The sequence below is a fragment of the Paroedura picta genome, chromosome 6 (genome assembly GCF_049243985.1).
Source record: "Paroedura picta isolate Pp20150507F chromosome 6, Ppicta_v3.0, whole genome shotgun sequence".
NCBI lineage: Eukaryota > Metazoa > Chordata > Lepidosauria > Squamata > Gekkonidae > Paroedura > Paroedura picta.
This window is the reverse complement of record NC_135374.1, coordinates 37,585,093-37,656,833: the sequence shown is the minus strand read 5'-3', so window position 1 is coordinate 37,656,833 and position 71,741 is coordinate 37,585,093. Positions and strand designations below refer to the sequence as shown.

The 71,741-nt window shown below is 42.6% G+C and overlaps 2 protein-coding genes across 2 annotated transcripts; one reads left to right on the top strand and one right to left on the bottom strand.

The window, feature by feature from the left end:
- Positions 1-1,667: 1,667 nt before the first annotated feature.
- On the bottom strand, positions 1,668-9,689 carry C6H3orf85 (chromosome 6 C3orf85 homolog). The gene is made up of 4 exons (XM_077342159.1): positions 9,571-9,689; positions 7,370-7,512; positions 5,828-5,913; positions 1,668-4,014 (listed from the first exon to the last, which is right to left on the bottom strand). Exons 1-4 carry the CDS (start codon positions 9,617-9,619, stop codon positions 3,936-3,938), a joined length of 357 nt encoding a protein of 118 aa, XP_077198274.1. The 5' UTR covers positions 9,620-9,689; the 3' UTR covers positions 1,668-3,935.
- A 4,830-nt stretch (positions 9,690-14,519) lies between these two features.
- On the top strand, positions 14,520-68,562 carry MORC1 (MORC family CW-type zinc finger 1). Its single transcript, XM_077342158.1, has 27 exons — positions 14,520-14,663; positions 16,550-16,603; positions 17,836-17,870; positions 18,611-18,679; positions 21,571-21,658; positions 22,709-22,817; positions 25,272-25,431; positions 26,786-26,885; positions 27,437-27,568; positions 28,377-28,453; positions 29,310-29,383; positions 31,951-32,036; positions 32,745-32,888; positions 34,416-34,570; positions 39,068-39,196; positions 42,232-42,319; positions 45,101-45,230; positions 47,168-47,233; positions 50,907-51,146; positions 56,646-56,738; positions 59,535-59,610; positions 60,730-60,835; positions 62,328-62,474; positions 62,780-62,870; positions 63,475-63,525; positions 65,323-65,505; positions 68,300-68,562. Exons 1-27 carry the CDS (start codon positions 14,593-14,595, stop codon positions 68,375-68,377), a joined length of 2,832 nt encoding a protein of 943 aa, XP_077198273.1. The 5' UTR covers positions 14,520-14,592; the 3' UTR covers positions 68,378-68,562.
- The last annotated feature ends 3,179 nt before the right edge of the window (positions 68,563-71,741 follow it).

Genomic DNA, 71,741 nt, shown 5'->3' with positions numbered 1-71,741 from the left:
TTTCTACTGAATGTTTAAGCAACAAAATAAATTAATAGCTAAAAGGAGAAGGGTGTCAGCAATATGTATGAGGCACATTCAAACAGGAGAGATAGGAGAGATAAGTAGGAGCAATGCCAAGAGTGTCCCTATTTCCATCCATCGAATGTTGGAGAGTTTGGATTGTCCACCTTGTCTCTGTTCTAGTAGAGGAGCTTGACTGCTGTTTGTCTTCTATATCGTGCTTTCAAACCATATACCAGGAACCTCTTTCTTTCAACTGAGGGAGCCAATCTGTGTTCCCATCCCTTCGTACATGACATCTGTCCTCTCCAATTATCTGAATGAGAATAACTCCATGTGCAGGGAATTTAGGATCAAGGTATATGTGTTGCATTCTGCAGTGTTTCCCTTTATGGAGACTTCCATGGGAAAAGCCATAGGTATTATCTGCATAGGTCTTATCAGCACCAGAGAATGACCAGGATCTTTTCTCTCCCTCTCATGCAGAGAAAGAGAGAGAATGTGAAAGAGAGGGAGAAAAAGAGAGTCTGAAATAAATGTCATTACTAAAGTGGATCATATCTGGGGAGTAGGGGTGGCTTTCTTCGAGGTACTCTCTGCAAGGGAATGAACATGCAGAAATAAATAATGCACCTACATTGAGCAAGTGACGCTAAGGACACTTTATACAAATAATTGCTCTGTGAAAAATGAAGAGCAATTCTGTCACAAGATAATGTGACAGGAACATGCGTAATGCATTATTTATACTGCACACATGATTGGTAGAGCAGTTATATACTGTATGACCTCAGAGTGATAATGTGATTTGTCATTGCTGTTCCAACACTGTTTCAAAGACTGAATATTCCAATATGAGATGTCTGGTTCATATGTCCTGTGGATCTGGCTTTCAGTTCCTGTGGTAGGACAGTGGCACAAGCCTCTGTCCTCCACGAAGCAGGTAATTTGAACCAGATGTTTTATGTGGGCACCTTATTTCATTATTCTCCCTTTAATTTAGTTGTGAATTTCCTGCATTCTGCAGGGGGGGAGTTGTACTAGATGGCCCAGGAGGTCCCTTCCAACTCTGTTATTCTATGATTCTCGAGTAATATGTGCTGTTCTTCAATATTATGATACAGTGGGTGAATTTAGTGGTGAGTGAAATATATGGTTTAATAGATCAATAATCTCACATTTGAGTTCCTAAGAATGTTCATGTGTATGCTTTCAGTATCTGGTGACTTAATTGTTTTTAATTTCACCAAGAGGTTTAAAACGCCATCTCTCATCACCTCGGTTGAAAATCTGATGCACACCCACATTAATATAATTATAAAGGATAAAATTAGATTTAAAAGCCAGGAGCTAGAGTTAAAGGGAACAGAGAGTTTAGTGGAGGGGGGGGGGATGCTCAGCCTAGTGAATGTGGTAGATGAGGAATCTCTCATTTGGTTTACAAAACAACTATGTACTCTGAGCAGAGAAACACTTAACTAGACTGTTCCAACCTATGTGACATTGGATAATGAAAGCAAAAAATATTTTAAGGCAGCAAAAGGGTTTTCTTTAAGGCTAATGAGAAACAGAAATTAATCTCTTCGACCCAAAGATAAAGTGTTTCTGCAGAACAAAAGTTTTTAAAACACCCTATCACTTAGAAATGGAGTCATTTTCTTGGCTCTTGTAGAATCCTCCTTTATTAAAAGTCTTTCAACTTTTTTTAACATAGTAAGAATCAAGACGCTAAGACTCAGATCAAAAGATGGTCAGCTTTGATCTGCAGCTCCTATTAACGTTTGCCGAAACAACCGTAGCACATTCCCAAGTACAAAGCACTTTGCAGTTTTTCTCACTTTCTCACAACAACCCTGAGAGGTAGCTTAGAATAAGAGGCAGGACTGAGCTGCATGATATCCAGACACCTATAACCATGGCTCAATAGCCCTTTTCTTGAAGAACTTCCAGTCCCAGAGGTGGTGACTGGGAGAGGGAAAGGGGTGTGCACAGTTGAAGTACTTGTCCTACCCCCTGTTCCTCCCTCCAGGTCACACGCAGAGACACCTTCTCAAAGAGTTTCCTGACAGTGTTTTAAAGGTATATTGGTCATAAATACATATTTGAAACCTAACATATTAGAAGGGCCTCCAGCAGAAGAGTCGATATGAAACAGACCACTGAACACTTTGGGAGTCACTTCTGAGTTAACAAGTTGTTGTGCTATTAGGCTGAGTTTATATTAGCATTTGTTACTGGGAAACCTTGCCATAATGTAAGAAATCCTTGAGATTCTGTCAGGAATGTTTGTTCTCATAAATGAGCCCTTCCCTACAGCAGGGGCTTCCCCAGCTGGCAGGGGCTCATGGGAATTGTAGTCTGGAGGACCACAGGTTGGCTACCCCTGCCCTACAGTATGGCTTTCAAGAACTAAGAATCACTTTTCATACATGGCTTGCAAAACCAGGATTTCTCCCATTAGATCATTTTCAGCTTACCCCTTTCTCTGATTGTAAAGTTAATGTTTCAACTTCCATTGTGATGAAGAATAATTTCTTAGCACATTAATACATTTTAATTCCATTCTTCCTCTAAAGAGCTTAGACATGGTGTGCATGGTTTTCGCTATTTCCATTCTATACTTGCACTAATCTTATGAAGTAGGATAGGTTGAAAGAGGATGATTGGCACATGGTTTCCCACTAAGCATCCTGGTGGAGCAGCCATTTGAACTGCAAGTCTAGTTTGGCGCTTGAACCTTTGACCCTGCAGTCTTGCTGTATCACAGGGAACACAGGGAAAAGAGGCACCAGCGATCCATGCTCTTTATTTAGAACCTCTACTATTTAACAATGAGATGCTCTTGCACAACCCTAAGTCCTCAGGGGATAAAAGAACCTGAACTTAAACTCTCCCCTGCTCCCAATCATGAGAGCTCAATAACAGGAGATGCTGGAGATTTCTGATTGTCCCAGAAATTTTAAAAATCAAACAATTCCAGTTGCCACATGGAGGTCAATGGGTTTAACTCTTCCACTCCCATGTTTTTCTTAATCAAAGTTAACTGCAACTGCCATCCAACATGCTATTATTGACTGGGGTGGAGAAGGAACAGTCGACCCCCCCTTTTCTTTCAAAGACTGCAGGTTCCAAGGGTGAGGATTCAATTGTTAAAATGTAGTTTAAAATCCTTAGGATTGAGCTACACACAATCCTGCAGGAAAAGGAGGTGGGGGAGCTGATATGTCTCTCAGACTTGGTGCTAAGAATGTAGACTGTTTCCCCTCTGTGCCATTCTGCTAGTCCAAGCCTTCTTTATGCTGCTTTAATTCCATATATTAAAAAAGGCAGGCACAGTACAGGTAACCTGTCCTTTTACCCAACTGTGGCTTTGGATATTGTGTAGTTGGAGGGAAGAATTTTGGATTGTTGGGGTAACATGGAGAGGAGTCCTCCCTCTCTTTCCTGGTACCATGGACTTGATCCCCAAGCACCTGCCTTTTGCAGCTAAATTACATGTTAGGGGACAAGCTGGTCCCAAATTCCCAGCATGACAGGCTTTAGCACATTAAAGATATCCCAATATTAGTCTGTGTACTCCAAATAAGTTTTCTCCTATAGCCGTCTGTGACTACTTAAGTAACGACACGAGACAGATTTTTTGGGGTGCAAAGTCACATTATAAGTAATAATTGGACCTGGGCAAGAGAAATAGATCCCATTAATTTCAGAGCTGGTAGGATCTCCTTGGCTAGGCTGTGTCCAAAGAAAGTCCAGGGCTACTGAAGACGTTCCTAGCAGATCTGTGAACGCTGAGCAGCTGATAAAGAGAACAATAAGTTTCAGGCTCTGATACTTTAGTAAGAGTCAAGTTGATGTACGCAATGGACTTCACACTCTCATCAGAGGGGCATCTCTTACTGTACAGTACGGGTCTCTTGTCAGCTGCTTGTTTAGTTGTGTTGGCTCAGATGCTGCTGGAAATGAGCCCCAGATTGCTGTAACATTTCCACGTAAGACTGAATCTGGTCCCTGTAAAAAGAAGTGCTTCATGAAAATTCTGTTGAAATGCCACATCAAAACATTTGGTTTGGGTTGGGTTTTGCTGACATTGTTACCAAAGCCATGCAACAAGAAAACAAAGCTAGTCAGACAGAAAATGTCAAGTCAATGGAGATATCTGACCAATGCTCCACCACTGCCTTCTCGCCAAGCAACTATGAGTAATTATGCAGACATTTCTCCTCCAAATTGCCACATTTCTCCTCCAAACTGCATGCTAATAAGTAAAATTGGATTGCCAATGTACCCCCCCCTTTGTTTGAGCTGTTGATTGGTCTCAGCTGATTGGTTGGTGTGTGGCAGGAGCAGCCCCTTTGACTTCCTGTTCTCCATTTCAGCCCTGGCTTCATTGTGTCTAAACTTTTGTGCTGTAGAAGTATTTTTCCTGCTTTACCTGGCCCCTTAAGTAATGCGATAAGCGCACATAGGAAGGGAGGGAAGAAACACTTCAACATAACTAAGTTCAGTTAGTGAAGTAAGACCATAACTTTATGAGTTCAAGGCTGGCTGTGGATCTTTTTCCCATACAGGAGTTTGTTTATTGGTTTTGTTTAGCTTTTGAACAGCTCATGTTTTTAAAATGCATTTTTTTTTTACTTTTGGGCATTTTTTTTACCTTTTCAAAAGTAAAAAAAAATCAATTAAAATTTCTGTGTGGGGAAAAAAAGAGAAGATCCACAGCTAGCCTTGAACTCATAAAGTTGTAACCTCAAGACAAGTACTTTACTAGCTGACCCATCTTAGTTGCATTGAAGTAGCCTGCCTGTGGACCCTATTCACCACATTCACTGACTTTTTGCAAGCATTTCTCCCACTCCCCCCACCTGAAAAATATGCGGCAGAATGGGAAAAGGGACAACAGCTGAAGGCAACCACAGATTTGTCATTAATTCTTTCTGATATGAGTGCTTATTATGTTACATAAGGGGTCAGGTAAAGCAGGGGGGGGACTTCTACAGTGCAAAGTTTAGACACAATGAAGCCAGGGCTGAAATGGAGAACAAGAAGTCAAAGGGGCTGTTTCCGCCACACACCAACCAATCAGCAGAAACCAATCAACAGCTCAAAAAGTGTGTGCTGGGGGGGGGGGGTTGGCAATACAATTTTTCTTATTAGCATGCAAATTGGAGGAAAAACACTGCAATTTGGAGGATAAAATCCGAGATAGGTGTAGAATTCAGGAACAGAAGTGAACAGGGTGTGGATTAATGATGTACTGCTTCAATTGACCTCCTATGAACTTTAGTTCATGAACCAGCTTCAATTCAGTAAGAATCAAAATTAAACTGGGAATGCAGATAGCACCCAGCTTAAACAGAGTCCATTCTATGCACTCCTGAACCTGCACCTGTTATTTCTCCAGAAAGCGCTTTCTTGGGGGTATCTTCTTTGGTGAGTTGGAACCTGTAAATCCATTCATCACTAGACTTGGAGAGCAGATAGAGGAGAGCCAACCAATGATCCCCTGTGAGTTTGGTGCCTCACATGGGGAAGCATTCAATTGCATCATTATCTGACCCAGTTCATTTGGTGGCTAAAGGTTTGTGATGGTTCATGGTTCACAAATGAGACATCCCACAAACCAAACCACATTTTCCCAGTTTGTGCCCATCCTACTGAATACTAAATTCTGCACTTGAATGGAATCATGGAATGTGCAGGTTTACAGTCTGGATCTTTATATAAGCCCACTTGTAAAGCCCTAATGCAGTTAGGACATGATATGTTCCAGCTAATGCCATAACTTCTGAAATCTCTTTGAACTGGCTGAGACATAAATTACCTTGCTGTCTCCGGATAATACACAAATGATCCCAAGTCCATGTAATACTGTGCAGTAGTCCTCAGGGCAGTCCAGGTTTCACTAGCCTAATTAGAACAGAAGATGCAGTTTCTATTATTTTATTATTATGGTATATTTTTAATCTCTCCATGGCCAGCTCAAGGGCTTTTTGCTGCCTAGGCCAGTCAGCCTACCACACTCCCTGGCCAAATGAGGAGCACAATTGTCACCCTAGCATGATGATACAACTTCTGGCACAATCCAGAAGCAATGGCATCATGCTGGGGACATTGTTCTACCACTAGACCAAAAACTGTGGAGTTCTGGATAGCAGTGGAAGTTGCGTCATCTTGTTGGGACAAGGATCATGCCACCCCTTGGTTAGTTCCCACATCTTTCCATCTCCCATTGGTTGCAACACTGACTACCTGCTATGTTGCCAGATCTGGGCTGGGAAATACCTGAAGATTTTGGGGGGTACAGCCTCAGGAGGGTAGAGTGGGGGAGAGGAGAGACCTCATCAAGGTATAATTGCTATGACGTCCACACTTTAAAGCAGGCATTTTATCCAGGGGAACTGAGCTCTGTCATCTGGAGATCAGTCATAATACAGGGAGATCTCTTGGCCCACTTGGAGGTTGGCAACTTTATTGCCTGTTGTTCCATTTTTTTTCCAGGTTTATTTATGTTATAAGTTTGTTCATTCCTTTGGTACAATAATTTTTTTTAATTGTATATTTTTAACAAACTGGTTTTAGCCACCTTAAATGGGACAAAATAAATTACTTAAGAGATGAGAGTATTTAATCCAAGAATTCCCTCACACTTCCTCTCTAAGTAACAATGGCAGCAAGATGACATGCTGTGCCTTTTGCCTGGTTCGGACCCATCGCTAATGCTCTGGTTTCAAAAGACTGCCATGCAATTTAGACATGGGGGACAGAGGGATAAGGCCTACTACCTTCCATCTTATCCTGTTTAATATGATTCAGCAAGTCACTGTCTTGCTTTCCCACATGCAAGATAGGCACAACAGTGACCTACTCTGTAATAGAGATGTTTATAAATCTTGCAAGTTAAAAATCTTCTATATAAGCAATAAAATCACCATGTAAAAAAAAAGAATCAGTAGCATCACAACTTGAATTTGTAGCTTTACAAATGGAATTATCCTGACAAAAAAGGAAGCTGGGAACATCTTTATGAGACTACTTAATCTTAAAATCCTACTGTTATGAAGGGTTTTGTTCTGCAATGCAAAATACAAGTCATGAAATTAAATGGCTATTAATTATTATTTACTAGCTTAGCCATAACGACTATTTTCCCAGTCTTTGTGAAGTGCTGTAAAATCTGGATTCTGTTCAGCTTTGCAACATCCCTGTGTGATTAATCACATTATTGCACAGATTGGGAAATTCCACAGATTGGAACATCAGGTCAACCAAGATCCTCCAACAACCCTATGACAGAGCAAATATTTAAATACTCACTACAGAGAAACTTCTGCCTGACTATCCAGTCTTAGAAGGAGGTGAATACCTGTTCAGCCACAGTGAAGTGCCAGGCATTCTGGCTGCCACTTGGGTCCCAATAGCTGTGATAATAGGGTGCTTGTCTCTTAAGCCGTAAAAACTGATTTGCTTCTTCTTCGGAGGCAAATGGTGCTCCCCAAACTCCTGAAACTGCAAAAGTATCACAGTCAAGGTTTAGCACAGCATGCATGTTCTGAACATGTTGAGCAAGCTGGTCTTTCCCCTCAAATCTTTGGTATCTCATCTGTAATTTAATTAAAATCAAACTTTGGAAATTTAGGAATGAAATTTTAGTCCAGTGGCACCTTTAAATATTGTTGTTCTTATACTATGTTGGTCTTAATGGCGCCACTGGATTCAAACTTTGTTCTGTTGTTTCAGACCAAAATAGTTACCCACCTGAATCTATCTTTTGAAAATGTAAAGCTTTTATAAAGTACTATATTGATGCATTTTAAGTGTTCCATTAAAAAGCATATGCCACACAAAAAAAGCCAAGTCACCCAGCTGAAGCTACATGGATTGCTATCTGTATTTCTCTGCACTGAATCAACAAAGGCCAAAGATGCCTTCTGGTTCAGGTTGCCAACTTTTGAACTCTAGCTGCCCTTCCATATCAATTTGATCTGAAGCAGTTATCAGGTGATGTTGTTAAGCTCCATGTCACAAAAAGCTCCTGCATATTAACCATCTATTGAAGGAACAGGATTTTTTCCCTCCAGGTTTGCTGGTTGCTTTACTTCTGCTACCAAAATAGGCAGACTAATGGACTCCTGATTAACTTTGCCACTGCCCCACAAGAATAACAAAAGGTGAGAGGGAAAAGGACTACTACATTGTAGGTTTTGTCCCATGGACTCCTAAACATCCATCACTCTATGAAATTTCTTGTAAGCTATGGAAATAGCATTTCCATCTTTAAATATCCATCCTGGAGGCTTCAAAAACAACCAATATCTTGACTGACTGACTTTATCAGTAGGTGAAATCTGATTGCTTTCCTATATATTAAAAAAATACCTCCCCACACAAAGAAAAATAGCATGTGGGGGAGAGAAGTGTTCCAGCCTATCATTCATTCTGACATGCTAGTTTTCTCCACATAGGAAAAATCCCTCTATCTTCCTCCCCGCCCCCCACCTGCCCCGTGTAGAAGCATTACTTTATATGAGTTCTCCCTTGCGATTTGAAGGTCAATTAGATGAGATGGAGGTTTCCATATGTATTTATTTACATGTACAATAGAAGTTGGGATGTCTATTTTTGGCAGAAAACAGAGCACAGAGTAAAGGAACTAAACTTCTCCCTCAATATGCTCCATGATTTGAAGTATTATTCTCTTCTCCTAGTCTTAATACCAAGAGGAAGACTGTCTGTAAGAAAAAAGTATTTAATTTATGACGCACAGTGGGGTAAATGGGGGGTGGGCACAGTTTAGTTCCCCTTGTCTGCATCCTCCTTTTGCTGTGGAGGAAAAGAATCTCTCTTTCCCACCATGCTTTACACATAAATTGGCAGTCATATGAATGTGCTTCCCTTATCACATCTAATTTTGGAGGGCATGGGATATGACAACACAGTACAGGCACAATTCTCCTACCAAGCCTGACGTCATAGAACTATAATTCCCATTAATTTTGTTGCCTAAATTTATTTATTTATTTTTATATTCATATCCTGCCTTTCCCAGCAACTGCCAGCCCATGGCGGGACACCAATTCATAGTGCTGGCCATTTCCCAACAACCTACACAATCCAGTGTGTGTCAAAAGCAAGTTGCCGGGATGAGGGTAAAGATACCTGGGGAGCAACTGGTTGTAACTCACTGTGCTTCCATTCACTAGAGAAGAAGGTAAAATCTTAGCACATATAAGAATCCTGTGTGAGCCGCTGATCGAGTGAGATATGAAGAACAGCCGTGCAAAGCTCAGTAGCTTGTTTCTTCTTACCCAGAAATGTAATTCCAATAAAAGGTGACGCCAGGCACAATGCATTTAATGCCACACAGAGTCTGAACTGAGTCCAAGTTCTTCCTTATTCGTTTGAATGCATAGGCAAGCATACTTACATGACCTAAGTCTGTGTCACGTTAATTCTTTCTTTCATTCTTTCATTCATTCCCTTCACACTTTTTGACAGATTGTGGTTATTTGTTAATAATAATCAGGCTTGACTGGTCAAATATCCATTGGACCTCTAAAAGCCTACCTGTGAGCAACGCTGCACATGTGGCCACTTGAAGCACTGGAACAGACATGATGTATTCTCTGGGAGATCTTGTTTTATAATGAAGCACGATAAAAGGTGCCTGTTTTGTACTTGAAACCCTTTTGCTTTATCAATCATTTACTGCATACCTCTGCGCAGGCAGAGGGCAGGGTACACTGTTGCGTCTCAATGTCTTGTCATAACCCTCTGCATGCCCTTTGGACTTTTTCATTGCAAGTTTCAATAGACACCAAACATGGTTCTCCCCCCCCACCCCCGCCACCCTGGAATGGATTTTTAAGCTACTAAACTGATGACCCAAAGGTGGTTCCTTTTTCAATGTGATCTGGTGATCTCTCCTGGTATAATAGGACCCATTGTCTGTGGCTCAGGACAACTGAATAAGCAGGCAAGGTTGATGAGATTTTCAGCTACCTCTTGATACCACACAAACACACGAGCTGCAGATCATGGTTAATCAAGCTATGGAAGAACTTTTGTGGATGGTGTTTTTGCAGGCCCAAGGGAAGCTTCGTAGAATCTCAATATGCCCTATTAAAAATCCAACCATGTGATTACTTTAGTTGGAATTTGCAAGATCTGTAGTGTGCATGATTTAACAGCATGCGAAGAATATCCTGCAGGGGTAGATGTATAATTAGAAGAGGCCCTCAATATTATTCCCCTTATTACCCCCCCAACCTACATTACAAGTATAGGCTATCATGCAGAGTTTTATATTTAGCTTAAAAAGCAGTGTTGGGGTAGGGTCAGCTTGTACGTGCACACAGTTTTTACCTAACAGCAGTTTAAGGCTGTCTGCCCAGCACTGACTAGAGCCAGAGCTATTTCATCCATGGCCCCAACCTGGTAGAACAAGCTCCCTAATGAAATCAAGGCCCTACTGGAACTTGGATAATTCCACAGGGCCTGCCAAATAGAGCTGTTCTACCGGGCTTCCAAGTGAAGGCCAGCTACAAGGACCTGCCTGCAACATGGTCTGTTATCAGGCAACTCCTAACATGCAATTGCTTGTTCCCCAGCTGCTGGACCCACCCAACATTACTGCTGTTGCAACTCTTATGTCGTTCACTGTTCCAAACATTGCAATGTACCTTTCTGCTCCCTGTTGGTTCTATGTACACTGCCCCGAGATGTCACTGTAAAGTGCAGTAGATAAATGGAATGAATAAATAAAATAAATAAATAAACTTTCCGGTACTTTTCAAATAGTATCCTCCAGTGTCCTGATTGGCTGATTTGGAGACTTCCTGCTCCTCTGAGCACATTTCCTCCCTGCCTGCCTCCAGGAGAGACAGGATGAAGAAGCACAGTTAGACAGTTGGGTCTCCAGCTCCTCTCTTCTTTAGGGAGTTCTTTCTTTTCTCAAAAAAGAGAAAAGTTTAAATATGCAAAGGAGGTGAGATGCACTAGCTATTCTTTGAGCAGCCGGTGATTCTCTCCTGCTTTGCATATTTAAACTCTGCCAACAATGTTTAGTTATTAAAAAAAAGCAGGTTCAATTCTGGCTGATGTGCTACTAAGACAATGCTCCATATGGTTGCCATTCACGTTGGTGTTGGTGTTCATCAAAATGTCAAGATGTTAAAAACCAGTTTTCTGATGGCAGAGGAAGAAAAATAGTTGGGAAAACTCCAGGTTTATGGGAGCCTGCTGTCACTAATGTGAAAGTGAATGGCTGCTCCAAAATCACCCAATGAGCTTCCACAGCAAGATGGGAATTCAAACCTGGGTCTCTGGGCTCTGAAGCTCTGACTGCTACACCACACTGCCTTTCATAGGGTGGCTACTGTTGAACAGTAGCAAGCAGTGGGACCTAGCTGAATCATGCAGGCTGGATAGTATCAGGTCTCCCAGGGGTGGCTGTCAGGCCTAGAGTTGCCAATCTCCAGGTGAGATCTAGCGACCTCGCAGAATTACAGCCAAAATCCAGATGACATAGATCTGTCCTGCAGGTCAAAAAGGCTGTTTTGGACAGTGGACTTGGGCCCTCCCCTCAGATTCCATCACAAATTCCCAGGAATTTTCCAACCTGGAGGCGGCAATCAGGCTTGGCCCCAAAATGTTCACACTCAAAGGCCAAAATAAGCATGGACAGGGCCTTGCCCCTTCCCCTTGCATTTTACTTCCAGATCTGAGCCTTGGAATGCTGTAACAGCCGAGCAACAACCACGGGGGAATCTGCTGCTTAAAGCTATAAAAGTAAAGGTATCCCCTGTGCAAGCACCGGGTCATGTCTGACCCTTGGGGTGACGCCCTCTAGCGTTTTCTTGGCAGACTCAATACGGGGTGGTTTGCCAGTGCCTTCTCCAGTCATTACCGTTTACCCCCCAGCAAGCAAGCTGGGTACTCATTTTACCGACCTCGGGAGGATGGAAGGCTGAGTCAACCTTGAGCCGGCTGCTGGGATCGAACTCCCAACCTCATGGGCATAGCTTCAGACTGCATGTTGCTGCCTTACCACTCTGTGCCACAAGAGGCTCTTGCTTAAAGCTATAGGCTCTCCTTTGATCGTTTTCAGCATTTTTTAATTGCTTGATGTATTTATTTTTTAGATTTCACATTTTAAGCACAGCCTACCACACAGGGCTGTTGTGAAGATAAAAATGGAGGAAAGGAGAATGATGTAAGCCACTTTGAATCCCTAGTGGGGAAAAAGGTGGTGTATAAATGAAGTAAATAAAAAGTCATATTGTATAGTGAAATGTACCTTTCGCACAGAGAAGATTAAGTTTTGAAGGAATGTATTTTACATTTCCTTTCTTACATTTATCTTTTCAATGAGCTCTATGTATATCTCTGCTACATTGCTTATGTCTTGGCACTTTAATTGCAAGCATGTCACATTCTTCCACATGTGAACTTCTTGCTGTGCAATCCTGGGCAGACTTAGACTTTGATGACTTTAGACCACTGATTTCAATGGGCTTCAGCTGGAGTAACTCTGCCTCGGACCCAGTGTGGATTCAGAGCCAGTGTGGTGTCATGGTTAAGTGTATTGGACTCACCTGGGTTTGAATCCCCACTCCTTCTATGGAAACTCACTAGGACCGTTTACGCACTGGAGGTTTCATGCCGGGCTGCCGGCTGGAGTTTTAGTCATGGCAGGTTACCCCACCTCTTCCTGCACCCACACGGGGGAGCATTTGGCCTGGTGCACCTCATCCGCCCCCAATTTGTGCTCCTGCATGGGAGCTGGGGCAGTGAGGTTCCCAGTGCATAAACAATCTTGGTGACCTTGGGTCAGTCCCATTCTCTCAGCTTAACCTTCCTCAAGGAGGAGAGGGGAATGCCATGAGCCGCTTTGGGTCCCCAATGGGGAGAAGACAAGGTACTAAGGAATGAAATGCATAAATAATAAAAAGGATTCATCCCTTAAAGCGTCTGTGTGATGCAGCCTTTAGAGTGTCAATATAGGGTGGGCAGAGCAGGGTTCAAATTTTCACACACACCCCTTGAAAGGTCACTGGCTAACTTCAAGCTGTCACTCTCTCTCAGGTCAACCTCTGTTGCAGGGTTATTCTGAGGATAGAACGAAGGGGGGGGGGGAGAGGCGTGTATTCCACCCTAAGCTCCTTAGGGGAAAGATACGATGGAATTGAATGGACAATCTCATTAATTTGGATAAACATATTGTTGTCTTCCAAATGTTTAGGTGCCAAAGGTCATTCTTCATTTACTGAGTGATTATCAGAGTCAGCCTTGTCATGAATTGTCATGTAGGGGGGGGGTAGTTTCCCTGCTTTCATGTCAAGATCTGTCTTTTGTCGGGATCTGCCTTGTTCCTAATAGGGTCAGGAGGGCACCTCTGAGATGTGATACTTCAGGTGTAAAAAGATACATGAGGTTACATGCCTGAGACAGGGCTCTTTCACCTTCCAGACAGGGTCAAGTTGAGAATAAACATTGTCATGCTCTGAACTTTGGTGGCTTTTATTTTTATTTTTAGCTTGTATTTTTCTTCCCTGTCACACTTTAATGGGGGGGGCACCGTTAACGTGATAATCATTGTCTTCTGCTTCAGGAGGCTGGCATATGAGAAGAGCCAGACACAACTATTGTCATTTTAAGAAGCCTTTATCCTACAGACGGTGTGTGAGCTAAGCCTACCATCGTTGGTTTTATTGCTTTTTTCCAATATTATCATACTGTAAGATTCCCCCCCACCACCAAAAAAAATAAAGTTCAGATTCACTTGAATCTATGCAGTCCCAAGACAGTCTGGAATCTGAATCTGAATCTGCTCTCCGCCTAAAGTATACTTGACATTTTCAGCCAAGGAAAGCAACCTGAAATACGTGGCCGGGGTGGAGGGGTGGGGAGGTGTTAAGAAGGAACCATACAGGCCATACAGTCCAACCCCCTGCTCAATACAGGATCAGACTAAAGCATCCAGGATAAGTATCTGTCCAGTCACTGCTCAAAGATTGCCAGTGAGGGGGAGCTCTGCACTTCCTTAGGCAGCGGATTCCACAGCTGAGCTACTCTATGAAAAATGTTTTCCTGATATCTAGCTGGTGCTGTTCTAAACCTCATTTAAACCCATCACTGCAGGTCCTACACTATAAAATCCCCCTGAAGCAAGATTTAAGCTGGACCTCACCAGCCATAAAGATTGTCCCTGAAACTCAATTCATACAGGAGCAGGTTAGACCTGTTATTATCACGACGACTGCCTTCAAGGTCTCTTTACCAGTAGTCATTACAGTCAACCTGCAGGATCAGGCAAAGAGGACAATTTCCAGGCAAACCGAAGGGCCAGCCTCTTGTTTGCTATAATAAGGGGGGGGGGGGGAATAACCTCACTGGAGAATAACAAAATTGGTCCCAACTGCAACGAACATTCTCCTCGCTAGAGGGCGCCCATCGCCCACTCACCCAACTCGATTCGGTGGCCCTGATTAGAGCCCCGCCCTTGACGGGCTGGTCGCGTACTGCCCGCGAGGGGGCGCCCTCTGGCTATTTTCTCCGCGGCGCGTTCGTTTGTTTCCAGCGGCGGCGATGTCCGGCCAGTGCTGTTACCCGACGCTTTGCAGGGCGCAGCTGACGCTGGAGTACCTGCACGCAAACTCGTGAGTGGAGGAGCCCTGCGCGGTCAGCGGTCTCTTTTGTGGCCCAGCACGCGTATTAGTGATGGCTTTGTTCAGATGGGTGGAGAGAGCCCAAAAGAAACGCCGACGTTAAATGGGTTGCTTTTAAGTCCGTTGCAGCAGAACGCCTACCTATTGAGATCAGATGACGCTTCCCTCCCAGTTAGGGTTAGCCTGTGTCCAAAGTAATACTGAGACATTCCAGTTGTCCTTAGTCTTAAAACGGATTTTTTTCTTAATATTCCCTTGAGAAAATCATTTTGTCATGGTTATTTTATTTAGTATTTTAATAATCCTTTTATGGACATTGCAGGCTCTTCTCTCCTTTATCCGATACTAGCAATGCAATCAGTTGAAGGCGAGGGGAATCTGTGGATCGGATTTTATCCACGAGTGCTTAAAGAGACGTTCACCACGGTTTTTCTTGGAATAATTTACATGTTCACTCAGTGCGCCTACAGCTGAAGGCGTGCTTTCAAATCCCCACATTCACCCAGGACTCTGTCCTGACATGGTTAAAAGAGATGCCAATGGGAGCTGACTTTTCAAATGCTGACTTCTAATAATGGGGAGGTTTGCCTATTGGGGTAGATCTGGAGTGCAAAATTTAATGTCAACAGAAACAAGTCCTTCAGAAGAAATTTGGATACTTTCCGTTTTAAAACTTGAAACCAAGAATGCCGCAGCATATTAATGCTAGCTATGCTATATATAAACCGGCAGAGTTTTATGGCGCCTTAAAGAAATATTAACTGTAGCGTACACTTTGGTAGATTAGAAGACTTCTGCTGCACCTGCCGAAGTGGATGTCTGGAGAAGTTTAATTTCACAACCAGTCTTACTTTTTAAGGTGCTGTAAGATGTCACCCATTCTGGATGGGCTTGCCCTCTACTTAAAGAACATAGTTTGGAGGGCTGTGGGACCTGGTCCTGCTGCCGGATAAGCACGTGGAAACTGGGGCCAAGAGTGTCTTTTCGACTGGTTAGCCAGCTGCAGCTTTTCCAGGGCATAAAAGAACTGCCCTCTGTGGCACAGGCCCTGGGGTTACATTGAGGTTAGATTATTGCAATGTCATCTATGTGGGGCTGCCCTTGAAAAGTGTTCAGAGACTTTGGGGCAGAATGCTGCAGCCAGGATGTTGACTGGAGTGGCTTTATCATCTCCATATCACTCCAGTCTTGCTTCATTGACACTGACTCGCAGTTTGTTTCTGGCACTGATATTTAAAGTCCTGTGTGGTTTGGGACCAAAGTACCTGAAGGACTGCAAGCCCCCTTATGAACCTATCCAACAGGTACACTCGTCTTCAGAGAACCCCCAGGTGCCCTTTCCTTCTTAACATAGGGGGGTGGCAACCCAGGAGAAGGCTTTTGGTTTGTTTGCTTGTTTTGCTTGGATTCCCCCCAGTGATCCAGTCTCCCTCCCCAGTGTTTTGACTTGTTTTTAATTTTTTTGTATTTTACGTAAGCTTGTGTTTCGATAAGCTTTAATTATATTTGTGTGTTGGTTTTTAAGGCGATGTTTTAAGTAGCAAGTTGAAACTTATTATCCACTTTAGTGGCCTTTATGGGGGCAGAATAGTGGGCTAAAATCTTGTAATAAGTTAAGAGGTTATGAATGCCATGGAGCCTGTGTGTGAATAAAAGCATAGGGTCATGCTGCACAAGGACTGCATTCTTCTGCTATATTTTATTTGTAAAAAGGCATTGCTTCCGTTTCCTTTTTGTGTGTTGAGGTTCAAGGTAGAATACTATTCTCTCACAAGGATATTTTGAAGCAGATATGCGTTTCAGATCATACTGAAGTGTTCAATTTATTGCAGTCTTGGGATTCTATTTCTTCTCTTTTTTGTCATGATTCATTGTAGCACTACACATGACTTTCTGTTTGGGGCACTGGCTGAACTAATAGACAACTCCAGGTAAATATATTCCTTCATTCAACAGCTATGTTAAGCGAAATGCTAAACTTTGTGGCAACAGGGCTAGATAACTCTGAACATTGGGAGGCGGGGGAAGCTGCTTTGTTCTGTGCTGCATACACAACTAAGCTATTTGATTTTTCTAAGACAAAAATTCTAGATTGCTACATTGGTCCTCAGTATCCCAAAGCAAAACTCACATGATGTATTTTGTTAGAATCAGCCTAAATATTTTTTTAAAGGCATATCACAAACCTGCATAAAACCTTTTGAGTCCTCTGCTTCATCGGGGGAGGGGGGGTCCCACAGGTAGGGCCCAGATCATGTATGGCCTTGAAGTTGAGGAGGAAGGGTTCCTGCCCTCCCCAGCAATTTTCTTGCCTGAAAATCTCATTGGAGGGAGAGTTATTTCACCACTTTTGCTGCTCCTGGTTTGCATGTGCAATAGCAAAATCAGTGAAATAATTCCTCTCTACCCTGTGCAAGAGGGCAGTCAGATGGAAGCAGGGCAAATCCCTGCTTCCACATGATGTTGCCACCAGGCTGCCACCCTCCTGGGCCTGCCACAAATCAGGCCCTAGAAGCCCCGGGCTAAGGGAACATGGATTCTTCCAAGTTCCCTTAGCCCACTTAGGTCCAACAAGGCCTGTCCCACATCAGGCCCATGTGGAGAGGGAAGACCCTTCCAGGCCTGGCTCTTCCCTGTCCTACAGTGCCCAAAAAATGCCATGGTTGGCTTCGCGGCATTTGCTGTGCTGTGAGGCAGACCAGGGCATTTAGTTTTATTTTGCAGGAAGGTGGGATTGCATTTCCTTCCTACAACCTTCCTACAACACTCATGTGGCAGAACTAATCCACTGCTGCTTTGTTCCCCTGGGGGACACATTTCAACGCCAGGGCAGATCCAGTGCTGAAATGTTGTCCTGCGTGTGGACACGGACTGCTGCGGAGCATGCAGCTCCACAGCAATGCACTGCTGGTGGCCTGGTGCAACTGCTGCCATGTGGAACTCTACTCAGGGCACATAAAGCTATGTTTGGTTCAATGCTTTGATCGGTGCTGTGGTGACAAATGCTGGCCCATGTTGAGCGCATAAGGCAACGATATGGGCTAAGCGAGTACACTATGAGTCAGATATCTTCTATTTCTACCTAACACAATCTTCTGAGTTTTGTACATAGACACTTCTGACCTTGCATATTTTTAAAAGAAAAATACACTGATATTTTCAGAGATGCTGGTGCCACTCGGCTCGACATCTTTACAGGTAAGTTCCATCTGAATTTTGTTTTTGTTTATAGGGACATGCTAGATCTCAGAAGCTATGTAGGGTCAGCCCTGTCTGACTTCTAAATATATTTAAAATAATTAAAAATATTTCAGAGTTCTGACTACAGTGTTGGAATACACCCATGATGTATACGCTGCTAGACTGCATTACTTGAGACTGCAGATCATGTTTGAACACTTTCCCATTATATTTAAAAATCTTCCTTCTGTACAGAAAACTAGACGTTCGGGGTCCTTTGTTTAAGAGAAGGGAAGCAGGACCGTGAATAGATAATTTTTTACATGCAAGGTTTTTTCCTATGTGGGAGCATGCAAACACAAACACCACCCCCACCTCAATTTGTAGTGGTATAATCCAACAATATTTGGATTGTGTGATTAATCTTATTGTTTGTAGTCTCATTTTCTTTTCTTTTTTTTTGGATTTGTATCGTGCCTCTCATGACTTTGTCTCCTTGAGGCAGCTAACCATTAAAACCATAAACCAGGGGTAGTCAAACTGCGGCCCTCCAGATGTCCATGGACTACAATTCCCATCAGCATTCACTGGCAGGAGCTCATGGGAATTGTAGTCCATGGACATCTGGAGGGCCGCAGTTTGACTACCCCTGCCATAAACAATATCCCGTAAAACCCCATTAAAACAACAGAACAATATATACTGAAGCAAAAGTATAACCATTCTGACCATAATGATTTTCTTTCTCTCTTTTGCAGTAAATAACGAGAACTTTCAAGGTGGATTTATGTTATGCTTTTTGGACGACGGATGTGGCATGACACCTCGTAAGTTAATACCTGGACTCATTTTCAGCACGTGCCCAATGGCAAATTCCTGAGGGATCCAGCCCTGCAATAAACCCTGGCGCCATTTCTGGTCCATTAGCTGTTTGGCTCCGTAACCTTCGCTTAAGAATCCGTATTTCATTGCTGTCATATAGAGCACTGCTAGGCAGATTTTCTCTTCATCTGTTACCTCAGTCCTATGAACTAGTCCTCAGTAGCTTATTTTCTTGAATGGGGCAGGAGCTGCATTTGAACAGCTCAAGAGCTGTCTGGCAGCCTAGAGTGAGCCTCCTTTACATCTGCTGCTCTGATATGGTGGTGGTGATCAGTAAAATCAAGGGGTGACTTGCTGGAAAGGGATAGGCAGCATGGAGTAGTGCTCAGAGTTGTGGACTAGAAGACAACCTTTTACACCCTGCTTTTCAATACCCAAAGGAGTCCCAAAGTGGCTTACAAGTGCCTTTACCTTCTGGTGCTCACAACAGACACCCTGTGAGATAGGTGAGGCTGAGAGAGCTCTGAAAGAACTGCTGTTTGAGAACAGAATAAGAGATCTGTGCCTCAGGTGACTCAGCTAGCTGCATGTGAAGGCACAGGGAATCAAACCCAGTTCTCCAGATTAGAGGCCATTGTCCCATGCTGGCTCTCACCATCACCCGGGTGTGATCTGCCATGGAATGTTGCTGAGTAAAAATCCCATTCAGCAGGGCCCCAGTCAAGATTGTGTAACCTTGTGCCATGTCAGCTATTTATATCGATTAAAGCTCAGTGCCACGTGGGCAGTCTAATTGGTTAAGCACAATAGCTTATTTTTTGCCCTGGGGCTTCCTTTATCTGGAGCGAACGTTTCCCACCCTTTGGGCGTGAAGTACAAACAGCTTAATAAGATGGGATCACGGCTGCTTTTTATAGGCGTCAAGATGATAACAGGGCATCTGTGCCTAACAGCTTAGGTTAACCCAAAGCTGAAAATAAACTGTTCCCAGGATGAGCATACCAGGTGTTCTCAGAATCCCCACTGTGCAAAATTAGTTCTTTGAAGCTTGGCATGGCAAGGTTTGACTGAGAAAGGAGCAGGTGACTTTGTACCTGCTGCAGCTGTCTGCAGGTGGGTCCCGCTTGTTATGTCAGACGCCACTCAAAAGCGGCTGCAAACAAGGGTGGCCGGGTAGTGGGGGCTGATATCTTTAGCAGTGCAAGATACAGGATGAGGAGTCGGTGGTTCCATTTCAGATGTTTCCAGATGACACTTTGACCTTCTTAGGCAAAACATGTTTATTTCTACTCTGCAACTGGACAAGATTGCAGCATGACTCTCGATATGCCAAATCACTTTCAAGGGAGGAAGGGAAATATAAAGTGGAGCACTGCTCTTCTCCACACAGACTACTTCCATTAAAAACTATGCAAAAGCAGTTTCAGGGGACTTATGAGTAGGGTGAAAATTCAGCTGTCACCTCTAGCTGTCTATAAATTCATTTACATTTTTTAAATACCCCCACATTGCAGGGACTAGGTGGTAATCCATTCATTTCTACGCAGGTCACATATAATTCTGCATTGCTTTCTTATCCAAAAGTATGGAACTTGAACAATATACCAGCCAGCAGCCACCAAGAATAGGACACACAAAAGTGCAATGTAATATAGTGTATTCCTTGTAACTATTATTTAAGAAATTTGCTGTGAAAAGAATATTTACAAAGAAGTTACTCTAGAGAAAATCCATAAACTTCAGCAATACCAGTCCATAATAACTGTTTGTGAATAGAGTATTGAATCTCTTAACATGGTGATAAAACAAGAATGATTGCTATTTCCCTGAATTTGAAGCAACACGTAAGCCATGCTTACATTGAATTCTGGGTTTCTCATGATACTCTACCATTATTCCTAAATTATTTACATTTAAATGTTAACATTAAGCATACAGTCATCAGCAGTAGTTTTCGGCTAAGGAAGATCGGGGAGGGGGAGAGAAAACAAATATGTGGACAACAGGAGACTGAGCACTTTTGTGCTTTTAAAACCCAATATTTGATCATCACAAGAGAAGCCACATTCATCCAGATCAGTCAACTGAAACTGTAGTCTACATTAAAAACAGTTGTTCCTGTCCACTGAGAAAGCTTTGGAGCTTTTCTCTGACTTTAGCTGTAACCCCCTTTACATGTTCAGAGAAATAAAATCAGTCTTTGTTAAAAAAAAATGTGTTTTGTTCACACTGCTTGAAAAAGTTATTTCAGTGGTACTAGCAAAGGGAATGCAGTTAATTACAGAATGCACCGATACCAAAATTTGGCCAGTCAATTAACCTACTTTTTCTATTGCACAGTGATTGCTATTCTTGCCTTCTCAATATAATAAAGACCTATACAGCTTTTGAGCCCAGCTCAGCAGACGAATATCAGGACCTAACAAATACTTGGCAGTGTCCCTACCCAGACAAAAAAAGGAGGTCTTTTGGACCCCAGGGGACTCCTGTCACTGGCAGGCAGGTTGTACCTGGCTTAGTAGGTCTGGAGTTGGGCATGCCTTCTGCAATAGATTGTTTTCTTTCACTTTCAGCTATCCTCAAATATTGTTAAAGGGTTAGGAAATGATTTGTATAAGTCTACATATTTTCTAGAATTTAAAAGGGAGTTACTTAGACATTGAAAGTCTAGAATATAAATGGGAGTTACTTAGACATTGAAAGTCCCGTAAAGCATCATTCAGAATTAATTATAGTTACCTCATTCTTGACACATCCATTTAGAAGTGTTGTGTAGTTCAGGCACCACAAACTAAAGTGAACACCTCATTTACAATTCCTGTAGTTTTTATGCAATGATCATTCTAACAACTGCTCCAAAGGGAATTAAAAAAAAACAATTATAAATCTATTGCAGGTGAGGCTACGGATCTTGTGTATTTTGGAAGATCTTCTAAGCGGACCATGACTGGGATGATTGGACACTATGGCAACGGCCTTAAATCGTGAGAGTTCTGTGTTTATTCAGTTTGTAATGTTTTGGAGAACATTTCCTCACTAAGAACACAAGAAGTGCTCTGAAATAGTCCATCTAGTCCAGCATCCTGTCTCACATGGTGGCCAACCAGTCCCTCTGGAGTTCAGCAACAGGGCATAGAGGCCAAGGCCTTCCTTTGATGTTGCCTCCTGGCATGGATATTCAAAGGTTTACTGCCTCTGAACATGCAGGTTCTACTTTGTAGTGAATGTATTTACTGTTCCTATTATTGCACCTAAAAATGGTTTTGCATTCTCGACTGCCTTAAAATAAGTATGTCTAAAAGAAAGTACTGAGTACACTTTACATGGGGCTGACCTTAAAGATGGTCCAGAAATTTCAGTTGGTACAAAACATTTCGTCAAAAATCCATGTGGGGGTGAGTGACCATATTAAGCTGGCATTGTACCATCTATGTTGACTTCCAGTTTGTTTCCAAGCTCAACTTTTACTTCGTATCAACCAGGCTACAAACGATGATCAGTCTTCTTCAGGAAGCATCTTCAGCAGAGGTTTAGCTAATGGGAACCTGGAAGAGGATTTGTTCAGCTACTGCACCCTGACCCTGGCAGTCCTTCAGAAACTGAGAACAGTTCCCCTAAGGGCCTTCTGGATAGATCTTAACACCTCTCTTTTCTGGACGGTGCTTAAAATGGGTTAAGTTGGGCTCATGGAAGATCTCGTAGACTGATTCTAGAGGCTACCAATATTTTGAAGTGGTTTTACTGGATTTTATTGATTGATTTTATTCTTGATTGCAAACTCACACTGGGAATTTTTTTTAATTGGAAGGTGGTCTATAAGGGATTTTGATAACTGAATATCAATTTCCCAATTCTATATAGTGCATGAGGAACAAAGGAAAACAGTATTTATAACTAAAAGTAAAATTCCTTCCTGTCAAATAACGGGGGTATCCACTTTGTTTATACATTATGCTAACATTACATTAAACATACTGATATACAAAAAAATACTACTGTTATGAAATCTGTCTTTTCCCATGTCCTGACTATAGAGGAGCCATGCGAATTGGAAAAGACTTCATATTATTCACAAAGAAAGAGGGTACCATGACATGCCTTCTTTTCTCTCAGACGTTTTGTGAGACAGAAGGTCTCACTGAGGTGATTATATTTTTCTTTAGTTCTCTTTAGTGTAATTGATTATAATACAGCCAACAGTAACTGATTGACAATTTTTCCTCTACAGAGTAATATACTGGTCTCACCCTATCGTGAACACTACAAAACTCCTGTTCCCAAGTGACTGAACGTCACTCTGAATACTGAGTGACTTAAAAATATGTATTTTGAATCCCTTGCTCTCCTATTACTATGTGGCAGTGGGTAAAAACAAAACAGATAAGGGTCCGTTTAGGTCACAAGAAATCAGCCATGCAGCAGAGACAGCAGACTGGCTGGTTTCAAAAAGCTGTTTGTCTTAGATAAAAAGATAATTTATGACTGCAACTTTTTATGTCATAAATGCCATAAAATCTACTGCCAACAGTCTAGTTTTACAACTGATTTGGAGTGAGTCCAGATTTAGAGAAGAAGACTTTGAAAAAGGTAGCGTCTGTGCTTTCTATTGCTACTTTTGTCCCTATGCCACACATTTTTGTCATTTTTCCTGTTGAAGAATCGCTCAGGTTAGAAACAAACATTCAAGTCTGGAAGAAGAACTGGCTTGCCACCCAAGGCCTCTGAGAGAGAAGTAGTTATCTGAGATAGGCTTCACTAATAATGCACTAGGAGCCAGGACTGTCATCTTCCTGGTTCTTAAGGGGGGGAGGGGAATTTAAAAATTGCAATTGCACCTATAGTGTGGCATCACTCCCAGAGGAACCTCCACCATTAATTTCAAGGGCTTAACACTACCTCCCTTGTTTCTTGAACTGAGACTTAGGATTTTTGCCAGACTATATAAATGAATGGGATGTGGAACAGTATAACTGACCTCGGCTTATCTTGGAAGCTAAGCAGGTTGGTGCTTAGGTAGAAGAGCACCAAGGACATCTCTGCAGAGGAAGTCAGTGGCAAACCGTTGCCTTGAAAGCTCATTGCTGAGGGTGCCGTAAGTTAGTTGTGAGCCGTTTGACGTCATATACAACACGGATATAAATGGATATCTTAGCCTAACACTTGAGTATTCCTGTATTTTAAGTTAACCTGTATTCCAGGTTAAATCTGAATTTTTTTTATTTTATTTATATTTTGATTTATCCCTGCCACTCCTGAAACCAGTCTGGCTTCTGGAAGTTTACAGTAAAAGAATAAACTTCAATATGACCCCTCAACAATAACAATAACCAAGTTGGCAAGAAAACAATAAAAAAAAACCACCCACTCCCCAATCCATCCCCAATAGCCACAGTCAACCTCAGGAGAGAGACTATGCCTAGATACCCAAGGCAGTGTCCTTGCAGGACCTATATAGGAAGAGACACGATCTTCCTGGCCTGGCCTCAATCAAATGCCTGGTGTAAGAGTTCTGTCAGGGCTTTCAGCTCTTCTGGGAGCTCATTCCACCAGGTCAGACCCAGGACCAAAAAGGCCCTGGCCCTAGTTGAGGCCAGTCAAGCCTCCCGTGAGCCAAGGACCACCAGCAGATTCATACCCACAGAGCAAACAGCCCTATGGAGTGGGGTGGGGGGGGTGAGAAGCAGTCCTCCAGATAAGCAGGGCCTGGCCGTGGATGGCCTTAAAGGTAAGAACCAAAACCTTGAACCTGATCCAGAAGCCAATTGGTAACCAATGTAGCTGCCTCAGTATAGGCTGGATGTGGGTCCTTCAAGATGATCTCGTGAGGCCCCTAGCAACCGCATTGTGCACCAGCTGTAATTTTATGCTGTTACACTGTACTTTTATTTTGTGATCCCTTGATTCTGCAGTTTGTTTCAACCCTCTTAACAAAATGCAAAGTGAGGATTGTTCATAGCATCTGAAGAGGTGGGTTCTAATGTATGAACCTTATGCTGGAAAAAGATCTTATTCTTCAAGGTAGTACAAGGAACATCTTCTCTTTGCCCCCATTTAAGTAGTCTGCCAGAGCTGGTGCTTTTTCTATCATATCCTTTGAAGTATTTTGCAGGCTAATCTTTTCAATAAAACTTTTTATGGCTTTTAGGAATTGTTTTAGGGAGGGAGGTAAGGTGAAATTTCATTTTTTTAACGATTTGAATTTGTAAGCCACCTAATGCTATATAAAAAATGGGGTATAAATATGTTCATAAACAGACAAGACTTCTTTTGCTTTTTAAAGTATCACTTATGTAGTTCAGCTGATTAAATCTGTGGTGTAGCAAAACGGATCCAGAAGCAAAATAGATAGACTTGCCCTTCTAGTTATGTTAAAAGGTTGCAGAAGGAAAATAACCCTGAGGGCAGATGCATCACGTGTGCACCACAGAAGTGCTGATCGTCACTGCCACTCTTGACTTCCCACCTCCTAGATAGAAAGGGAAGAGCAAAGTGCATCCCTCGAGAGAGAATGGGAGAATAAAGCAATTGGCCCCCAGCTTTCTGCTGTGCTTGAATATCCCTAGATTGAGCCACTCTCCCTTTTGCTTTCCTTTATAGGTCATAATTCCAATACCTTCCTGGTCGAGTAGTACAAGAATCCCAGTTATGGATGATCCTGAGAAATTTGCTACCCAGTTGTCTATCATTTATAAATATTCTCCTTTTAAGAGTGAAGCTGAACTGATGCAGCAGTTTGATGCTATCTATAGAGAAAGGGGTGAGTTTCTTATCCCTCCAAAGTCTTCTTACTCTAGGTGTGATGTTATCCCTTGGTGTGCTTAACCCAAACTTAATTGAATTCAGAACCTGGAGGTTAAGAAAGTATGACTATATGGGCCCAATGTTTCTGCCAGCTTGGCATAGTAGTTAAGAGCAGTGGCTTCCAATCCGGAGAGCTGGATTTGATTCCCCACTTTTCTACATGCAGCCAGTTGGGTGATCTTGGGCTTGTCGCAGAGCAGTTCAGTCAGAACTCTCTCAGCATTACACTGTGATCATGTGGATCATTGTGGCTAGGTGCTCCAGGCTCAGGTAAGACGCTAGTAACTTAGCTTGATGGAGATGGTAGAATGCCAGTTGAGCTACTCTGGTGACCTGAGCCTCCATAGGTAGAGGCATCAAGAATCACAACTGTATTCCTAGTGGATTGTGTAGCCATTAGCTGCACACCATCCAGTGAGGTAAACATGCTTCCTCTCCCGGCCCTTTCCTTCCCAGCCACAGGACCTCCATCTTGGAGGGAGGGGGTTGAGTTTCTTATGGCTCTGCTTGACTCAAACCATCACTGTTTCCAGTCAACATTTCCCAGTGTCATTGGTGCCAACATGCAATCCTCCCCAGTACTATCAACCTATCTAAACAGCACCTAATGCCCACCACGTTTGACATGCAGCCCAGTCACCATGAAATCAAAATGCCTGTCATAGATTCCACTACGTAATCAGACATTACCTGTCTGCACAGGACCATTGTAGTAAGGCCCAGAAGTTCTTGTCTATGAACCATTCTGTCTCCCTCAGCTTCTCCAAGTCGGAAGTCCTAGCATTAAGGGGATGTTGCTGCTCCCTGAGGACCTAGAACTTCATGCATCAAGAACTTACCCACGATTCCTGCCCAGTGAATAGATAATCATACATGTGGCAAAACACTCAAGAGCCCCCACTTCCCTTCTGGCTTTCTGCCTTCATGTAAAAGTGTTTTAGGTTGAAATAGGATGGTCAGCCCAATCTGTGCAGATTTCCATGGTAAGAAAGCCTATATGCTACAGTGACCTTCTTGCTGATGCAGAATCTGCATGTCTTCTTTTTGAGAAATTCTGACTTCAAGAGTAATCTTCTCCCTTGCCCTGTTCAAAGCTGCTAGATGCAAACCCTATGCAGATGTGTGTGCCCTCTTACACAGTCCGACTTCTAACGGGCTGAGTTCAGAAACATCAGGTGGCTGTAGAATTGTTCTAAAGAGTGTAATCCTGTGATCCTGACAGTGGTAACGATTTACTACACTGTCACTTGCTACCCATTTTAATTGATACCTTTACGAATGGATAGACGATAACCAATATTTACATCTAGGAACTCTGGTGGTGATATACAATTTGAAACTCAATGGTGAGCCTGAATTCGACATTCAGTCGGATGAAGAGGATATTTTGATTGCTGGAGAACAGGAAAAGTAAGTTTGTCATAATGAATTAATTAAATATTCCTTATAATCAAGTCAACTGGGGCATTTACAGAGTTTCCCCCCCCCCAAAGCACCCACTTTTGCCTGAGGAGCTGATCTCTATATATCTGGAGATGAGCAGTAATTCCAGAAGATCTCCAGGTCCCACCTGGAGGTTGGCTACCCCTGGGTTGGAAATATTCCTTGGGGATTAGAAATGGGGTCTAAAAAAAGCATAATGCCTCTGCAGCCACCCAACCAGCATGGTCAGGTCAAGAAAACACTGGAGAGAGGAGGTAAGGTTCATATTCTGGAATTCCATACGTCCTTGTTGTGCATGAACCTGAGTTGGGTCAGGACCGTTGTGCACAGAGTGACCTCCTCTTAGGGTTGCCAGCTTCCATGTGAGGCATAGAACCCTCACAAAACCAATGGCTAGCATCCGTTTCATTTCATCACGCAACAGACTGTGTGTGTGTACGGTTTACAAAAAAAGCACTGCATATAGTACATTTTCTCCCTTTGGGGCCTTAAGTTATTCTACCTTAAACACTTTTCAGTGGCAGCATTCCAGAGCGATGGTCTCTGAGGGCTTATACAGCTCTGCTGTACTTCGAGCCCCGAATGAGGATCTTCATTCAAGCCAAGAAAGTAGAAACCAAACGCTTACCGTACTGCTTTTATAGGCCCAGGTGAGTTGGCTCGTCTTGCTATTTCACAGCTAGATGTTTAAATTGTCTAAGTAATGTGTCTGGAAGCATTTAACTACTCTTTTTGGCTATGACAAGAATTGACGTTGATGGCAGAACAATTTATAATCTCAGCCAAGTTCCAGCCACCCTGGCAGACTGGACCGTTAAAAGGTAATCAGCAGTGACCAAACACTTTTGACCCCTGAGCAAGAAACACTTTGCATAAGATAATCACCTCTCAGCAGATTTTTTCCCCCTGCACTGGGTGAAAGTTGCTCAAGCTGTTCTCTAAAGGTGTCACAAAAACATTTTAGTCCACCTAAGAGTTCATTTCCGTAGTGGAGTCCAAATCTTGGAACCTGAACAAAGCAAGGCTAAGCAAGGTGAATCAGGACTCTCATCTGTTACAAGAAAGCTGTGCCCTTAAAAGGTGGGAAGCTGCTCAATTCTGGTTGGCTTTGCTGTACTAAATGCGCACGTGAGTGTAGAGATCCAGCTCTGTCAAGTGTCTGCAGTGTCCGTTTCAAAGGGACATGTTGCCACTCGGACAAAATGGCTATGGCATGCACTGAAAGGATTGCATGTGGTGCATTTTTAGCATGTGCGGTAAACTGTAACTTCTGCAACAGCCTGCTGTTGAGCATATGTGCATAGCTTCCATTCAGATGTTACATCGAATGCATGGGGTAAGCAGGGAATAAGTTAGCCAGTCATCTGAATGTCTGCCTTCTCCTTCTACAAATAAGAATAATAGGGTTGTTGTGAATAAGATAGAAGACTAGCCCTATTCTATTTTGTATCTTAACAGGAAATATCCATATATCTCACGATGGAAAGAAGTTGCTACAAATGAAACAAAAGCAGCAGAAACAGAACTGATTGTTGGTAGGCAATCTCCTGTAATCTTAATAACAACCTTTTTGTGTTTCTAAAAGTTATCTGGGTGGCTGCTAACTTTACTTGAAAAAAGAAATAGGTAGTACTTAAATTGTAGCTTTTACTTCTTAGCTGTTCCTTCCCTGGGAGAAATGACATGCCACACACTTTGGATAATGCACTTATAATGCATTATAGAAGTAAATTTTCTTTTTTCTTTTTTTTGCACAAGAAAATCCAGAGGCAAAAACACATTAAACAACACGTGCAGAATGCTTTCTTTTATGTAAAGCATTTTGCACTTCTGCTTAGGGGTAAGGATATTCAAACATCTGCCGATTCAGCTCACTTCCTGTTCACCAGTGGTTATCAGGCAGCCAACTGAACACTGGGTTGTTTGCAACCTGTTTATGACTCTTTGCAGGAACAGGCTAGTTTCAGCCATCAGAAACTGGCTCCCAGCTAATGAAGCTAGACCCTGAAGAATTTTTTAAGGGGAGGGGACAGATGTCAATTCCAAGCTGAGCAGTTAGAAGTCAGGTTCTTCTGATTCACCCCAGCCTTGCTTAGATATAGCCTGTTGGGGTGGAGGCAGCTAATTTATCTTTTCTTCTTCCTACCCCAAGTTTCCAGCTTGGACTATAGAGACGAGGATAAGATCAGACCTGTTTGAAGAAGCCTATTGCTTCTGATTCTGAACTTTATTTTGCAGACAGCTGCAGACTTGTTCAACAGCTGTTTGACTTGTTTGATGCAATCCAAACACATCCTGGATTGGCACTAGTGTTAATGATATCCACTGTCACAAACAAGTGTAGCTGGAACCAATATTGTTGCCTTGTTTGACAAATGCTTGTGCTTGTAGCCAAACATGCCAAGAAAGAAGCAAAGGACAGACAAAAACATCTGCAAGAATTTCTTTTGCATAGAGACAGTGAGGTATGATATAAAAAATAAAACTCTAAAGTATTTATAGTCTGTTCTTTAGACATTGTCAATTGTGCAAGGGCCATTGATGTTATTGGGAGCTGTGAAACAGCATGGGACCATGTGATAGCGTTAAATTGAGGCTGTAGATGGGTGGCTGTCCAATGTGGATTTGGGTACATTTTTTATTCCAGGGTCAGTTCCTGAGTCCCGTGGCTTGGTCTGGAAGCTGCAATAAGCCATGTCTGACTCCTAGTATTTATGCCAGACGTAACCAATCCAGGTTAGGGAGAATCTTGCACACTCCTGATCCTTTCTACATTTTAATATGTGTCTGAAGGCCAAACCACACAGTGCATTTTTGGAGCTAACCTGCAGATGTGAGGAATGGTGTTTTTGAAGCATGTGGAAGTATGAGTCACCTCAGGGCTGCAGTGGAGTGGAGAGAGACAGAAGTTTCCCCTCTGTCCACCATGCCCCCAAGCCGAATTCAGCCTTCACAGGCTTTAAAATTTATGTTCCCCACAGCTGTGCTGTGCCTATGAGGATAGCAATTTGGGATCAGACAACCTGGCCCTGATTTGTTAAATAATGTGATGTGTAGTTTGATCCTGAGGCCTGAAAATGCAGTCCCAGCACTTGCCACTGGGTTTTCCTTTGATTACCTGCCTGGTACCAGTTTTGTACTGTCCTCCATTAATTTCAATGGCCTTGGGCAAGATAATTCTCTAGTTCTTTATAGTAGTCCTGCACTTTATACTCATCCACCCCTATTGACCTGCCACTTTCATTTATAGCATCGGTGTTTGTCATATTTAGCCTTGCTACTTCATTAGCCTTATAAGTTAATTGCTTGAAAATATAGGCTTTGGAGTTTTTGCCTAGCATGACCTTTAAACAGTAGGAAAGACTTTCAGACAATGTTAATTGCATATTTACTTTCATTGAGGCCTATAAAAGTTATTATTAAACTGCCTTGGCTCCGACTTTAATTATTTTTTTAAAGAATGTTTAGGAAGCACTTTGCACTTCAGAAGACTTCCAGTGTGATAATTATAGCCTAATTGTACCTGCACAAATGATCATTTATATTCATAGGTACATTCACTGGTGCTAATTCCCACTGTAATTATTTGCTTGACTCTGGACCACAACTACATAGTTACAGATTGCCAGTGGTTTGGCTTGTGTTGTATATAAATATAAATGTGTTGTACATAAATATAAATGACATCGTTTCAGTCAAGATAATTTATAGAAGTGGTGGGGAAATGGTGAATAAGGAACAACCAATTAATCTAGTTCCTGTATGTTTTTCTGGTGTATAGCTAAAAATAAAATAGCCATAATGGGGTGAGGACCCAACCAAAATCTTCCTGTTCCCTGCAAAGTGGCAGTGCAGGATACATTGCAATCCTAAACTGAGTTGCATCCATTTAAACTCATTGATTTCTACTGTTTTACTCATTTCTACGTAGGTTTGCGCTGTAAAAGCACAGTATGGGCTGTTGAGTGGGAAACTGAAGGTTTTCTCCACCCATGTTTTCCCATTCAAATCTGCTTTTTTATAGTACTCGTTTTTCCAACTAGAAGGAGTCCCGAGATCCCACTATGATTTAAAGCAGCTTTTAAAAAGTGGTTTCATGCAAAACAAGGGAAGGTTCAGCTTCTCCCTCTTACCTGCTGATTTGCACTTTACACATTTGTGCTCCTTTTTACAGGGATTAGATTCCAGACAAAATCCATTATGTTTATTGTCATATACATGCATGTGAATGACTCCAAATTTGGTAAGGCTGTGAAGTGAGTACCATACCAGGCCTTTGTGGGATTACTCTGCAGCAATCTAATGCTGCAGCTTCCTGAATTAAGATGTAAACTCTATTCAGAAGCTTCTTGGGTGACCTTAAATAAAGAACAAAATTTAAATCCAAAGTAAGAGATATGTCTTGGTATGAAAAATGTGGAAACAATATACATTCACCATGTAATGAATGGCTCCTTGTGGTATGCTATCTCTTACTTTCAATCATCAATTGTAAAGACATTTATTTGTGTCTTCTGAAGCCCCACGGACACCAGCCTGTGTATACAATAGCACCTTGTTATATTCACAACATACCACTTCCATCCATTTTGTTGAAAGTATAAAGGAAAGAACTGAGCTGTACTATTGCTAAATCCAGAGTCTTTTTACTATAGGATTGCCAGGTCCTCCCTGGATATTGGAGCAGAGGGAAAAGGAGGTCTGCCAGATATAAGTTGGGAAACTCCTGAAGATTTGGAAATGGAGCCTAGAGAGGACAGGGACCTCAGTGGGGAATAATACCCTAGAATCCACTGTCCAAATCATCCTAGAAGGGTTATTAAGGAACTGGCAGGTCACAGGATATGATAGGTAGACTAGACTTGACTCCAGGTATCCTAAACTGTGCAGGTTTGATTTACAGGATCTCTGTGGAGTGATAATCCAGCCTCAGTTGCAGGTTTCCAGTAGCAGTTCCTTGCACTTTAGAGAAGATTGTTTTCAAGTCAATATATGAAACGATAACTTGTTCTACTGTTCTTCCTTTCTAAAGTTGGAAATAGAGGTTGCTCAGGTTGCAGAAAGGGATGCTGTGGGGAATGACAAGAGATTGAGGAGGAAATGCAAAGACGAGCAAAGGCAAGTGAAGACAGAGTGAATCTGCTTTGTGAAATTGCTGTTGCAACAGAAAAAAATGAGCTGTATGTGAAAATAGACAATGTCCTCCTTTAATAACAAAGGGCGGCTTGAAACATAAACCATTTCTGAAACATGTATGTGATAATATTTCTATGATTATGTTTTCATAGTTCTGCCGTTAGCTTAGATACTACTGTGCTTATGAGAGTTCGAAATGGCCAGTGTTTTGTTTTGCTTTTTGTTTCAACAGCAATAGTAAAATTGTTCAAATGTTAATGAGTTTTAGGGCTGAGGTGTTTAGGAATACATTTTTTCCTAAAAGAGTATTAGTAATAAACACAACAACAAAAAAGTTTTTATAGGATGGTTTAGAAGAAGCCCAAATGTGGAAAATTGCAGAATAATAGTTATTCCTCAATCAGAAAATAAACATGGATGTTTTTTTTTAAGTTATGTTTTCACCAATATTAGAAAAAGAAATTCAGTTTTTCAAACTCGGTTTCTTTTTCTGATACTGATTTGGGAAAACCTCAGCTTGCATTTAAGGCATTCGTGTTTATTTTCTGATTGATTGTAATCCTTTTTAACATTAGCAGTCTTAAATTGACTTAAAAATCTGTACTTCTATACCTAAATTACTCGTGGCAGTTAGGAGCTTTCAGGCACAATAGGAAACCTATTTTGAAGGTGCTTGTCTTCTCCATTCAGAATCCTTGTAAAGTCAAAAACAGTCTTCATAATGTTCGGAATGAACATTCAAGATAGAAGTCGAGAAGGAATGCTTATTTACAGCAATAGTCGTTTGATTCGGGTGTTTGAGAAGGTGGGGCCTCAGAAGAAACTTGGATCTTAGTAAGTTTTTCTTCTTTTCTAAGGCTTGAATGTAGGGTTGCCAACTCTGGGGGAGGAGTCTCAGGACTCCAAGTATAATGCCATAGAGTCCACCAAGAACTTCAGGGATAATACCATAGAATTTAAGCAGTCATTTTCTCCAAGGAACTTATCTCTGTAGTCTGGAGATCAGATAGAATCCCACTACATTTCTAGGCCCCACCTGGAAGTTGGCAACTCTGAAGATCAATTTAAGGCTTGGAGGGGACATTTTTATTGCTAGGAGATTTCAAGTTCTTAAACACATAAATATTTCTGTAACTTCATTTAGAGAATTTATTTCTTAGAGCTGGTCATGGATATTTAGGGAAATATAAATCAACATTTCTACACTTTGTTTTCTACCTGCAATTTGCAATCGTCTATTGCTGTCTCTTGTTATCCAGCAGTTCACATTTTGTTACACTTTGCAATCATCTAAACAAATACTTTAAAAGTGACATAGGACAAGGCTGTGGAAATAAAGAGATAGGGGGTAGCTACCCTCAAATTTCCAGGAGTTTCTCAACCTGAAACTGGCATCTGTAAATGTTGTTATGACAAGGGAGCTGCAAGCTAGTTCAGGTCCCCATTGAAGAGGAAGGGGGGAGTATAAATACCAACATGCCCTAAGGACCTCCTCCCACATGAACCTCCCTGTGCACTCTGGGCATCTTTGCAGACTCTGCATCAATTGCCCCTGCCATCTCAAGCTAGATGGGTAGCAGCTTGAGAAAGGACAGTAGAGGCACCAAAACGTTGGAATTCCCTCCCCAAGGATATTTACCTGTCTCCCTCTATCAGTGTCTTTTGCCAGCAAGTGAAAACTTTTGTTTCATCTGACTTATCCCCTTACTGGCCCTTCTAGTGCTGTTTCTGTATTTTAATTGAATAATTTTGTAATTTTGCTTGAATGTTTTAATGCTTTTTATGTTCATCCCCTTGTGGACCCTGATTGGTTGGAAAGGTGGCATAAAACTCTTTTAAATAAATACATTGTTTTTCCGCATGTGCTTGCATACTTGTGCAAGTGTGTGTGGTGGGGGTGGGGGAGGAATCACAATAATCCCTTGCATTAAGTGAAGCACAGCATATTGTGAATCATTTTTCTACTTGCCCAAGCAGTTGGACAAGCAATTTCTGAGTGTTGTAAGATACAGGGAAGAGAGTGCTAGCCACACAATATCTTACACAAGCAGAGCTGCTCTGTGCTGTTTACATTTTTGCTTGTGCACGCCAAAAGTATTAATAATTCCTAAATAGCACCCTTGCATGTTTCTCATAAGAATGTCTGAAAGGAAGTGGATGGACCTTTGGACTAGGACATGTTGTTAATTCAGATTATTCATTATAAATAAAAAAAATTACTCATTTATGTTACTAAACAGCTGAGAACACATCACAAAGACAGCTTGTCATAAGTCCAGACATACCTGTTTGCGATGCAATTAAAATGTCTGTGACTAAAATGTTTGCCTTTATACTAACATTTTCTTTTAATCCCTGCAGTTTGGGTGCTGGAGCTGTAGGGATGGTTGACCTACCTTTAGAAGCCATGGAACCAACTCACAACAAGCAGTCCTTTGCCAATGTTAGGCAATACAACCGTTTGTTGAAATCAATGGAAAGCTATCTTCTCCAATACTGGAAAGACATAGGAATCAGTAAGTGAGAATTTCTGGAAGTTGATTCATTTGACATAACAGCCTCCAACCCTTCCATGTAGAAGGGTGTGGAGAAGTATGTGGAGCGGTACTGACTGCATGGAATATCCAGTTTTTAATGATGCCAGTATAGTTCCATGGAAGGTGAATGACTAAGTAACAAAATCAGGTTCTTTATACTGGGGGTCTGTAGATAAATTCCAGTCACAATAACCATCCATTTGCCATTAAAGACAGATGGTTGGTCATGCAGCCTTCCATGCTTTTTAATAATTCTTTATTGATACTGTCTGATTCTGGCTGTTTTTAAGGTCATTATGGGGAAAAATAACCATAAAGAGAAGACATTGAAAATGAGTATGCCTGGTAACCAGTGTTCTAAATTAAAGGTGATTCAGACAAAATCTTTTAAATCCTGGAGGCATTCTACTGATCCCAAAGCTTCCATTTCCATCCATCAGATGCTTGAGGGGCAGTTTAAAGATAGAAAACCATAAACACTCTAATATAATTTCAGATATCACAAGCAACACACTGCCTGACACTAAATAACACTAAAATGGATGCCAGCCTAAGACAATTCTGAGCATGTAGCTTAAAAGTGCGGGAAAGAATAGCTAACCCAATAATAATGTTCACCCCATCCCAGAGAGACAAATAATTAGGTTAGTGGATATCCCAAGAACTTATCGCCTCACCTTGATTTGAACTCATCAGCATCCAGCCTCACTTCCCCTCACCCATCCTAATTAAATAATACTTAATGCTGTTCCCAAAACCTGGAAGCTTTTCCCATCTGGTACTCACAGGGTCATCAAGCACTATTTACACCTATAGTTCCCTCTCCTCAAGAAAGCTCCTCAAGCTCCTCCAGATTATTGTGCTCCTCCAGAAAATCCATCAAGCTATTGTTTGGGGGCTAATATGTCAGACAGCCCCAGGGAGTATTTCACCCTATAAAATATAGCATCCTGCTCCACAGAGTGTGTGCACACTCTTGGATTTGTACATCATACCCACACTACTTTTCATGAAATGCTATTGGTTTTGCTGCTACCTCCAGACCTTTTCTTTGGAGACTGGTATATATTGCTTTTCCTAAAATTGTTATTTTGCCATTCCTTCCTGATTTCCTTTTAGCTAGCTTTGTATGTGTTTTCAGTGTGTTTGGATGTGTGCTCATGGATCCAGGCCTCCTGTTGACCAAATAGGTTGCAGCGTTTTGGCCAGTTTGGTGTAGTGGTTAGGAGTGCAGACTTCTAATCTGGCATGCCGGGTTCTATTCTGCACTCCCCCCATATGCAGCCAGCTGGGTGACCTTGGGCTCACCACGGCACTGATAAAACTGTTCTGACCAAGCAGTGATATCTGGGCTCTCTCAGCCTCACCCACCCCACAGGGTGTCTGTTGTGGGGAGAGGAATGGGAAGGCGACTATAAGCCGCTTTGAGCCTCCTTCAGGTACGGAAAAGCGGCATATAAGAACCAACTCTTCTTCTTCTTCTCTTGCCAGGGTACTTTTCAGAAGCTTTGGTTGTTGAGCCAGTAGTGGCCTGGGCAAAATCATCTGGCCACTATGGTGCATGCCCTGGCTACATCTAAGTTAGATGACTGCAATGTAGTCTAGGTGGGCTGCCCTTGAAAACTATACAGAAGCTATAGAATGCTGTAGGCTGAATACTGACTGCAGTGGGTTGTAGGAACCATATCGCTCTAGTCTTGTTCCATGTACATTGACTTTCAATTTGTTTCTGGGCCTGAGAAAACCCTGAACATCCAGGGACCAACTTACTGTAAGGACTGCCTCCTCCCATATACTCTTGCCATCTTCAGAGGCCCTCCTTTGGTAGCCCCTGCCATCTGAAACTAGATGTGGCATCCACTTCAAAGAAGCAAGGCTGGTACAAGACATACCCTAAGATAGTCTATGTCACTTTCCTCAAAGAGGGAACAGATGGCAATCAATGCTCAGAAGATGGACATTCTCAACCATGCCTATGCAGGATTTATGGGAGAGGATACATCAGTTTTAGGACTGAAGGAATATGGCGACAGTGCTAATTACCCCAGTCCACCAGAATGTGCTAAGGCCATCACTGGTTGAGTGACCTTTAAGAATAAGATTCTTAATACCCCCAAAAATAAATATTATGTCATATGATCAAGAGGAGAACAAAAAGAAAGAAAACTGCAAGATATTTCTTGCTAATAAAAGCTGATAAGCAATTACTATTCACCCAGTAGAGAAGCTGATGGGCAAATATGTTTATGTATTCTTTTCATTAAATTAAACCTGTGAGCATATGCAAATGTAGATGAACCTCTGCATATTTTTAATCTGATTTAATCATTAATATTTATATGTATTTTAAAATGTTTTAAATAATTACTAAGCCCTTTTACATCTTTGTCTTCAAACTTGTTCAACTACAGTTGTTTGGTTAATGTTGAAAGTCAAGATGCTAGGTGCTCATTTGCTGAATGTCAGAATAAGGTGGCTGGATGTCGTTGCTACATATGCAAAGAAAAATGGATCTCTTCCTGTGTCTGGGAACAGGAAACCTCCTCATCCATGGCTGGTGGCTGTTGCACAAGAGGGGGGGGCACCATGGAGGAGCTTGCCTTTACAGACCTGCCTCCACAAGAGTCCATTGGCAGCATCTCAGAGTGGCTCAGCCAGAGACCGGGCATGTTTTCATATTTTGATGTCACAAATCTCCATGTCTTGATTGGAAATGTCAGAATTACAACTGGTCTGCAGATCCTGAAAATCAGTTCCCCTGGAGGAAAGGGCAGCTTTGGGAAGTGAAATTATACCTCAATGAGGTCCAGTATTATACCTCAGTAAAATCAAGTCCCAGGCTTTGCGCTCAAATCTCCAGCAATTTCTTCATCCAGAGCTGGTGACCCTGCTTGTAACGCTGGCTATATTCAGACCTGTAACTGAAGGGAACAAGCTCTTCACGTAGTTCTTAAAATGAAACAAAGCCAGCAGATTTAAGTCCCTGGAAGTTCACCATACATGGCAAGTAGTCAGCATTCAGTTAGTATGCAACCAGTCATCCAGCATTTTGATGAACCAAAGTCAGCCACCCTTTGCCCCTTCCTCCAGTGACCTTCTTGTATTGTGCTATCATTGTTTCCAACATTTTCTTAGGATAATAGGACTGCTATACCCTTGTCCTTTCAAGGAGAACAGAACCTCTGATATTCCACAGGGATGGCTTATAAGAACCCAGTTCATTTATCAAAGATGCCTAAGTCCTCTCCCCAATATTTTATATTGCTAAAGGCTCCAGTATGATTGCCTGATGTTCCATCTATAATCAAGTGCATTTTGAATCCTGTTCTAAAAGATTATCAGAGTAGTGTGCAAGATTCAAGGTGCCCCATGTTAACCTCTCTACAAGCTTCTGAAATACATCAGTCTGAGAAGGTGTGACTGACACAGAGTCAGCCAGCAAAGAAGGGAGGGACATGGTGCCATATTCTTCCCTCAGAAGCTGCCACTTTCTCCAGGGGAACTGATCTCCATACTCTGGAGATCATTTGTAATTCTCAGATCCAGCTCCAATCTGGAGGGTGGCAAGCCTATTAGTCAGTGAGATCTGTCAGTGAGGGAATTTGAGCCCTTTGAGGTATTCTAGATCCTAATCTCTAGTCATGCTTCTAGTTTCCATTTGAAAGTCAAAAAGGTTTGGATTTTTTTTACTAAAAATTAGGCAAAAAAGCCATACACAAACACACACAGGTGCATGCTACATGACTGAATAATCTACTTCCTGTTCATGTGGTTAATTTGTAATGATTTAAGGAAGTAATTGGAATCCTAGGGAAGGGCAATAATAAAATATAAAACAAGGCAAAAAATTGGAACAAAATACTGGAGTCAGATACTGGCAAACAGGGACTGTTCTTGACTTTAGTGTATTTATTTATTTAGGCCACCCATCTGGCTGCAGTCTTTGGGTGGCTGACAACAATTAAAACTCAATACATAAAATATAAAACCAATTACAATTAAAACAATCTGTTAAAAGAAATACATGCTCCATCACTAAAACCAGGGGACAGATGAATTAAAGGAGTTTACAACCCTGGCTTGGAGGGGGGAGAGAGAGTGGGGGGGGAGAGATTCAGATGTCAATAAGTATTGGCCTTGGCCTCAACCATATACTTGGTGGAAGAGTGCCATTTTACAGGCACTTAGGAACTTTTGACAGTTCCAAAAGGGCCCGGATCTCTGCTGGCAACTCATTTTACCAGGTTGCATGCACTTCTCAGCTGATCAATAAGGGGCCATTGGGATACACAGAAGAACCTACTTGCCCTATAATGGGGCACTGTTTCCTTCTGGATTGAGTTACAAACACTGAACTATGGGAAATTTACTAGCCCTACCCAGAACACTCTGCCTAGTTTGTGGTCAAACTGAATAAATATTGTTTTGCATTAACTGCTGTCAATATCTAACAAAGCATTGCTGTTGTCATTCAAGGTCAAAAAGGAGAAATATTTTTCTGGAATGACTTTGGCTATCAGGGTGCCAAGTGGAATGAGAAACCTTCAGATACAATTCAGTACAAAAGGAGAAGGGCAGTGGAGATCCCGGATATTGTCCAGTGTGGTGAGTTTATAAAATAAGATGTCTAAAAAAAAACTGTTTTTTGGGGGGGGGGGGGAAAGAGGATTCAGCGGGATACAAATGAATGTTTCTTTTTTCTTTGACTTCAAACAAGTTCATTCCATTTTCCCCCATCACAGATGCTGTACACTGCTGTGTTTTTCACTTCTTCTTTGAAGGAATCCTCTTAACAAGCAACCCTGTTCTTTCACTTTATACTACATTAAAAGCACACTGTGGGGTTGCTAATGTAACTGGTGTCCTTCATGTTTTATTATAAAGGCTCCCAGTATATAACTTAAAGTGGCTTTGTCGGCCACTCGACGATGTAAGGAAGATTATAGGCAAGCTGCCAGCTTTTAGGGTCAGTTGTTTTGAAGGTTTAGGACATAATACAGTTTAAAAACACACTTGCTTTTCAAATATTCTCTCTTTGCATGAGGACTCATTTTACATGGGGAAGGGAAAAGATGTGTGTAAAAAGTGAGGGCAGGAAGGTTGGACTATGTCTAGGGTTCCCATTTGACTTCCTAAGCTGTGAGACCACCACACAATTGTAATCCTTGCCCACTACTGCTCAACTGATTAGTGGACGGATACTAGAGCCAAAGGGGGGACACATGATCTTCCTGGGAAGAAAACCTAAAATAAGGCCTTGGTTATTTACCACTGAAGTTCCAGGGCTGAATCTGCATGGAGCTTTTATTCCAGTCCCAGGTGGATTCAGTCCCTGCCGTCTACACTGAATGCGATTTCCATTTTGATTTTGGGCAATTTAAATTTTCCCTCTGCAACAAGCATGATCAATCCAGAGTGACCGTACCTTTCCCCCACGATATCCTGGAATGGATATAACCCTTGATATTTGAATAATCGGCATGAGTAAGTTGCAGCTGTCTGCTTTCCCTGAAATAACTTGCTGCCAAGCCTCCAACGCTGTAGAAAAGCCCTGATTGGCCATGGTGTCAGTTCCCAGGTTGCAAGGCTTCCTGTAAAGGGGAAGCCCTAACTTCTCTCAGCAGAAGCTCCAGAAGCCCTAACTTCTCTCAGCAGAGATTTGCTTCTTGGATTTATTCCCCCTTCTCTGCTGTCTCCAATCGTCTCCCCCCCCCCATTCAAGAAAAGAAAGAGGCTCCTGCTGCACTTGGCTCCCCCCCTCTGAGCTTCCCTAATCATGTGCAGAACACTTTCTGTTTCAATGGGGAGGGGAGGATAGAGGAAGACCCAAGTTCAAATCAATCTGAATTCAGCAGGATCCACAACAGAATAAACAATGTAAGTACAGAATCAGCCCAGGTTTAATTTCCCACTCCTCCTTCATGTGCAGCCAGCTGGGTGACCTTGGATCCAGTTGTTTCAGAGCTCTCTTAGCCTCACCTATTTCACAGGGTGTCTGTTGTGGAAAGAGAAAGGGTAGGTGATTGTAAGTTGCTTTGAGAATTCATTGGGTAGTAAAAGGTGGGATACAAAAAAACATCTCTTCTTCTTATCTAAATTTTTCTCTTGGGACACTTTTCCCCTCAAGACTTGTGCTGGTTATATCCTCTGGGGCCTGTGGGCAGGCCTTGGTCTTAGCCAACAGTTTACCAAGGTTCAGTAATGTCTGAGGCATCCTTAACACACTTTTTAAAAATCTGAGAATTAAAAAGCTATCTTTAAAATCTTGATAATTATTTCCTACTCTTATCCCTAAAACATCAGGCTGGCATACCCTCCAATGTATCCTTGTAACAACCTTGTAAAGTAATTTAGGCCAAAAGATAAGGGTGGAAGAAAACAAAGCCCAAGGAACAAACCCAGCATCTAGCATGCTGAATAAAATCCAGTTACAGATGACTCTATTTATTCAGAAAAGCATTTCATCTAGGTGGGGTTTTATCCAGATTTGTAAAAGTATCTCTTTTCATACCTGACTCCATTGTGCAGATGTTTTTCTTACATTTTGATACTAGGTATTTTTTTTTTTGCAGAATTTACATTTTTGTAGATGTTTAGGTATATTTTGCATGCATAGAATTTTGATAGGTGGGGAGGAATTAAAGGTACATCAACCTTATGTTTATTTTAAAATGTATTTATTGGTAATTAATTTTTTTTGTAAAGTTCAAGGTACTATTTATATGTATGTGTGACTAGCTCGTCCATATACCCATGCATAGAACACATGCATCCCTGATCCTAATCCACTGCAGAAATATTAAAGGACTGTTTTCAGGAACAAAAAGCTGAACAAACTGACCAACATATATCATCCTGGGGGGGTGGGGGTTGTAGTGGGCCCATTATACATGTATCAGTTTTCAGCGAAGTCAGTTCACCAACTCTTTTAAATCGTCCTTTAAAAAAATGGTTTTAAAACATTCCAATTTATGCACAATGAAGATTAATAGGATTTTGGAGTGGAAGACTTTTAAAAAATCAAGTAACAATTTTTGTAGTATCGTATTGTCAGTATACTGTAAACAGCTACCATTAGGATAAAAGGTTTAGTTCGATATTGTTGAATTACTTTCTTTCTTTGAGACATGAGCAATGAAATTATCAATGTATTTATTTTATAGTTTATCATCTTATTATTTAGGGTGCCCATGCCTGTTCATCACTCAGACATGTTTTGCCTGCATGAAGTCATCACGGATCAAACTCTGAAGAAGCCCAAAAGTTTTTGTTGGAGGCACTTTAAACTGAGTGATTAATAGTGCATTCCTAAAAAGAGTTATACCTGACTAAAGCCATAGAAGACAATGACTTTACAGAGGAGTAACTCTATTTAGCATTGCCCTATAAGTGATGAAGACTAAGGGATATACGTGAATAGGTACATAATGGCACCTTTGCAAGTATTCAACATTCTTCATTTGAAAATTGCAGGGGGATAATTTTTCTTTTAAGGGAAAATTATCTGATTAGTAACCACAGCTGTTGGTGGGGGAGGGGGGAAGGATAACTAAAAATAAATGATGCATGCAATCACAGTACCCTGTAAAATAATGCCATTATGATCTCTAAACATTCACTTTGATTTTATAATTTCATAGATATTTGCCTAAAGTGGAGGCTTCTGTCACTTGACACGGATATAAATAATGAAGGACATTATGACATCTGGAATTGTGCAGAAAATAAGTAAGCTTTTAAATGTTAATAAAAATATAATCTTTAATCTGCAGTTTTTCTCTTGCTCACTGCCCAATGTAGTTTGAACAGTAAAATGTACACTGTGCAAAAAAGATCAACTATGATTTTATGTTCATGCTGACTTCAGCATGTGCCTTAGTAATAATGTTCTCCAAATTGCCTGTCTACATATCTTTCCATTAATTTACATCAAAATACAGTACTGGAAATGTAATATGTGTTCTGATTGCCAGACATGATACTCAGTATCCAGATTTATATGCACACTAGTAGGAAAACCCATTGTGTGCTAAAATGCAATGGGAGCTAGCTATTTATTTATTTTTATACCACCCTTCGGTACAGCTCTGAGCTGTATCATAACATAGCATGTCAACCCAAACAGTATTTCAACAGAACAACAACACTGATATATCCCTGGGGAGGTCAAATTGTTCAGTTATGGAAGGGGCACCTGAAGGGGGGAGAAACAGAAGATGTTTTGAGTGGGTCGGCCTCAAGCAAATGACTGGTGGAGGAGCTCCCTTTTGCAGGCCGTGCGGAATTGTATAAGTTCGAGCAGGGCCCTGATCTACTCAGGGAGCTCATTCCACCAGGTGGGGGCCAGGACCGAGAAGGCTATTGTTTTAATGGTGTACAACAGGCTCTAGGTAGTGGTGGCCAGAGCCACCATGTCAATGGTGGCCAGAGCCACCATGTCAATGGTGGCCAGAGCCACCATGTCAATGGTGGCCAGAGCCATGACACCCCACCCCTGCCTAGTCCTGCAGGCTACCTTTTGTCACCGCCATCGCTGCTCAACTCCAGATTATAAAGATCAGCTCCCCAGGTGAAAATGGCGGCTTTTGAGGGAAGACACTGAGGCAATGTGCCCTTTTGAGGCCCCCACCTCCAAATCTCAAGGAATATTTCCTGCCCAGAGGTTGGCAACCTCCAGGGGGTGCCTGGAGATTTCCCAGAACTATAGCCTGTCTCCAGACTATAAAGATCTACTCCCCAGGAGGAAATGGCTGCATTGGAGGGGGGACTCTGTAAATGCCCATCTAGGCCAGGACAGTGTACTCTCAATGGCAGTCACTCTCCAAATTCCCAGGCAGAGCTGATCAAGTCCCATTACCAGGAAACCTTTTAATTGGTCAGAAACAAAAAAACATTCCTATATTTTGTATCCAGCCTGCCAACTAGCCTCCCTCCACATCCCCATTGATGGCCTTTGGGCAAGCTTTGCAGGAGTGGTGGCTGGAGTGGGGCTCTGCTTTAAGGAATGGAGGGTCTTGAAGGCTTCATCAGTCTCTATGCAGTAGCCATAGTGCGGGAGAGGAATGGAAGAGACACTGCTCTTCTGCCCCATTCAGAGCAACTGAGCACCAGTGACAGGCTGGACAGTGGCAGGTAAGGAGAAGTGCAGGAACTCAGCGCTCTCACTCTGCCACTAAAATGTCACCATCTTGGAGATTTCCCATAATCCTCTGTGACATCTCTGTCGGTCTCTCTAGTTGTCCCCACACACACACACATACACTGCCATCAACCTGCCAAGGTGTCAGAGAAGGGCAAGAATGCAGATCAAGCAGAAAAGGGGACTGAGGAAAAAACCCACCTATTTCCTATAGTCACCTAGAGCTTGAGTTGGGATTGAGGTTTTGCCTCTCCCCGCTTTTTCCCCAAGGACCAGGCCACCAGATTTGCACTGCCTCTGCAAAGACCAGGTGTGGAAGCCTTCACAAATCTCCACAGCCATTCTGGTGGGAAATTAGGCCAGCCAAGGGAGAGGGAGGTGCTTGGACTCTGCCAGGAGCAATGAGGGATTAATGCCCCTAGGAGACCAGCCAGGCCAGCAGCTGGTACATGGCCTCAGGTACTGGCTGGGACACAAAGCACCATAGGAAGAAGAATGGTAGGAGAGCCTCAATTGGCCCTGAGTCGGGGATATTCAACCAGTAGGGAAAAGGCAGTCTGATATTGTCCCAAAGCAAACAAAACCAATAGGCAAAAAGTTGTATCTTCTTGAGATTTATTAAATGCAGTCCTAAATAATTTTGCCTACATTTAATAAATCTCAAGAAGATACAACTTTTTGCCTATTGGTTTTGTTTGCTTTGGGTGTATTTCTACGAGAAACCAACGGTGTTTCTTTATATGGACTGAGTCTGATATTGTCAGCAGTTGCTGGGTGGATCCATCAGACTGCCTTTTTCCTATTGGTCAAATATCCCCCATCCCAAGTGCCTCCAGTTTTAAGAAGTGAGTCATCAGGGGCCATAGTATGTATTTTATTATATGGACAGATTTAGTATATGGAATAGAAATGGTTAATCATGAGGCAAATAAAAAAGCAACCTCAGGAGATAAACTTGAGCAAAATGGCTTCAGGTCTTGGGGCACAAGTGAAATAAATAGTGGATGATCCTTCTAAGATGCCAGGAGGCAGATTCCTACTTTATTGCCCTTTAACTAGATGGTATCACTCATGCAAATTCACTGTAGGGTGCCTTATAGTGCCTTATCTTGCAGATACGCTCCCTCGCTATCACTCACATGCACAACACCCAGGAGTCTCAATAAGGCCTGTGTACATGCACGAGAGAGGATTGTGCATGTACCTTTTCTGATGGGCAATTAAATGCCTTTATGCACATGGGAAAAAATTTCGTCATATGAATCAAAAGTAAGTTTTAAAAGACCCTTGTCATATAATTCAAGAAACAAGGAGAAACATTTCTTCACAGTAATTTGCGTTTCTTTGCATTGATCTGTATCACTTCATAGATGTCATGTTCCAGAAAACTTACCCTCTATTCCTTTGGGCACTTTCCCCCCATCATCACGGTCACTGAATGACAAAGAAAAGCGACTTGTAGATTCCATACAACAATGTCAAAGGAAGCTGACAAGACAGGTAAAGTATTTGTGTGATGCAGCGGTAAAAAAGGCAAATGCCATTTTGGGCTGTATCAACAGGGGCATCACATCAAAATCACAAGATGTCATAGTCCCATTGTATACGGCACCGGTCAGACTACACCTGGAGTACTGTGTGCAGTTCTGGAGGACCAAGCCCTATGAAGATAGGTTGAGGGACTTGGGAATGTTCAGCCTGGAGAAAAGGAGGTTGAGAGGGGACATGATAGCCCTCTTTAAGTATTTGAAAGGTTGTCATTTGGAGGAGGGCAGGATGCTGTTCCCATTGGCTGCAGAGGAAAGGACACTCAGTAATGGGCTTAAACTACAAGTACATCGATATAGGCTAGATATCAGGAAAAAACTTTTCACAGTCATAGTAGTTCAGCAGTGGAATAGACTGCCTAAGGAGGTGGTGAGCTCCCCCTCACTGGCAGTCTTCAAGCAAAGGTTGGATACACACTTTTCTTGGATGCTTTAGGATGCTTAGGGCTGATCCTGCGTTGAGCAGGGGGTTGGACTAGATGGCCTGTATGGCCCCTTCCAACTCTATGATTCTATGATTCAATGATTTGCTGAACGTATCCAAAATTCAATAGAGATGTGCATGTTTTTGACCTCAGAGTAAAAGGATTACAGTGAAGTCCTATTGTCATATGAAATGTGCTCTGTTGAGTAAACCTGAGTCAACTAGTCTAAGATTGAACAGTTAGGAGTGCAGACTTCTAATCTGGTGAGCTGGATTTGATTCCCTGCCTCTCCTCCACATGCAGCCAGGTGGGTGACCTTGGGCTCGCCATAGCACTGATAAAGCTATTCTAACCGAGCAGTAATATCAGGGCTCTCTCGGCCTCACAGGGTGTCTGTTGTGGGGAGAGGAAAGGGAAGGTGACTGTAAGCCACTTTGAGACTCCTTCTGGTAGAGGAAAGCAGCATATAAGAACCAACTCTTCTTCTTCTTCTTCTTCTTCTTCTTCTTCTACTACTACTACTACTACTACTACTACTACTACTACTACTACTACTACTACCTTTCTTTGGAAGAGCCTAAAACAAAGATTTAAGAGTGTTCAGAACTGGCAGTGTGAGGCCAGAGCGCATAAAATGGATGCAGCTTGAAGTGTTTTAAATGCCACAGGATTCAATTTAAGCAGTAGGTAAATGTTCTGTGATTTATCACTAAAGCTTTAGAGATAAGGATCCACCTAAGTCAAAGGCAGGGACCATCTAGCTCTGTGCTGTGAACACTGACTGCAGAGGGCTTAGCAAAACAGTTTTCCAAGCTCTGCCGCATGATACCCTTTAACAGGATATGATGATGATAGGGAATGTCACTATCAAAGTGCCTCTCTTCAGTTGGGCTAGGTTTGGGTCTCCATAGATGTACACCTAATGAATACACATCTTTTTACTAAAATTGTCTGGTATATGTCTGCCACTATCAATTAGATAAATGTGTTTATTTATTTGCTTCAACTATGCCCTGCTTTTCTCCCCACAAAGCTGCTTTCATTGTTCTCCTTTCCATTTTATCTTCTGAATAACTCTTTAGGCTGAGACTGTTCAGTTGTTCACTCCCTCCTCCATGATCAGAACAATTTTTTTTGGGGGGGGAGAGGATTGGAGGGCTGCCAGCTCTGGTTTGGAAAATACCTGGAGGCTTTGGGGCTGGAAGTAGACAAGATTTTTGGTGGGCAAGATACCAAGATTTTACTTTTCTTTAACAAGAAATAACAAAAGATAGCATTCAGATCTTTTGCAGGCAGTTTGAAGAGATACCAGTTGAACAAGGTATTGCCTGTTGCCTTACATTCATGAACCACCCAAAAGCATTAACATTTCAGTTTCCCTCATTTGTTTTCATTACAATTACTATGAGATCATCCTTCAGCTGATAAACCAGAGGTTAACTAAGGAACCTCCTTTTTCTTGCAGAAATTTTACTTGGTCCAACCACATACAGTTGTCCAGCAAACAGAAGACAGACGGAGTGCTAAGGATGTGAGTACATAGACTGAAGTTTCATGCACACTTACTTGGGAATAAGTCTCACAGAAACAACTGGAACTTGCTGGATGGGATAGCTGTTGTAGTTTTAGGTATTTTTATGATACTTCGATGGTTAAATCCGAAGGTTTTCAGCATAGGACTGCCAAACGCCAAGTAGGGCCAGGAAATCTCCCTGGATTACACCCCAGACAGCAAGGGTCTATTCCCCTGGAGAAAATGGCAGCTTTGCATGGTGGACTTTAGCATTATGCTCCCCTGAGGTCCTTCCTGTCTCCAAGCTCCACCTCCCTCAGGCTAAACCCCCAAAACACCAGGAATTTTCCCTCCCAAAGTTGGCAACCCAAATGCAGATGAGGTCTCCATTCAAGAAAGGGCTCTTTGACACAATCACTAGAATCCTATGGGGGGAAATGAAACCCATAAATGTTTTAAGAGCTTGCAGAACCTCATGTTCAAGCAGAAGTGTGACAGTGTGGGTTAGTGGTCATATTCTTTGCACAATTGATGCCAGTTTGGTGTAGTGGTTAGGAGTGCGGACTTCTAATCTGGCATGCCGGGTTCGATTGTGCGCTCCCCCACATGCAGCCAGCTGGGTGACCTTGGGCTCGCCACGGCACTGATCAGACTGTTCTGACCGGGCAGTGATATCAGGGCTCTCTCAGCCTCACCCACCCCACAGGGTGTCTGTTGTGGGGAGAGGAATGGGAAGGCGACTGTAAGCTGCTTTGAGCCTCCTTTCGGGTAGAGAAAAGTGGCATATAAGAACCAACTCTTCTTCTTCTTCTATACTGGGAAGGGAGAATGATCAGTAGAGAACCACTCAATGTTAGTGTTCAAAATGGGCACTGGAGGTCAGATTTTAAACATTTATCACTCAGCTTTGATCTAGAATGAAATTTGTAATGTTGCGCAACTCACTATAGCTTTGTCTAATTTACCACTTAGGGGGTCTTTACAGATATTTATTTACTTCATTTACAACCCACCTTTCTCCCCAAAGTGGACTCAAATGTGGCTTATATTGTTTTCCTTGCCTTCCATTTTATCTGTTCCCCTGGAGGGTCTGTTCCCCTGGAGAAAATGGCAGCTTTGCAGGGTGGACTTTAGCATTATGCTCCCCTGAGGTCCTTCCTGTCTCCAAGCGCCACCTCCCTCAGGCTATACCCCCAAAACACCAGGAATTTTCCCTCCCAAAGTTGGCAACCCAAATGCAGATGAGGTCTCCATTCAAGAAAGGGCTCTTTGACATAATCACTAGAATCCTATAGGGGAAAATGAAACCCATAAATGTTTTAAGAGCTTACAGAACCTCATATGCAAGCAGAAGTGTGACAATGTGGGTTAGTGGTCATATTCTTTGCACAATTGGTGCCAGTTTGGTGTAGTGGTTAGGAGTGCGGACTTCTAATCTGGCATGCTGGGTTTGATTCTGCACTCCCCCACATGCAGCCAGCTGGGTGACCTTGGGCTAATATGTCAGACAGACCCAGGGAGTTATTTTACCCTATAAAATATAGCATCCTGCTCTATAGAGTGTGTGCACACTCTTGGATTTGTACATCATACCCACACTTCTTTTCATGAAATGCTGGTGGTTTTGCTGCTAACTCCAGACCTTTTCTTTGGAGACTGGTATATATTGCATTTCCTAAAATTGCTATTTTGCCATTCCTTCCTGATTTCCTTTTAGCTAGCTTTGTATGTGTTTTCAGTGTGTTTGGATGTGTGCTCATGGATCCAGGCCTCCTGTTGACCAAATAGGTTGCAGCGTTTTGGCCAGTTTGGTGTAGTGGTTAGGAGTGCAGACTTCTAATCTGGCATGCCGGGTTCTATTCTGCACTCCCCCCATATGCAGCCAGCTGGGTGACCTTGGGCTCACCATGGCACTGATAAAACTGTTCTGACCAAGCAGTGATATCTGGGCTCTCTCAGCCTCACCCATCTTACAGGATGTCTGTTGTGGGGAGAGGAAAGGGAAGGCAACTGTAAGCCGCTTTGAGCCTCCTTCGGGTAGGGAAAAGCGGCATATAAGAACCAACTCTTCTTCTTCTTCTTCTTCTTCTTCTTCTTCTTCTTCTTCTTCTATACTGGGAAGGGAGAATGATCAGTAGAGAACCACTCAATGTTAGCGTTCAAAATGGACATTTGAGATCAGATTTTAAACATTTATCACTCAGCTTTGATCTAGAATGAAATTTGTAATGTTGCGCTTCTTCTTCCTCCTCTTCTTCTTTTTCTTCTTCTGCCAAAGAGACGGATCCAAATCCTTTTGCATTACTGAAACTCACTAACTATTCTAATTATTAATATGCAAAGAACTATATAGTAATTACTTGTGAATTAGATCTCTGCCTCCCTCTTACACAGAATGCAAAATTGTTTGGCAAGCCAACTAGGGTTGGGCATTCTGACCCAAAGCAGCTGCCTCAGCACCAGATCAGTTCGGGGTAGCCCGAACTGCCTCCCCTCCCCCCCCCCCCGGCTGGAAAAGCCAGAGCCGGAGCAACCTGCTTCGGTGCCAAGGCAGCTGAAGTAGAGGATTTACCTGCCGCTGTCCAGCCCAGCTCGCTGCTGTGTGCCTGTGCAGTGTGCCACCAATGCTCTGGCTTCCGCTGCCTGGCCTGGCCCTCCCTGCTGTGCTGGCCCAGTGTACCCCCGATGCACCGTGCTGGTGCAGATGCCTCCCCTAACCCCACCCTCCCAGGGCACGCTGAAGCAGCATGCTGCCTTTCTCCTTTGGTGCCTCAGCTGAGGTGAAGCAGTCCAAGGTGGCTTCGGCCAAGGCTGTCTCAGTCCAAGGTGGCTTCAGCTTAAGCCAGAGCGGTCTGGGTCAGGAGCGCTCCGCTCATCCCTAAAGCCAACTGTTACTTAGCAAATTTTAATCCCTGAGGGCTAGTTCTGTGATTTACAATGAAATCAATTGACTTCAGTGGACTTCAAGAGGTGTGACTCTGCTTAGACTTGAGCAAGGCTGTTAAGGACAAGACGTTTTGGAGGACATTAATTCCTAGGGTCGTCTTAAGTTGAAAGCAGCTTGGTGGCACTTAAAACACACACAAAACTCTGTCTTGGGATGGGACTCTTGCTGACCTCGTAGACATGCAATGTATGATGGGTGATATGCATGAGTGAATGGACAGAACAGAAGATATTTTCAAGCTAATATTTTTGTAGGCTTTTAGAGTCTGACAATGGGTTCTGACCTGTCTAATATAATTAAGCAACATGCACTCCACACAGTCTGCACATTTGTTTCTTTTTTAATGATATGGTGATCTTGATTCCAGGTGTGTTGTGTGAGCCTTAGTACTAATAGAGGGTTGTGGGGAAGTCTAAAAAGAATACTTCGTTGTCCTCATAGAACAGAATGTATATCAAGAACAGAATGTGACAGTTCTGATCTAATCTTCTCCCCTTGCCAAGTGTTGAGTGCTCACCAAACCTGAACTGGCCTGAATGGCGGCGACTCAGCACAATAAATAATTTGACAACCTTTGGCTGCTGAGATTATTTCTAGAAACCTCAGTGGCTTTGGCCTTGTCCTTGAGCAAATCACCGTTTATATCTCTCATGAATCAAACTACTAGGCAGGTCCAGGTATAGAAATATCTCAGAGGGACAATTCTATCAAAGCTCCCAAAGTGATGCTGATTTCTCTTTCAAGAAAAATACAACCACCGAGAAGACAGCATGCCAGAGGAAGGCTTTTTGCGAAGATCCATCTCCAGCCTGCAGTCGTTTGATTAAGAACAGTGCAAATAAAAGACCAGTACAAAAATTGAGCCTTCAAAAGCAGCCACCTGCAAAGCAAAAGATTTTCTCTCAGAAGAAATGGCACCCTCATCAGGAAGAAAAACATTGCCTTTCAAAGCCAGAGGATAGAAAGGATCACAATACTTCAATGGTATAGTATAGCCGTATTACAGAGTGTGCCAAAAATATTGTGTAAACCTTACAGTACTTGGTGAGTTTAATAATTCTTGCCTTAATTTACGGCATACATATTTGAGCACTCTGCTGAAATTTGTTTAATATGTTGCTTGAACTGATGTACCTACCTGCAGTGAAAGTTGATTTTTATTGTGGCAGAGCAATCTCTATAAGGTAAAGTGATAAATCGCTTGTAGGGGTGGGAAATGTGATTTGACTTTAAGATGGAGTAAAAACTGGATTTTGTGACTAGAATAATTCATAGAATGGGCTCAGATGAAAAAAGGATGATAGTCATAAAGAGTGCTGTTAGGTGTGCTTCTGAGCAGGTTCACACATGCAGGGCTGTTTCTTAAGGACTGCAGTCATTCAAGAACGACGTGCATGTGTGAATGGACATAATCTAGTAGCTAGATCTTTCCTACTAGTGCCATTATACAATATTTTAGTTACCATTTATCACAGCCTCGAGCCCTCTGATTTATCAGAATAATTCCACTTGTAGGCCTCCATACAGCAGCTACTTTTCTCACATAGCCTTATGCTTTTAGTACCCTTCTTCAGTACTGTCTGTATGTCAATGGCTAAATTATGGGATTTGTTTATGTGAAGTCCAGTCCATTGGTCTAACCTACCAGCATGGGTAAAAATGGTGCTTCATTGGCTACATTAAGGAAAGGGTGTAAAACAATTATTTTTTCAGTGGGCATTCGGTGGACGCTAAACTTTTAAAGCTATGCTGTGTACTAATTCTGTATTGGATTTATCTTGTTGGACATTGCAGTGTGTATGTGCGTCCTGCAGTTTCTGTTAGCCACCTTGAGTTTGCTAAGATAAGGGGGGGAATATAAATAAATAAAATCAAGTGTAAGTGTAAATTAAGTACAAAGAGTAGAGTGGTACCATCCTAATGGGCTTAGAAGGATATAAAAAACTACAAAATCTTTGTAATGCCTTTTCTTGGGCCAATCAAATTAATACAGAACATTGTGTAAGCTTTTATGTCCACTAGGACCCTTCATCAGTCCGAATGTTACAAAATTTTAAAACATAGAAGCATCTCTTAGGCCAGGGCATAAAAATCTGCCCTTGCCAGCTGTATCTTGCTGTGCAAAGTAATAGACTTTCAAGCCCCATTCCCTCAGGGTCCAGAAGCTCAGAAAATCTCTCTAGCTGTTCCAAGTCTCTGCCCAGTGTGGATACACCTTCCTGTTACTGCCAGCAGTTGTACCAGTTTCTTTCTGGGTAGTACTTGCTCCCAGAAGCAAATCAGCAACAAGCAGGCTCAGTTTTTTGCACTTGGAGCTTTTCTAAATATCTAGCAAGAATTGGCAAAACAATAGCTATTTATTTTCTGTTATGAGTACCAGAAACTTGGGCCATCATTGAGGCAAAGTGAAACATTTTGAACTCCTGTTGTTTTCAATAGAAGATACTTGACAATATGCTCATACTCAGTGAGACTTAAAAGGGCTGAACTGAACTATCCCTGTGTTTCTTGTTACATTGTGCAGACAGATTTGATCCTGTATCAGTTTTTATTTGATTTATTATTTATTTATTACCCAGCACTCCCTGACAGCTCATGGCGGGTTGCGTACATTTGCATAAAAACCCCATAAAACCCCGATGAAAACTCCAGACATAAAATCACAAGCATTAATCAAATCGAGAAAAGAAGCGGAAAAACAAAAACCCTCGCTATTCTTAGTACCCCCAATAATAACTCATAGCGGTGTGGGATATTTCATATCTAAACACCGCCCACGGCGCCACGGGCACCGCGGACTAAATAAAGCGCTAAGGGGTTATGGGGCGGGATGTGTCCGTGATGAGGAAGGGTCCGGATTGGACCCTTCCTCTGCACAGACAATCGGAGGGACCAATCAGCAGGCGCTTTGCGCCTGCCGATTGGTCCCTCTGATTCCCAGCCCCAGCAACTGCAAGCCGCGCAGTTGTTCCCTGCCTCTCGCCGCATCAGGCCGCTGCCAGACGGAGCCCCCGGCAGTCGCGCGGAGCGCGGCTGCCGGAGCCTCCCTGCTGCTGCTGCTGCCGCTGCCGCCGCCGCAAAGAGCCGACACCACAGGAAGCCGCCACAGAGAGCCGTCGCCGTGGGACACGCCAAAGTGTGAGTTGCTAGCGCCCGCTGTATCCCTCATACAGCGGGCTATATTTCAAGTTTATCATATTTCCCATTTTGTGCAATTGTAACAATAAAGCTACATAGCCATTTAGCTGCATATAGCTGATGAACCCAGAGAAAGGGAAATTAGCTTTAAAAAGGATTCCAGAAATGAATCCTGTAGTCTGGGTATACTAGGGTAGATCTCAGTAGGGATACCTGAAAATAAGACTATGAAGTAAGAGAGAGTGATTATAAACATAATCAAATAGCTTTTATATCTTTTCCCTATTAATAAAACAGTAAGGGGTGTTGGGGTGGGCTCAGTCCGTGATGGTGGGGGGCAACAATTGGCCTCTTGGCCCCAGACTGACAAGCGGAGGGGCCAATCGGAACGTGCTTTGCGCCTTCCAATTGGCCTCTCACCAGGACAGACCAAAATTCCATTCACCCAGCCCAGTCTGGCTGCCAGTCTGCTCCTGACCACCGCAGGGAGAGGAGGTCAGTAGGGCTGCCAAGGGGGGTGAGAACAGAGGCTTGGACAGGCTGCGCCAGCCCTTTTCACCCCAAGGCTGTCCTAACTGTCATGTTCAACTGCAAATTGCCTCAGAACCCTGATAAAGCTGGCAGGAGGCTGGAGAGTGCACTCCCTCCCCCCCCCCCCTTCAGGCCTGCTGTGAAGGAGCCTCTGACAGGCCCTGACTGAGTTGTAAGGTGTAAGGTGAGTTGTAATTCCAGGAGCTCTCCAGGCCCCACCTGGAGGTTGGCTACCCCTGAGTTGGAAATATTCCTGGAGCTTTGGAAGTGGGACTTCAAAATTCTACAACGCCTCAGAGTTCAGCCTTCAAAGGAGCCATTTTTGCCTGCAGTTGGGAGGGAGTGGTACAGGGGTGTCCCTCCTGGCCTACGGATTATGGCCAGCCCTTACCAGCAACTGTTTGTATTCTGGGACTCAGACAGGCAGACCAGCATCGGTCCTGTGAGTCTGGAAAGTGTGGGAAGATCTAAATAAATATTTACAGTCTGAAACTGTAAATAGAGAACAAGTAAATGTCTGGAGACACATGGTAACTGAATGACTTTTGGGCCTCACAAATAACCTTGGCCTGGCAAATTAAAAAACAGTATAAAAAACCTGACTAAGGTCAAGACTGCTGTGCACAGCGAGTCCTCCTCTTAGGGTTGCCAGCATCCCTGTGAGGCTCGCTGTGAGGCTCGCTACCCCAAGAATTGGAAAATGCTTTGAGACCTGCTGGGTCACTGCGGCCCATTCCCAGTTCTCTCAGACCTCTCACAACCCCACATACCTCACAGGTTGACTGTTGTGGAGAGAGGAATGGAAAAGGTTTCGTAAACTGCTTTGAGACTCCTTTGGGTAGTAAGCAATATGGTACAAAAATCTGTTCTTCTAAGGAGCAACAATGAAAGAAGCATGTGAGCATATAACATTTTATCAACAGTGAAAAAATGGAAAAGAAGGAACAGGGTGGACACCTGTGTATTGTGACTACCCACAATAGGGCAGAGGGGCATTTCGGTGTCTGTGGCCTAATTCAGTGGTCCCCAATCTTTTTATCACCGGGGACCACTCAACGCTTGACAATTTTACTGAGGCCCGGTGGGAGGGTGTAGTTTACTCCTCTACTCCCAACCACTGCCCTAATACTCTCTGATCACTATGGTAATGTTTTAACATCCCTTTAAAATAAGATACAGACACGCCACAACAATGAACATAAGGAACATTTTATTTTCATGGAAATTTTAACTCATGACAATGACAAATCAATGGGAACCCTGAGCTTGTTTCTCTGCAACAAGATAGTCCCATCTGAGAGTGATGGGAGACAATGACACCCGAAGTGTGTTGTAAAGGGTCGGGGGGGGGGGGATGAAGTAAAGGGCTGGGGGGGGGAGAAGGCGTCCTTTGCGGCCCACCTCCAATTAGTCAACGGACTACATGTGGTCCGCGGCCCACAGGTTGGGGATCGCTAGCCTAATTCACACAAGAAGGGAAATGACGCAGAACTGGGAAGAATTGGTTGCCATGTAATCTTCCCCTAAGAAGAGTCTCCAGTCTGATTTTTCCCTTCACATATCTGAGGACATGGCTCTGGAAAGCTCATCTGTAACCACTATGCCAGAATTCCCAAATGTCAGTCCTCTCCCACACTCAACGAACATTCCACACCACAGGTTCTTGACACCCATATCTCCATACCCATGCCCTCATTTGCCACCATGCCACCACAACCTCCCACACAACACACATTCAACTCCATGCCCTTACAGACTGGACAACTCCTCCCCTTCCACTTCCCACTGCCAAGCTCTAGTGCCCGTTGTATTCTTGGATACAATGGGCTTCGCCCCTAGTTGTATAGAAAAGAAAAGAAAAAAGTAAAGCACCTGCACTAAGAACCTGAGAGAGATTCCCTAAACATGCACACACAAACAATAGAGTGCACTTTATAAACGTGAGATGGATGGAAACTGGGACATTTCAGAGAAGCAACATGCAAACTTAAATCCAAGGTCTGAGGTCTGACCAAGTCTAGGGCTGGATGCAGTGGAGGTCCAAGGAGCAGAGCATCAAGGAGGAAAAGGGGAGCCTGCAAAACAGTTGCAGGAGTATCCAGGTAGTGGGAGAAGAATTGGTTTCCTCTCCCCACAACAGACACACTGAGATAGTTAGAGCTGAGAGAGTTCTGGCAGAGCTGTCTGTCTTGTTACTTGCCCAAGGTCATCCAGCTGGCAACACGCGAAGAAATGGGGAAACAAACCTGATTCTCCAGATTAGAGGGCACCACTCTTAACCATTACACCACACTGGCTTTCTTTCCACCAACTGGGAATAGTCTTACCTGGGAACCTAGTTTCCAGGAACTTGATTGGTCCAAGATATGGAGCTTGAATTTTACTGGGTAGTTTGTAGGTAACTGCTCTCAAAATCTGGAGGGAAGATTTCTAGGGAAAGACTGTAGTGGTGTGATTGTTGGATGGTTTTAGCATATTGACAAAGATGACAGATGGTTTTTAATGTCCTCTTTGTGTAGTGGTTAACGATGTCTAATCTGGCAAGCCAGGTTTGTTTCCCTGCGCCTTCACATAAAGCCAGTTGAGTGACATTGGGTTAGTCACAGTCCTGTAAGAGCTGTTCTCACAGAGCAGTCTATCTGCCATTATCAGTAGGATTTTCACAATTGCTTCTATGAGAACACAGTCTGTTGTCAATAATTAAACTGCTATATTATTCAACCAAGGCCATTCTTGCGCGTGCTGTTATCAAATAGATCTACCATTGATGCTGAGTGTAGATTAATTACTGTAATTGTTCAAATTCTAATGCAGGTACTACCTCTTGAAGTAAAAGATGAAAAACCTTTGAATAAAGAGGCTGAGGTCATCAAAATTGAAACAGATAGTGAGCCAGAAGTAACATGTGTAAGAAACAATTTGTTATCTCTTTATGTGAACATGCCCTGTTGGTGGTAGGATTTTGAGGCACAAAGTGACATTAGCAGATTCATGTGTTTAAACCCAGATCTGCTCTGTCAACATACTAAGCAAGGAATAGATGTCTAGTGGTTGAGCTCCTTGAAGCATCTCCAGTTGATACACTTTTCTCTCAACCAAGCTCCAAAACTGAAAATAATCCTGTCTGGGAGAGAAAAAAATATTAGGGCAAGGACTATAACTGGAGGAGACGACTTCTGCAGTTAAAATTGAACTCACCCTTTCCTCTATTTTGTGAATGACTTGAGTAGATCTGGATTTAAACAAACAAATCTGCATCGTCTATAGTTGAAGCTGCAGTGTGTACTGAAATCCACATGAAATCCTGCACACTTTTGTGATATCTGGTACTTTGACGATATTCTTGTACAGTTGGAGACAATTTTTTTGAAAAGAAAAGGCATTTGCGTGTCTTTAATACATTGTTACAAGAAATTAATTGCAAAAATGTTGTGTAAAATGACTTCAGGTTTCTAATACTCTGCTAGCTTCTTTTAGAGCCCTGCTCTCCTTAATTACCTGCAGCTCATCTACTCTGCCATGTTGATTTGTCAAAATTCTACTGTGCTGCTACCAAAGTACAAAAAGGCAGCGAACGGTATATTATTCAGATATAATTAGCACATGTCTAGAAAGGGTTCACTGTTCTAAGTTAATTATGTTCCCTCCACTTACTGTAAATAGCAGGTGGCTGATCCAAGACAAAAAGGAATGCCAGCAAGTGAGATTGCACTAACATATGTCAGATGTTACATTTTACGACTACTCTGGGAGGAGGCTGTGGTGATAACAAGTAACATAATGAGAAAAATCAGCGAGGAAGCAAAGGAAAAGGCTCCCAGAAAGTAATTCAAACAAACACCTGAGACTCATATGAGATTAGTTTAGGCCATTGAGGGCAATAACCAGAGATTAAAATCAATGTTGCTGCAGCTTCAAAGCGACAATTTGAAATGAAAACGGGATAGGAAATCTTTTGCTGGCTTCTGTTACATAACCCAGCCCAGAAAATGGCCATGTTATTTGAGCAAAGAGTGGAATTGGTTACAGATTAGGAGGAGGTATCAAGAGTAAAGCTCGCTATAACTTTTCTGATTGATGCCTTTGGAGGAATGTAAAAGATGCTTTTCCTTTACCCACATAAAGCTGTGTGACATAGCAGCCTTTTCTTTCTTGGTCCCATAGAGTAAACTGCAGTTGTCCTGGTAACAGATGATGTTTCCCAAGAGAGCATCCTTAGGAAAAGGAAGGGCGGGGGCTAGAGGAATTAGCTTGGAAGAATGTCTATAAGGTGTTCAAGGGTTTTTTTTTAAGCCATTGAGCAGCAAGAACGGGATCAAGAACTTGATTTAACTCAAAATACAAATATATTTGGCTTGATATACAGGAAGGACATATTCTAGTATACTATTAGCATTAATATCTCTGAATTATAGTGACTTTGGTTTGAAGCCAAGTTTTCCGTTATCAGCAAGATACCTCCCCCCCCCCTCCAACCGCTCTGCCAGGCCACTTTGCTGACTTGAGCCTCCTGCAGATCCACCCTGCAAATGGGAAGATCAACAGCTGCCTGTACATAAGCATTCTGTACATGTTGTGGCCCTTACTTCACGCCTGATAAGGCTAGGAAGATTTCCTGTCTCCTGGTGTTCTGCAAACTGTGCAAAGCTGAACTACTCAGGAGGGCATTTTTATGCAGGCAATAGAGCTACACTGTAAGAGAATGGTTCAGATAGATGCTTTAATCAAGGGACAGGGATTATAGACTACACTAGATGTACTGCTTATATCTGTTGCTGTATATATGATCTTGCTATGTAATTTCTTTATTGTATAACTTGTCATGTTAATATTTCACTTTGTTCCTGCTCAGTTTCAGATTTCTGCTCGGTTTCAGATTTCTTCAGTCCTAATGCTGTTACATTTGTTTATTAGATGTTCACAGTATTGATTTACACTGTGTACTCTACTTGAAATCTCAGTGAGAAAGGCAAACTATAAATAACATAAAGATGTACTGTAAGAGGCACAAGGCACTAGCTAAAAAGTCTAGACCTTTGCCACCGTTGCTCCTGGCTGTAGTCAGCTACTTGAGCTGGGTCAGGTTGCCCTGCCTCTTCCTGTTCCCACACTGGGGAGCACTGGGCCCGGTGCACCTCAATCACCTTGGATTTGTGCTCCGTCATGGGAGCCAAGGCAGTACTACACTGCGGGATGGCATGGGCCTGTTTTTCCTTTTAAATTAAAATGTGGTATTGCGGTCCACTGCAATCCTGCATTTTTAAAAATAAAGATGTGCAGTGCCACGGAGCCGCCTGGGGCATTTTTTGTCCCTTTGGGGACACCTCAGTCAGGGGAGGAGGCAGGTCAGCATGGCCCAACTCTTCCCTTGCTGCACAGGCCTGCCCCAACATAGCCCCCGTGGCCTTCCAGGGCAAAAACGGGAACACAGATATATTTGTGTTCCCTTATCGCAAAGGAGGGCCTAAGTTGGGCCACGCCTGGGACGGCCCTCGCCCGGTATCGACATCAAGTGGAACTGGGAATTTGCCCACCACCAGACAAGCAGTAACACAGCGCAAATTCCCAGCAGAAATAAATAGTCCTGGGGAGATTACTCGGAGACCAACTAGGCAAGCTCAAGCAATGCCAGATTGTGCGTATATCCAGTTCTTTTTTTTAAAGCATAATGCCCTTTTTAAAACATGAAAATTTATATTGTAGATTATAATATCTGACAGTGAAAGTGAAGATGTGTCAAAGTGTGAAGAGTGTAAAGACTTTGCTTTCATGCACAAAGGTAAAATAGCCCCATCTTTAAGTTAGAAAATGGTGCTTGCATTTATGTATCCGAACCAGGATCTTCACTTGTTTATTGCTCTAGAATTGGAACTGGATACAGAGACTTATAAGATATGTAACCGAAACGCCTGATGCATCTGTGTTACTTTCAATGTTTACTTTGTTCATGTTACATTGCAGAACAGAAAATAATGGGTTATGCCCCCAAGTAAGATGATCAGCAGTGGTGATAGGAGAGGAAGAGAAGAGCAGTTGTTAGCATTAGCCAGTACTGTTTGTTTTTATATTTTCATGTGTTACCAATGAGATTTAACAATCACTGGTTTAATAACTTCATGGTTCATATAGGTCTATACACTGAACTTAGACCACTCCCCCATAGTGGTTGTAAAAGAGAGGGGACCTTATCATTCACTATTTGCCGCTCATTAGCAATAGCCTGATTGTTCATTGTGTATCTGAAACAGCTGAAAATGACCATCTAAAATTGGCAATCTCAAGCAGATCTACTCTGAAGTAAAGTGGATTGAATTCAGTAGGACATACTCCCAGGTCAGAATTGTAGCCTTTGTCAAGTAGAGATTTGGACCAGGCAGCGTGATATGTTTTCATCAATGTTTCAGCAATGCCTAGAGCTAGTAATCCAAGCAATGGATAAGCACAAAGTAACAGAGCTTAATCCACATTTCCCATATCCCATATCTTCCTTCAAGGAACTTCCTTCAAGAAACAAGAGCCAGCTTGGTGTAGTGGTTAGGATTGCAGACTTCTAATCTGGTGAGCTAGGCTTGATTCCCCGTCCCTCCCCCACACGCAGCTAGCTGGGTGACCTTGGGCTCGCCACAGCACTGATAAAGCTGTTCTGACCGAGCAGGAATATCAGGGCTCTCTCAGCCTCACCTACTTCACAGGGTGTCTGCTGTGGGGAGAGGAAAGGGAAAGCCGCTTTGAGACTCCTTCTGACAGAGAAAAGTGGCATATAAGAACCAACTCTTCTTCTTCTTTAGCATAAATTACAGGGAGCTCCTAGATGTGTCTGCAATCCATACTAGCACATCCAGTTAAATGCTAAAATGTGTAACTTTGTATATTGTTTTTTCTTAAATGTTTATCTCAGATGAAGAAAACCAGGCGCTGTATGATAGAAAGACAGATGTGCATCTTAACCGAACAGCTTGTTCAACTCCTGAGAAAAAAGCTTTGTGCCGAAAGGATTCCACAAGGTGAGTGTGCTGGAATTCTCAACAAGCAGCCTTTTTTGTTCCACAGCATTTCCAATGGATAAAACATCACAGCAGGTCTTAAGGACAAAGAAATGGGGTTGAACTATGTAGTCAACGATATTGATGTTTTTAATTGACTCAATCCAGTACATTGAAATTAGTTTGCTTAGCCCTGAACACAAAGTAATTGAAATTAGTTAGACTGAGCACTAGTGGGCAGTATTTATTCCTCTGGACAAGGATGAAAACATTTTGAAGGATAAGGTATGACATCTCTAAACAATGGAGGGGGGATAGTAAACTTACTAAATCAGAAAGACTTTTCATGTGATACACAGACCCACAAATATATACCGGAGCCCGTTATATCGGATTATGTTCACATTTTCACTCAGTGAATTTTTGTGGAATGACAAAAGTTAGAACTCAGTTCAAGGGTGTTGGAAGCAAGCTGAATTGAGCATGCTCAATTCATTTGTTGAGGTGCTTTCTCCATGGGCATTATGAGAAGATGTGAACACACAAGATTACATGAATCTGCCTCATACAGAATCAGACCATTAGCCCATCAAAGTCAGTATTGTTTACTCAGAAAGGGAGCAGCTCTCCAGATGGAGGTCTTTCACATTACCTGCTGCCTGGCCCTTTCACCTAGAAATGCCGGGGATTGAACCTATGAACTTCTGTGTGCCAAACAGATGAGCATGTACTGAACCACGGCCCCTCCATGAACTCTCACGTCCTTTTGCTATCACTACAAAAAAATTGCATATGCACTGATGACTTTTAGAATCCCTATGGTTGAGGTTGTTCTAGGAGGAAGATCCGGTGGGTCTAGGAGGAAGATCCGGTGGGTTGTTCTAGGAGGAAGATCCTTAGGAAGTATGCCACCCTTTGACCTCCTGGGTGTTAATTGCTGACATAGCCCTCTGCTGCCTGGTGGTAGATGTCCCGTTATGGGAAAAGACTGTTTGTCCCCCACGCTGGGGTTTTCTACTATTCTATTTTGTTTTAATGGGGCTTTATTGTTGTGGAAATTGTATGTTGTAGCCCACCACAAAGCTGGCATGCCAAGAGTGGCAGGTAAGAAATATAATAAATAATAATCCTTCCCCATCAGAAAACCCCAAAAATGAGGCAAAGAACTTGCATTTACTTGTATCATACAGTGAGGTATGAAGTGGCTGAAGTTGCTGAAAGAACACCAATTAGAATACAGTGACATTAATCAGTACTGAAGTTTTAATCTTCCTGTGACTGATTATAGATCCATCATGGTATAGTCAATGTAAAGATTTAGCTCTGTGAAATGGTAACAGAGTCCCGAGGCATGCGCTTTTGTCTCCCCATGGGATACCCACAATGAGTGTCTTCCATAACTGATCATGGAGTAAAGCCTTTCAGGTCACTGTTTGTAACCTGGTTATAAATTGATCCATGTTTGCTTTGGGTATAACATTTGAAATTTGATCTTTGTGGTATGTTATTACAGTGGTTCAATGGAAGAATCTAAAAAAGATGGCAAGAAGCAAGCACTTGTTAGAATGCAGGACTCGGCTGTTGCAGTGTCACACAGACAGAAGCCTTCCCAGAGAAGTCTTGAAAACAAAATGATTGAAACATTAACAAATCATATAAAGTAAGTATTCCTAAACACGGGGAAAAAATTGATGTCCTTGCTCCCTGACAAAGAACCTCCTGGGATTTCTTTTTCTAGCTTGGGAAATGTATTCTTAGACTTGTTCTTTAAACTTGGCAATTATGTATTATTGTATTACGTGCTTAGCTGCTTTTAAAATTTATTTTACATTATTTTATTAGATCATGGACAGACAGCTTCAGACAGTATTTCTGCCACTTACCACTCTGCGCCACAAGAGGCTCTTATGATAGGCATATATAGGCATATATGGTTGGATAATAATGTTTTTTGTTGTATTCTAGAGAGTTCCTGCTGTATTTTTTACCTAAAAGTTCTTTTTCAAGAGAATACCTTACTTCTATGTCCACTGAGGATATTTTCTCTATGTTCAAGGTAAGTGGGTAGGAGATGGGTAGGAGAAGGACTCCTGACTCCCTGCAGTGCCATTCCCTTTGGTCTGAGGGGAGATTAGTTGCCCCATTGTAGAGCTGCATGTAGTTTGGCTCTTATTTTTCTCTTTCACGCTCAGATTCTTAGCATTAGGACTTCTGATTCCAGAACCAAATTTTTTGTTCACATATAACTACAGAATATACACAGGCTCTGTATATTAATCTGTATATTATATCAACAGTCATTTAAATGCAAGAACTTGGGTAAAATGTCAGTTGCAACCCTAAATATCTGTTTGTTAGTACAAATGGTTGCAATTCCGGAGTAATGGATATTATTCAGTATTCTAAGCAGCAAATTCTATTTGCTGGTGTTATAAGTCTTAGGCCAAAGTTGTTGGCCCTCTGAAGTCAGTTTGATTAAACATTTAAGTCTGTATCCTCCAGTAAATTATGGAAAATCCTGTTTAAAAACTTGCATTTCTTGCATGGCATTTTCTTTGCTATTTGAATTTGGCCTCATATCTCAGCTTTTCTATTTAGTGCTTTCTTACTGTAACAAGAGTCTGCTAATTCAGTTTTCTAAATCTATGCCTTTTTTTTAGCTGAAAGGACATTCTGGGCCGAATGAGAACATACCATTAGAAATCCATCAGGTAAAAGATATTTTATATAGCTAATTAATATTCTGAACTGGTTTCTTATCAGATTTCTAGTTGTCATTATAATGGAAACGTAGAGATGGACACTCCATAAGGAGTTGATGCCTTAACTTATACATAATAAACAGAATAGCCATGCAGATTTCCTCAGTTCTGTGTTGTCACTGTCGTTGTTACTACTCCTTGCACATGAGAATTTGGAGAGTTGAGAATGGATTCCACACATTACAAATCCTATTTTCCTCAAAAGTATAAAAGCATAGTAGTGCTGTTCCCACCATACACATGCACACCTTTTTATCTTCTTTAAATTCTCTGACCCTTCTAATTGCTCCATTGTGAAAATTTCTTGTAGCCATGTAACTAACATAATTTGTTGATGCAAAAACTGTTTCTCCTCATGTGCTTTGGTCCTGAGCAGACAGCATGGATTGTGTGTGTGTGTGGGGGGGGGGGGGAGGCATAGAACTTCCATCAAATCTGATTCAAAGCATCATCTCCCAACAAACAAGGATTTCATAGCATCTAGTTTGGTCCCCAGATTCTGACAGTATGAGTCCCAGTCCAGTAAATAATTATAGTAACACAGAACCCTATGCTCAAGTAACAAATGTGGCCCAGAAGGTTTTCATAAATACATACTATTGATTTGAATGGAACATAGGCAGACGTGCTTTACTTTGTTGCTTCTATTCCTTCACAGTTCAGAAGTCATCTAATAAGACTTTGAAACTGGTAATAATGAAAAGATTTAGGACTAACATGTGGAAAGTATTTATCCACAATGCATTTAGTTAATTTAGTTCCTTCCAGCACAACTTGTGACTCAGCAAACCAAATGTTAACCCACTTGCCATCATTTATGGTGTTCTGCCAGATGCTCAACAAACTTATGGGACTGCAAAAGGAAGGGGAAGTGACAGGCTCTTTAAAGGCTATAATAAGTGGCTGGTGAACTACATTTGGCATGGTAGATAGGAATTTGTGCATGCCCAGGTTAGAGACAACTTATCTAGAGGCTGTGAAGATAGTTAAAAGCTTAGATGCCTTTTTTTAAGACCAGTTTTCGGTAGATCTGTCAGTAGTTGCTATGAGAGCTAATAACTGAACTTTCATGTGCAAAATAATTATTTTCCATCTTCTGATTATTGGGAGATAGGAGCTTAACAGCTGGACACAGCAATAATAACTGTGTTTGGAATGGATATATCGACCTTAGGTCTGATCCAGAAGGGCAATTCTTGTGTACCTAGGAAGAGTTTATAGTTATCTACTGCCTGTTGACAGCTGAACTTGGATAGATTCCTTGGCTGTTTTCTGCACAGTTGAAGGGCATCACAGAAATTCCCAAATAATAGGAACCTACCTTATCTCAGCTCAGACCAATGGTCCATCAAGCCTAATATTAACTACTCAGGCAGGCAGGAGCTTTCATACAGAGGCTTTTCCACCCCATGCTGTGAGATTTTAATGGGAGACCTCAGGAATTGAACCAAGACATGCTACATGCAATACTTATTCTTTAATGCTGCAGTGCCCAGGTAACCCTATACAAGAGTGTTTAATTGGTCCCAACTTGAAGCAGATTGTTAAAAAAAAAATCTATCCACTTTTTACCTTAGATATTTTTAATCTTTCTATACATTTATATTATCTCCAAAAGGGGGTCTGTTGCACAGAAGTGTTGAAAAACACTTTTAAAAATATAAATAGCAATGTTTTTGTTTAAGGAAGAAAAAAACCTGAATAGCAGAATATAAAATGTCAAGAGGGTTTCTGTGTGTGTTTCAGTATTTTTTGCAATATAAAAGACAACGTTCCAAAGAAATCCAGCCTACAAACAAACATGGCCCTGAAATTATGCATACCATTGAAACTAAGATTGATCTGTGTGAGGCACAGATAAAGACTGTACAAGAAAGACTTAACCATCTTCGGGAAAAGATGGCACAACTTCTGCTGAAAATTCATCCAGTAAGTGTTGCTGTTATATTCAAACTAGCAAGAAAGCCCATTGCAGTCAGGAATGCAATGGGCGCTAGGACCCAGGGGACACTGGGAGGTGCAAATCTCTCTCCCCCCCCCCACCCCGTCTCTCCTGTGCAATTAGGGCTCGTTTTTAGGAAGGAAGCAGGGCTGGTCAGCAGCTTGGGGCAGCTCTCTCTGTGTCTCTAGCTGCCTCCCTCTCAGCAGGAGCAATAGGAAGGAATGAGGGCTCGTGTTCGGGCTGGCAGGGCTCTGTGTGTCTCTCTCTGTGTCTGGCGTGGCTGAGGGAGGGAGGGTGGGAGCTGTAGGGACAGGGCCAACCAGGGTGCAGCCAGTGTTGCTGGCTGCACCCTGATTGGCCCTATTCCAACTTGCACGTCTCAACATGTTCCACCCCCAGGCTGTTTCACAAATATATAGAGGAACCATGGATAAGGATTTTAGATCAGTGGTCCCCAACCTTTCTGAGGCTGGGGACCGGCAGGGCATCGGGCCGTGCCTGCGCGGACCACACCCGCGGGCCATGCCCGCGCGGGCCACACCCGCGCATCGGACTGCGCCCGCGGGCCATGCCCGTGCAGGCCACACCCGTGCAGGCCACGCCCGTGCATCGGGCTGCGCCCGCGGGCCGCACCCGCGCAATGTGCGGCCCGGCCCTGATTCCCTCTCCCCGCCCTCCCGCAGTAAGAAGCTTCCCGGGCCGCAAGCTTGTGGCCTGGGAAGTTTTTTACTGCGGGGGGGCGGGGAGAGGGAGCTGCGGCCTGGCGCCATGGCCTTCGCGGCCCGACACCGGGCTGCAGCCCGCAGGTTGGGGACCACTGTTTTAGATGGCATTTCCAGTGCTTAGTCTGTATGGTTTGCTTTAGCAGCTGCACTGGCTCCCAGTTGAATTCTGGATAAGGTTTATGGTATTGGTACTTACTTTAAAGCCATCTGCAGTCTGGGTCTAGCATATTTGAGGGATCGTCTCTATGTCTGTGTTTCCCAAAGACTGTGCCACTCTGCTAACACCAACTAGTTAATGGTCCCTGGCCCCAAGAAAATACGACTGACCTCAACCAGGGCCTGGACAATTTTAGTCCTGGTGGAATCCTGGAAGACATCCAGATCCTGATGGAGCAGGTGCAGTTCTACAGGGCCTACAAGACAGAGCTCTTCTGCCAGGTGTTTGGTTGGGGCCAGTGATCCTTAAGACAATCCTATAAAGACAACTTGTTTGGGAAGAGACCTAGAGTACAGAATGATTTAGAAATAATAACCATATTGCTATTGCTGCCAGTAATGTGCTATTTAAATTGGTTTTTAAACGTTAAAAATTGTTTTTAACATATTTTTCTGTGATTAATTGTAATGCTGTGCACCACCCTGAGCTGTCTTGCCAGGAAGACAGTATGAAAATCTAATAAATAAATTATGCTCATTTCCAATACAAAGTTCAATACAAAATTGAGCACAAAGTGGCTTTGCTTATGCATTTGAGTCATGGCCTCCTCTTTCCTCATCTAGGCCCATTATGCATGGGGGGAATAGCGCACATTCGGGGTGGAATGGCGGCGACTAAAATCACGGATAACACACGGTGCCAGCTGCAACCGGCCGCAGATTTGGTGCATGCCGCCGAAAAAGCCGCGTTATCAAAACACAGAAGAAAGCGCAGCTTCCGGGTGACCGGGGCGCAACCAGAAGCAGCGCCGGGGTCGCCGCATGCATAATCGGTTACTCTGAGTTTTGCCGCCATTGCGTCCCATCCCACGCATAAGCGGTTTGCTTCGCTTCTTCCCCCTCCGCGTTTTCAATGTGACCTGAAATTGCCATTTCGGCAGCTGTGCATAATGGGCCCTAGTGGTGACTGGGTCTCTCTGTCTCTCTCCCACTATGCATTCCAGCCTTCTCTTCATTCTGCTGTTCCTCCTTAGACAATTGGGGCTCCTTGGTCCTAGCATGCAATTCAAGGGTTTCTAGCACTGAGTTGGGAAATACTTGGAGATTTGGGAGGCGGAGCCTGAGGAGGGCGGGTTTGGGGAGATAAGGGACTTCAGTTGGGTATATTGCCTCCCTAAGTGGCCCTTTTGTCTAAGTGAACAGATCTTTGTCACTTGTAATAGTGGAAGATCTCCAGATAGCATCTGGAGATTGGGTGGGTGGTTGCTGCTTGGAATGCACTGCTGCCAACTGCATTTGCCATAGTATGAGGGGATTTTTTATTTGTTTAGGTCAGCCTTTCTCAACCTTTTTACCATTAAGAAACCCCTTAAACAGGAAGCAGAGCGATGTCCATCCAGGCCCCACCCCCTCCAGGTACATCATTGGTCATATATGGTCATATTACCCAATAAATGCAGAGGAATGCTACCCATGTCTAGTAGTCACCCTCTACTCAGACTTGCTTCCCTTTATACAACAGCCCTTTATACAACACAAGTGATAACCACCTTCATACCATGGGAGCATTAACACAGAGAATTCTCGGGCTAGCAAACCTGTGTACTTGAATAGGAAACTCTGAACAGAATATGTCAGCGTCAGATTTGTTACCTTCCATTTTCCATATACATTAACTGATGCTACTACCCATTTGTTCTTGAGATGAATATCCTTTCAGAGACTAAAATTAGATTCTCATCTGTGCCTTGTGCCCTACCTGATTGAAGTGACTGGCATTTCTGCTTTCTCTGTTATCTTCCATACAGCTTTCATTAACTCAGCAAGGATCTTGCTAAAAAGATACTGGTCAGCTGTAGTCATTAAACTCTTGTAATTGTAATGCCTCATTCTGTTTCAGCATTTTATGAATGACCTGGACGACATTGATGGGTACCTGGAAAAAATTCGGAATGAAGAATGCCTAACATTTGTGTGATTACTGGCAATGCCACTGAATTAAGCAACACAGATTGCTGGAATCAGGGCTATTTACAGGTTTTTGTGGGCCTTGGGGGAAATACTAGGACCCCTTTCTCTTTTGTTATAGTTTCTTTCTCCTCTTACCATACCTGTTGCAAATGGTCAATGGCCTGCAGTATCTTGAGTTCCTCCCCCCCCCCCCCCCCCGCCAATAAAGGTTTGTTCTTTCTTTTCTGGTTCTCGGACTTGTATTTTTTTGGAGTTGTTGATCCATAGTGAGAATAGTATTTAGAATCCTTTGTGTTGCTGAGAGTAATATGCTTTCATATATGCAGAACAAAATCAGAGTCCAGACTAACACGGCTACCCATTTGAATCTATCCATATGTGCAGAGTTATTTTTGGATAAAATGGAAGGCAAGGAAAACAATATAAGCCACATTTGAGTCCACTTTGGGGAGAAAGGTGGGTTGTAAATGAAGTAAATAAATATCTGTAAAGACCCCCTAAGTGGTAAAATAGACAAAGTTATAGTGACTTGCGCAACATTACAAATTTCATTCTAGATCAAAGCTGAGTGATAAATGTTTAAAATCTGACCTCCAGTGCCCATTTTGAACACTAACATTGAGTGGTTCTCTACTGATCATTCTCCCTTCCCAGTATAGAAGAAGAAGAAGAGTTGGTTCTTATATGCCGCTTTTCTCTACCCGAAGGAGGCTCAAAGCGGCTTACAGTCACCTTCCCATTCCTCTCCCCACAACAGACACCCTGTGGAGTGGGTGAGGCTGAGAGAGCCCAGATATCACTGCCCGGTCAGAACAGTTTTATCAGTGCCATGGCGAGCCCAAGGTCACCCAGCTGGCTGCATGTGGGGGAGTGCAGAATCGAACCTGGCATGCCAGATTAGAAGTCCGCACTCCTAACCACTACACCAAACTGGCTGTCTGTAGGCAGACCTGTGCAAAGGCTGTCAATTACTGCATAGAATAGTATTTTGGTATGACATGGAGAAGACTGGGGTTGCATGTTGTTTGGTTTACATTAGCAATGAAAAAATTTGATCTAGATGATGTTAGTTCATTAGAAATAGCAGCAAACAGAAGCAACATAAAAAGGACAAATTCAGCTTGCTTTTGAATTTTATTTTTAAAATTACTTATTCAGGATTTCAGCAATGGCTTGTAATTAAAAATGTCCCCCAAATGTACTCTCAGGCTTTGCTAATCCCAAACAGTACAATGTGTCTGACAATGTTAGTCTTTTTATAGGTAAATCTTGGAGCTTCACCAAATGTGTTGCTCTAAACTAAAAAAAAAACACAAATTTCTTTTTACATTGGACTTCGCAAATTGTATGTGTGTGCAAAAGTCAGGAGGGTATATAGAAATGGGCTGAGGGTTCCATCCCAAGGATTTCAAGACGCCAAAACTGGACTGTAGCCATGTTCCTGAGAGTAGAAGGCAGTCATTCCTGAAGATAATTCCACTAGTTGCCAAAGGAAACAACTGCAAAACCCTGAAAAAGTGTGAACCCCTCCCCCTCCAGGCTTGCAGCCAAATCTGAAACTAAAATAAATAAATACATGAGAGATTAATCTTGTCCTCCAAAAAACCAAAAGCGTCTGAGCAAGTGGAGACAATACTCTTGCCTCCTCCACCTCTCTTACTGGGCCTGGGGTGGGGAGCCTCAGAGAACCAGATTGGGCTCACCACAGAGCAGAGATGATGGAGGGAGTGCCTGAGGTGCAGGAAAGGGGCAAGAAATAGTGATGGGGTAAAACGCTAATGACTGGGGAAGGCACTGGCAAGGCCACCCTGTATTGAGGCTGCCAAGAAAACGCTAGAGGGCGGCACCCCAAGGGTCAGGCATGACTCGGTGCTTGCACAAGGGATACCTTTACCTTTAGACAAGGGAAGGGAAGGATAGGGTTGGGAGGCAGGATAAGAAATAGTGATGTCTGATGTGGGAGCCAGAGAGAAAATGCTGGGGTGGGGGTCAGAAAAAAGTGATGGAGTAGGGGGGAAGTGATGGGTCGTGGCAGAAACAAATAGTGATGGTTGTGGACAGAGTAAAAGAAATAGTGATAGGGAGGGAGCAGATGAGGTGAAGTTAGAAAAAGGTGATGAGGTGAAGTTAGAAAAAGAGTGCTAGAGGGGCATAAAAGGATGGATGAGGGGACAGAAAGAAAAACAGTGAATGCATCAGAGAGACAGAAAGTGATGATTCAGGGTCAGAGAGAAAGTGTCAGGCATGGGAGTCAGGGAGCGAGAAGGGCTGGCAGGAGAGAAAGTGAGAGACAGAGAAGTAGCCAAAGGGAAGAAATGGTAAGAATAATGCGATGACTGCTCCTGCAAGTGTCTCCTGGGCTCCCTCTTGTTTTAATAAATATTCTGATAAGTTCACACTGCATAAGAAGAGTTTTACTGCTTTCCAAATACTTTGAACATGGATGGATGCCAGTGATTAGTGCTGTCTGACATTGCTGTTGGCCACTGAAAAAACTGCTTTGTTGTGAGTTTCTTTATATGTGCTTCTATAACAAACCATCCTGCTCTCTTTATCAAATCTGTGCACTTTGTTTTCTCAATCAGATCCTTTTGAAAAGTCTAGGTTGGACTACCTCCAAGGATAATCTAGAACAAATAAAAAAAAAGTCACACAAAAGATAACTGGTCTATTACCTCTGCTGGTAAAATGAATGCATTCCATGTTGTCAAAGTTTAGATTCACAAATAGGAGCTGAGCATCAGGCTGCTTAAAATAATAAAATAGTTTTATGAAGAAGAAACAATCTTTGTGCAGAAGAAGGAGAGGGATTCCGAATTGCCTAACTGTTGTCTGCAGTCATTTTGTCTGTTGTGGAGGGAATCAGGGAGGAAGTGTGCTCAAAGTCTCAAACTGAACCAATCAGGACACAGAGATTATTTGCAAAATATCAGGAAGTTCCTCATCTAAATATGCTAACAACATCATCTTGGATGCCCCCTGTAGGGCATTCCCCATATTCTGTTCAATCATGCATACTACAGATCTTGCATATTCCAACAATCGAGGCATCATGTGGCTTTCTCCTGGCTGAGGAAAGAGTGCCACCCACTGCTAAAAATGTTTGGTATACCAACTAATCTGAAGTTAATTTTACCAGCTCTCTTGCTGTATGTATGTATTTTTGTGTGTGCGTTTAGCATATCTGTGTAGTGATTTCTTTGTCTGGCAACTTGGAATTTGAATGATAGTTGTTATAAGCAAGGATATTCCTTTCTGGGCAAGAAAGGCATTGGGAGGGGGGAAAAAAGCAAAAGAATCCTTGGAATGTGGTGTATTATAAGTGATCAGTAGGTCAGCAGGTAATATAAAACACTCTGGAAATTCACCAG

What these genes read in the sequence shown, in the direction of transcription:
- C6H3orf85 (XM_077342159.1), bottom strand. Translation starts at nt 9,619, where the DNA reads ATGTCTGTTCCAGTGCTTCAAGTGGCCACATGTGCAGCGTTGCTCACA. An exon ending in ATGTGCAGCGTTGCTCACAG is followed by an intron (nt 7,513 to 9,570) that starts GTAGGCTTTTAG and finishes ATACTTTTGCAG; the next exon opens with TTTCAGGAGTTTGGGGAGCA. An exon ending in ACTTCACTGTGGCTGAACAG is followed by an intron (nt 5,914 to 7,369) that starts GTATTCACCTCC and finishes TGTTCTAATTAG; the next exon opens with GCTAGTGAAACCTGGACTGC.
- MORC1 (XM_077342158.1), top strand. Translation starts at nt 14,593, where the DNA reads ATGTCCGGCCAGTGCTGTTACCCGACGCTTTGCAGGGCGCAGCTGACG. An exon ending in TGGAATTGTGCAGAAAATAA is followed by an intron (nt 42,320 to 45,100) that starts GTAAGCTTTTAA and finishes ATCACTTCATAG; the next exon opens with ATGTCATGTTCCAGAAAACT. An exon ending in AAAGGAAGCTGACAAGACAG is followed by an intron (nt 45,231 to 47,167) that starts GTAAAGTATTTG and finishes TTTTTCTTGCAG; the next exon opens with AAATTTTACTTGGTCCAACC.